The sequence below is a fragment of the Acomys russatus genome, unplaced genomic scaffold, assembly GCF_903995435.1.
Source record: "Acomys russatus unplaced genomic scaffold, mAcoRus1.1, whole genome shotgun sequence".
In the NCBI taxonomy this organism is placed as follows: domain Eukaryota; kingdom Metazoa; phylum Chordata; class Mammalia; order Rodentia; family Muridae; genus Acomys; species Acomys russatus.
In genome coordinates, this window is record NW_026131716.1 from 12,765 (window position 1) to 84,853 (window position 72,089).

Genomic DNA, 72,089 nt, shown 5'->3' on the forward strand with positions numbered 1-72,089 from the left:
TGTTGATGTCAACCACTCTCCTTGTACCAATCATCATCAATCCTTGAAAACTAGTTCTATATTTTTTACAGATCAATATTATTTGCCAAGGATTTTTTAAACATACACAGATAGACACACAGACACAAACTCACAGGTACACACACACACACACACACACACACACACACACACACAAATGTGCATTATTCTGACCCTTAGCTTGAGATTATTAATCCTTTTTTCTTTGGAATCAATAATGTTTCCCCTGAAGTGGTGGATACAAATCAATTTTGAGGTCACTGAAAACCAACTGTTACCACCCACTGGAGAAGCTGTTCAAGTTTCAAGAAATACTGACACTCTGATGCAGAGAGGAGGAAAACTCAGAGAAACATTTCTAAAATACTGTATTTCCAAGGGAGTTCACTACATAACTAATTAAGTTGTCCTCAAGACACTGATACATTGAATAGGACTTGTGCCTAGCAGAGCTCAGGTTCCTATAGGAATCTAGGATGTGCTCAACACAAACAGCTACGCAGACTTGGGAGGGCTCTTGAAGAAAAAGCAATGAGATGTGACAGTGTCCAGGATTCATCAAGCACAGATCAAGCTTTAAAGGACTTCACTTTGCAAAAAAAGGAAGACACTGCTGGTGAACCAGCTGCTCCTCAGAACAATAGAGTAGGAGGTCTTCAATAGTCTATGTCTGTGGGCTTTAATAACCTACACTGACCCTCAGTGGGTTAGGAACAAGTAGGATATAGCACCCCTAGTGGCAGGTGCCCTTCAGGACATGTACAAAAAGGCTTTCTCTGCAATGTCAATCAATACTCCACCACTCCACTCACAGTACACAGATTATGCAAAGAGAAATAATAAACAAAACGTATAGGGTGTCCAATGTGAAAGAAGTGGTGGATGCTCTCTGAGTGTTGGCTGCACAGATTAGGTTGGGCTGTTCTCCTCCCTTCCCTGTGTTTTGCATTTCCAGATCATGGACAAAATCGCTCCACTAACTTGTGTAGAATTATTTTTATATAACTATTTGCTTCTCTTAGCTTAATGCTTAATGTAGCTAACAAATAAGTGGAACTCCTTTCTATTTGCTTACCAGGCTTTCCAACACAATCCTGAGAAGTTTGAGTCTGCTCTTTTTCTTCTTAGTTGGCCTGACTCCATCTTTGCAAAAAATCTCCCATGTTACCTGCTTTATAGTTCTTTCTTTGTTCCACCTGAATCTTCTTCATCCCTTCTGCACCTCTACCTGTGTCTGAAACCTCCAGTTCAATCCCCTACTTCCTCCTCTAACTCCACATCAGGTGTCAGAAAGTCCAGCCCTATTCTCTCCCTAGTTTGAAACTAGTTTTAAACTGTGCTTCAAACTGTAAAGGGACAAGAGGAGAGATATAAAAGTACATTGGCACAGACAGACAGACAGACAGACAGACAGACAGGAAGGCAGGCAGGCAGATAATCAGACAGGCAAGCAAGAATCAAGAGGTAGTAAGACTAGCCCCCATGTGTCCCTGAGTGGACAGCTAAAAGCTCTGAAACCACTGACACAGCTACAAAATCAGTTGTAGCCTATCAGGAAAGCACTCATAATTACTGTACAAAATGATTGTTTATTGCTTTGTTACAAGTTGGATTTCTCTAGATGAAGGATGCGAGTAAGATACCACCACTGACACTAAGAGAAAAATATTTAAGTCGTTCCTTAATCTGGATTTCACATCACTAAGAACCCAAAGTGCATCATAAGACTAACCTCCATCCTATAGCTTCTGCAGGATATGCACATGCATTGAGGATGTGGTAGGCACTTCTTCTTGCACAGCATGAATATGGACTCACTTAATACCTGCACAGTGTGAATCATAAAATTTCATGTTTATGTGGAATTCAAATCCAGGAAGAAACCTAAAATATTCCAGATTTTTTTCAACACTTACTGTACAAAAAGACAAACAGAGCTAACTAACCAAGACGCACAGTGGTTTATGAGGACTCAAGCACCAGCCAAGGACAATGCATAGACTTCTCCTAAGACCCAGCACAGATGTAGCAGATGGACATCTCAAGCTTCATGTGGGTCCTCTAGTAAGGTAGTGGGAGGCTATCTCTGACATGAACTCTGCTGCATGATTTTTGATCATCTCTCTTATGAGGAGCTGCCTTGACAAGCCACAGGGTAAGAAGACATCCTAAGTCCTGAAGTGACTGATGAGTTGGCATGGGTGGATATGGGGAGCTGCCTTGTTCTGTGGAAGAGGGGACCATGGATGGGAAAGAGAAAGAGAAGTTTGGACACGGAAGAGAAGAGAGGAGAGATGGGGCTGCGGTCAGGATGTAAAGTGAATAAATAAATGTTTTTAAATATTATTAAAGTAAAAAGGGAGCACAAGGCAAATCTCAGTCACCAGGAAGTGAATCTGGAAAGTTGCCTGTGCTTCCTTTTATCCTCTAAGGAACCTCCCCCAATGCAAAGGAGCCCTCATCCTCAGCCTGAAAGCCCAGGCCTAGCTGAGAAGCCCATATCCTTCTCACTGGAGCCTCCATCAGAGCATGGCTGTCCTGCTGCTGCTCCTCTGTCTGTTGACCTTTCCAAGTGGTGTTTCAGGGCTTCAGGAGAGGGACCTGGTCATGTGATCTATGGGATGTGATTGATGATGATGTTCTTGTCCCCAAGTATCCTGTCCCAGGTGCAGCTGAAGGAGTCAGGACCTGACCTGGTGCATTCCTCACAGACCCTGTCTCTCACCTGCACAGTCTCTGGCTTCTCATAAACCAGCTCTCATGTAACCTGGGTCCGCCAGCCTCCAGGAAAGGGTCTGGAGTGGATGGGCATTATGTGGAATGGTGGAGGAACAAATTATAATCCAGCTCTCAAATCCCGACTCAGCATCAGCAGACACACCTCCAAGAGCCAAGTGTTCTTAAAACTGAACAGTCTGCAGACTGAGGACACAGCCATGTACTACTGTGCCAGAGACACAGTGAAGGAACTCCACTCTGAGCTGCACAAATAAAACTTTCTACAAGGATGCTCAAACCAGCAGAGGGCACTGTAGCCAAGCAAGGGCTTTCTAGGTCATTACATTTAGGGAATTTAAGACTATGCTGCATGAACATGTGTTTCAATGCTAGGAACAATAGTTTCTTCTCTGAGCCAATGCAATCTTCTAAAGCCCTTCTCCACTGTCATATTCTAACAAATTTGATTTTTGTTGACACACTAGAACAATTTTTTACCCACAAATAAAATAAGCTACTCAGATACTTCTTGTTATCAACCTAAACGGTAGACAAATCAATTTGTTCCATATAAATGCATACATATTTAACCTTTTATAGCCATCCATGTACATGGAACATACACATTATATATACTATATATTCTGTATGTATATAATTATAAAATATATGTATATAATTCTATATTCATATATGTGGAACATATAAAATTATATATATGGTTAAAATTATATTATATTGATATACATATAATTCTGTATTTCCATGTATGATGTGCTATATATGAATATATATGTATATACTGAAAATGCTTATATTTCATAAAGAAACTGATATTACAGCACTTGTTGAGTGCAATTTTTGTTACAAGTTTGACAATTAGAGTTTTCTGTAATTCAACATCTATACTTCAGCTCTTGTTATAGACAAAAAGAAACTTCTTTGAGATATTGTGATTTTCCAAGGTAGCTTGGAAACTGAAATCTCCATTGTTTCCTTCTTCTGAACCAAGAGGATCCAATGAAAGTTACAGTTGGTTGTTATTTTGACATATGTAATTGTGTGTATTTTCTCTTGATAAAAATTACCTTACATCTCAAAGACAAAATTATGAATTTTCACCAGATGTGTTGTGTCCCTAAAATCATGAAATTCACAGACACCTGTGTATACTTCCCAGCTGGTGTCAGCTACAGTCCGTGCCCCATCTCTCCTCAGCCCTTCCCTCAGACAGCCGATTTTACGATGTTCAGTTCTTGTTGGTGTTTTGAAGCTTACAAAGCATCCATACTTGCTCTCCCTGAAATCTGGTGCTGCTGACAGGAGGAAACTGGTGACTCTGGTGTGAGTTGGAAAAGTGTCATTTAGAGATTCATTGTTGTCTTTGGGACCCATGCTAATGCACTTGAGCAGCTTTAAAAAGGAAAAGAGAATCTGATCATCTGAGGCTGGGCTTCCCTAGAAACTCTTCTAGTGACACCTGCACTGTGTGATGAAAATTCGAGGCCAAATTGAGTAGATTGTAAACCATGAGATCAGGACAGTGAATCTTAAAATTCCACACCTTTCTGAAAGCAATGGATGCACTGACATATTTATGTGGGTCAAGTTGAGCATCAGCTTATGTGACTAGGAGTAATACTGGGTGAGCAGTGCAAATTTTTTAAACAGATTGGTTAGACCAAAAATATATCAGAGCTAGGGTCAAGCATTTCTAAGTCTCAAACATTTCTCTTTGACCAAGGAAATAGAGGACATGTTCTTGAGATTGTAGCGCTGTGTTCCCAAAAATATCATCTTAATATCCATATAGCTGTAAGTAAGTTTTTAAACATGTAAGCAAGACAAGTATTTTCCTCTGGAATAGAGCAGAAGTAGCAATGGTGTGTGGCTAGTCCTTGAAATCCTCCTCTTGATTATGTCTTCTGATTGGTCCTAGAGAGTGAGAAAGAAAACATAGCCAGGGAATGAGACACAGAATCCTGGCACACTCCACCTCAATACAGAGCACCAGCGTCAGTGTCCTTATAGTGTGTCCCCTGATAGCAAATGATAAGCAGGCATGACTTCTGTGATGCTCTTTCCCTAATTCCATCTGACCATGAAGAATTATCACCTTGGTGTCAAGTGTCAACTAAAAAATGTTCATAACTATTTTATAAATCATGGGTGATGTTTCTGTAAATAGATTTTATAGAAATAACAGAAGGGCCCCAACAGTTCTGTCTGTCAGGAAGATGGTCACATATAAGTTGAGTGACCTGATTCAGGCTTGGAAGACAAGAAAACAAAATTGAGCAGTGCCTGGTACTGTTAAATCTGTCGTATTCTTTTCCCACATTAAATAACACTATTACTATTTATACTACATAGTTATTTGGGTGAAATTCAGACTTTCAAAATTATTTACTTATCAGGTAAAAGCTTTAAAATATTCATAACGCTAAAGTAATCTAAATTATGCAAACTATGCCAGAATTTTAAAAATCATAGGCTACATTATAATTATGAATCTACCAGTGGTATAGGTAAAATGTAATAAACAACTTTTAACGTTTTTGAAAGTTTAAATATAATTAAATGTTGGTATAATTTAATAATACAAAATAAAAACATTATTGAGTTGATATTTATCTAGAAACCTCACTAGAGTTCAATGTATCTAACAGCCACAAGGGAGATGTTATTAATTCATTTACTTTCCTCTGCTTGTGTTTTTAGAAACACTCCTACACTATCATAGTCCAGTGATATTTGGACATAGGTGTATTCAGCATGTCATGATGTTTTCACATATGTGTCCACAGTTAAGGGGTAACACAGATATAGCCTAGGGATACCTCATAAAATCTGCCTTCTCCATCTATGATGAACATAATATGATTTTACTCTTCGTCAATATTCATACAGCTCATTTTTGAATAATCTGTCCCATATAACTCTTTAGTATTCTCATCCTGCAATCTACAAATTATAGTAACACTTTCCTCAATTTCAGTTTGCTTGAGATCAGTTTTTTAGGTTCCACTTGATAAAAGGTTCCTTTTTTATTTTCATGGCTGGTGTCACTGATAAAATGTGTTCCAAGCTCACCCAGGTCAACGTGAAGTTTAGGCCATTGAAAATAGACCTGCATCAACTGCAAGGGGGAACAATATGATAGCTCACCCAGGTGCTGGAGAAGCAACTCAGTGGTGCAGGAGCTCTTGTGTGGTGGATATGAGGGCTTAACTCAAAGGCTGATATTTCAGAATCACATTCCACATTTTGATTAATAGTTGCTTCAACTAGCAATGTCAACGGTTGGCCTACTGTCTGTCATATAAGAGCACAGCATCATTTTTTTCTTAAAATCAATTCATTTTTATCACCTGTCTGAGCTGTGAACCCAAAGGATGACGCAGAAATTAGACAGCACAGAAGTATGAGGTGATGTCCTTTTCCTTGCACATCATTCTGCCCTCCATCCTGATTTGTATCAGTTACCTGGACCAATGTATTTGAGTAGAAAAAGTTGCACATACTCACATCTCTACTCATCAGAGAAATAAAATTAAATCCTAACTGACAATGGTATGGGTTACATTTAGTACTGGAAAAAAACAAAAGCAAATGTGGATGGACAATAATGGGTCCCTATGGGCTGATGTGTGAACATGGTTCCACTACAGTACTGACAAATACTGTGCAGAACACTCAGAGTGAGACATCCCATTACAAGTGGAACAAAAGTCTTACATACAGGCTGGTAGTGATGAAAGTAACATTTTCATTAAAAATAGAGTTTTGCATTTTCCTGTTCACTTCCAGATCCCACTGTTGCACTGCCTCTCCCTGCTGCATTCTCTGTCTGAAGGCCTGAGGTAGGCAGTCCCATAAACACACCCTGACTGAATGGTGCTCATGGCTCTCTTCTTCTGTTTCATCACATGGAGCTTGTCCTTGAGTAAAAATGGAGACAGAAGTTACATTACTCAAATTTTAGAAACTAAGTTATTGAGGTACTCTGGGCATACACTAACCTCTTTGTACTAACATGTGGCTTACTGAGTCTTCATGTAATTAAATACCTGTAAAACCACTTTACTGACAGGCAGGAAAACATTCGTTGCTCCCCTGTAGTTTCTGTCATAGAATTCTCTCAGCCAATTTGGGGCACATGTTCTGATAATGCTTATGCTCAATGCGTGGTCTCATCCTTCCACTTGGAAAGATGATGTCTGAATTATTCTAATGGTAGCAGACCCTTCTGGTCTCAGTTTTGCATACTCATAGACTATATTTCTCCAGGCATTTTCTTTCATAATGCCTCTGTCAACAAGTGAAGGCAGCCTGGTTATACAGGTTCTTTGTATCTCACTGTCTTGAGACTCAACAAGTACCAGGTACATTTTAAATAAGTTTGTTTTCAAGAGATACACAAAATGGAAATATCTTGAATATTGATGAGCTCCACTGGTCAGGGAACCTCCTATTCTTTGATAGGCTAAAGAAGCCCAAGTAATCCCATGCAATTCCTTGGTACCCCTTAACAATAGGAAAGTTCCAAACCCCAATGTACTATTCATATGGTATCTTGTACTTCCTGTCCTAGGTCCTTGATCTTCATGAAAACCTATCAATAGCCCCCCTTTTTCCTTTTTCTATTTTGTCCAAAAAAAGCCAAGAAAACTACATATGGAAAAAAGGTGCATTTATTTCTGTGAATTCCTTCTCAAACGTTTATAACCAAAATATAAATACCAGACAAACCCAGATGAGACACACTGAGATTAGTGTCTGGAAAAATATTCTTCTAACACTCAGAGCTTGATGAACAAGAGGAGGACATACTGTGGGTGAGCACCACAAATTTCACAGATGGCTGTCTCCATAATGGGAAGACCTGCCTCCACCACTTCACTCACAATGTGAAGAAATGGAGAAAAGCTCTACAGTCTCTTGGGCTGTGTGGTGATTAACACGTCAAGGCATAGGGCTTCCCATGCTCATGTCTGACCTCCTCCACATTTCTTGCCATCACCTTCTCTTGCTTATTTTTTATGTCAGTTAATATTACTCTCAAGTCTGGGTGGATGCTACAGCTTTTTATGAAACATTATGTGATAGTTGAAATCTCATCCCTCACCAATATAACCTCATAATTAGGAACTTGGGTTTTTATGTGCTACAAATTAAGGTGAGAGGGAGGGGGGAAGGAGAGAACGAGATTGTAGGATAGACTGTCATAAATCAAGTGTTACAAAGACTAGTATCAAGGTCTGCTGTCTCTGGGTAATGAGCCGAACATCTGAATCTAGTCAGCTGGGACCCAAAGCAGACACTTGGGTCTACTCTAACATAAACATTTGAAATCACAGGTACTAAATGTTACTGAGGTGTTTCTTCACAATGTATTTTCAAAGTTGGTGGTAAAAACGAAGGACTCCCACTGATGACAAGAGGAAGAATTTTATCCTTAAGTAGGATTTCAAATCACTAAGAGACCAAATGACACCCTCTAAATTCTCTTCAGGAACTTACAGAGATAAACAGGTGCATGTAGGACAGGGTGCCCTGTTCAGCCAGCACTGATTGAATGCAGAGACATTAACTATAAACAGCCCCATGTTTTGTTTCCAAGGCCTCCACAGTGTGCATCTGGATTTGGAACCAGACAGAAGCAGAAAGTGCTTCTTAACTTTTGCCAGAAGATGAATTAAGAAACACAAGGTAAACCACAGTCACATGAAGAGGAAATTGGAAATATTACCCCATGATTCCTTTTATCTTTTCAGGAACCTCCCCCAATGCAAAACAGCATTCAGCCTCAGACTGAAAGCCCAGGCCTAGCTGAGAAGCCCCATGTCCTCCTCAGTGGAGCCTCCATCAGAGCATGGCTGTCCTGCTGCTGCTCCTCTGCCTGGTGACATTTCCAAGCTGTAAGTGTTTCAGGGCTTTGGGAGAGGGGCCTGGGCATGTCATCTATGGAATGTGTGACTGATGGTGATGCTCTTGTCCCCAGGTGCCCTGTTCCAGGTGCAGCTGAAGGAGTCTGGACCAGACCTGGTGCAGCCCTCACAGACCCTGTCTCTCACCTGCACTGTCTCTGGCTTCTCATTAACCAGCTATAGTGTACACTGGGTCTGCCAGCTTCCAGGAAAGGGTCTGGAGTGGATAGGTGCTATGTGGAGTAGTAGAGGAACAAAATACAATTCAGCTCTCCAATCCCGGCTCAGCATCAGCAGAGACACCTCCAAGAGCCAGGTCTTCTTGAAACTGAACAGTCTGCAGACTAAGGACACAGCCATGTACTACTGTGCCAGAGACACAGTGAGGGAATTCCACTCTGAGCCTGCACAAAAAAACCTTTCTAGAAGGATGCTCAAACAAGAAGAGGGCGCTGTAGACAAGCAATGGCTTTCTAGGTCATTATAGTTAGGGAATTTAAGACTATGCTGCATGCAAATATATTTCAATGCTAGGAACTATAGTTTCTTCTCCCGGCCAATGCAATCCTCTAGAGCCCCTCTCCACTGTCATTTTCTAACACCTTGATTTTTGTTGACACAGTAGAACAATTTTTTTACCCACAAATAATATTAGCTATTCAGGTGCTTCTTGTTTTCAGGCTGAATGGTAGATAGTTTAATATGTTCCATATAATGCATATATATTTAACCTTTTATATCCATCCATATACATGGAACATACACTATATATATTATATATTCTGTATGTGTATAATTATACAATGTATGATAATTATATATTCATATATGTGGAACATATAAAATTATATATATATGGTTAAAATTATATCATATTGATATATATAATTCTATATTTCCATGTATGATGTGCTATATATGAATATATATGTATATGTATATAACTGAGAATGCTTATATTTCATTAAGAGACTGAAATTACAGCACTTCTTGAGTGCACATTTTGTAAGAAGTTTGACAATTTGAGTTTTCTGTAATTCAACCTCAGTACTTCAGCTCTTGTGATAGACAAACGGAGGCTTCTTTGAGATATTGTGATTTTCCAAGGTCACTGGGAAACTGCAATCTCCATTGTTCCTTCTTCTGAACCAAGAGGATCCAATGAAAGATACAGTTACTTGTCATTTTGACATATTTAATTTTGTGCATTTTCTCTTGGTAAAAATACCTTACATCTCAAAGGCCAGAATTATGAATTTTCATCAGGTGTGTTGTGTACCTAAAATCATGAAATTCTCAGACACCTGTGTATACTTCCCAGCTGGTGTCTGGTATAGCCCTGCCCCATCTCTCCTCAGCCCTTCCCTCAGACAGCTGATTCTACGATGTTCAGTTCTTGTTGGTGTTTCAAGCTTACAAAGCATCCATAGTTGCTCTTCCTGAAATCTGGTGCTGCTGACAGGAAGAATCTGGTGTCTCTGATGTGAATTGGAAAAGTGTCATTCAGAGAGTCATGGTTGTCTGTTGGATCCATGCTAATGCACCTGAGCAGCTTTAAAAAGGAAAAGAGAATCTGTTCATCTGAGGCTGGGCTTCCCTGGAAACTCTTCTGGTGACACCAGAACTGTGTGATAAAGATTCGAAGTCAAATTGAGTAGATTGTAATCCATGAGATCAGGACAGTGAATCTTAAAATTCCACACCATTTGGAAAGCAATGGATGCACTGCCATACTTATGTGGGTCAAGTTGAGCATCAGCCTACATGGCTGGGAGTAATACTGGGTGAGCAGTGCAAAATTTTTAAACAGATTGGTTAGACCAAAAATATGTCAGAGCCAATGACAAGAATTTTTAAGTCTCAAACATTTCCCGTTGACCAAGGAAATAGAGAACATGTTCTTGATATTCTAACACAGTGTCCCAAAAAGTATCATCTTAATATCCATAGAGTTGTAAGTTTTTAAACAAGTAAGCACAGACCAGTATTTTCCTCTGGAGTAGAGCAGAGGTAGCAATGCTGTGTGGCTAGTCCTTGAACTCCTCCTCTTGATTATGTCTTCTGATTAGTCCTAGAGAATTAGAGAGAAAACATAGGCATGTGATGAGACACAGAATCCTGGAACACTCAACCTCAATCAAAAGCACCAGCATGAATGTCCTTATAGTGTGTCCTCTAATAGCAAATGATAAGCAGGCATGACTTCTGTGATGCTCTTTCCCCAATTCTGTCTGACCATGAGGAAATATCACCTTGGTGTCAAATGTCAACTAAACAAAGTTAATAACTGTTTTATAAATCATGTGTGATGTTTCTGTAAATAGAAGGTCCCCAACAATTCTGTCGCTCAGGAAGATGGTCACATCTAAGTGTGTGACCTGATTCAGTCTGAGCAGAAATGAGAAAAAAATTCAGCAGTGGCTGGTAGCCTCAAATCTGTTATATTATGTTCCCATATTAGATAACACTATTACTATTTATACTACTTAGTTGCTTGGGTGAATATTACATGTTTTAAATTGTTTACTTATAGGATAAAAGCTTTAAAATATTGATAACTCTAAAGTAATCTAAGTTATGCAAACTACTCCAGGAATTTAAAAAATCATAGACTACATTATAATTATGAATCTACCAGTGGGGTAAATAGTAGTGTAATAAACTACCTTTAACATTTTAGAAAGTTTAAATATAATTAAATGTTGGTATAATTTAATAATATAAAATAAAAACATTATTGAGTTGATATTTATCAAGAAACCTCACTAGAGTTCAAAGTATCTAACAAGCACAAGGGAGATGCTATTAATTGGTTTAATTTTCTTCTGCTTGTATTTATAGAAATACACTGTGATAAATACACAGTGAGGGAATTCAAAAGTGAGCCTGCACAAAATCCTCTCTACAGGGTGCTTAAGACAAGTAGAGGGGCGCTGATTCCCAGCAGGGAAGACTCCCTAGGCCCAGTAGGAGTCATCATAACTGGGAAGTTCACAACTATGCTCCAGGAGCATGTATTTCAATGCTGGGACCTGTGCTTTTCCCCTTCAAGCCAAGGAAATCCTCTAATCTCCTTTCAAGTGTCATATTGTATTAAATTTCGCCTTTGTTCACACAGTAGAAAAAATTTTTCCCTCAAATCTTCTATGCTATAGGTTTACATCTTTATACCAGAAAAAGATCACACATTTTTCTTACATACACACACACACACACACACACATATATATATATATATATATATAATTTATGTATATTTGCATATAGATATAGACTTGATATTCTTGTGGAGAAATTTATAGATAGATACATAGATAGTAAGATAGAGCTATAGCTATATTACTTAAATACACTTATATTACAAAATAAGTCTGATATTATGACATTTGTTGAATGTAATTTTCATTAGACAGTTTGGGAAACTTGAGTAATCCATTATTTGTACCCTTTGTTTTTGTACTTGTGGTAGATAAACTACAGCTTCCTTAAAATATTGTATCTTTGCAAAGGTAGCTCAGAACCTGAGATATTCATTGTTTCTTATTCTACATGACAAGGAACCTCTACAAAGAGTAGAGTTGTTATCACATGCGACAGGCTCCATCTTTATGCATTTACATCTTGGTGAAAATTACTTTATATCTCAAAGGCCCAGAGGATTCAAAGTTATTAATCTTCTGCAGTTGCATTGTGCAACATCAGACCACAAATTCTCAGCCACTAGTATGAACATCCAGGCTGATGTAGACACCTGACCTAGTTGCATTTCTCATCAGCCCTTCCCATAAACAGCTGAGTTCTATGATTTTCACATTTTGTGCTTTTCTTGGTGCTTTTGTTGCCTATAAATCCTCCCAAAATTACCCCTCTCATACTCTCTGTTGCTGATGTCTGGAAGAGCCTAGTGTCTCTTGTGTGATGTAGAAAAGTGTCCTTCAGAGAAGCACTGTCGGCTGTGGGCTCCATGCTAATGGATCATGACTTCAGGCAGCTTTAAAAGGGAAAATAGAATCTGCTCACCTGATGATGAGTCTTCTTTGGAAACTCTTGCAGTGACAGCAATAGTGTGTGATGAAGCTTCAAATATAAAATTGATCAGATTATTAGAACTCTGAAATGAGGACATACAACAGTGGATTGAACAACTGCACACAATGCTGAAAAATTCTGCTTTGGGATTACCATGATAATGAATTGGGGGTGAAGAACAGCCTAAACTGCTCCCAGTAAAAGTGGATAAGCAGCATGAATACTTTAAGCAAGGTTGTTGGATGAATTGAAACCCATATCAAGAGGTTTTAATTAACAAGGATGTCAATTTTAACAAAGAACATGCACAGCTTGCTATTGCGATGCTAACACCATGTACAACAGAAACAATCACACTCTATATTGACATAAGAAAATGGTTGACAAAATAAGTAAAGACAAATATTTATATCTAAAGTAGAACAGAAGTACTAATAAAATAATAGCATAGTTTTAGAAAATAAAAATGAAATAGGAAATAAAAAGATGATACCTTAAAACTTTCTGGTGTTAAGCATATTCTGTTGATATTTCTAGAGTTACCAAGAAAATGGATACACAGATGACATGAGTGCAGAACCCCAGCACACACTACCTTATCCCAAACTGCCAGAGGTGGTGCTTCAATAGCATGTGCCTTTTATAGTGTGTGACAAGAATGACATGTGACATGTATTCCTATGATTCACCTACCCCAATTCTGTCAGATAAACACATCAGTTTAGCATGATGTCTCAACTATATAAATATAAATTGCAGTTTTACAAATCATGCATAGGTTTTCCTGTTTATGGACTTCATGTGCATAGGACATGAGACCTCCAGTTCAGTGGATCAGGTCTGTGGTTCCAGATAACGTGTCTGAGCTCATTCAGTCACCAAAATGCAAAAACGACATTCCACAGTGCCTGGCAGCTTCAGAACTGTTATGATCTTCTCCCATTCTAAATCAGATTATTACTACTGTTACTATTCAGTTGCTTGTGATGTATACACTTTATTTATTATCTAATTATCAGGCAATATATAAATATTCAACATGACTAAAGTATTTTACTTGATGAAAAGGGACCAAGGAAATTAATAAACCATAGATTCACATTATAATTATGAACCCAACTGTGTTATGAAGAACAAATTAATAAACTATTCTTTTATACTTCAGAATGTATAAATATGATACTTAGAAAATATTATAACCTAATAGTGCAATATAAAACAGATTATTGAGTTGACTTTTATAAGGAAACCTCAGAAGAGCACTGCGTAACTGAGGACAGCCAGAGAGGTTTGAAGAGGTGTTTTCTTTTATCCTGTCTGCAGTTTTAGAAATATTCTATTTTTTGTACTTAAATGATATATCAAAGTGCCATCAGTTTTAATAAATGTGCCATCCTTAAACAGCCTCTATAGAAAGCAAGGAAATACATATTGAAATCCTGCAATCACAACCTGACTTAGATCATGACTATGGTTCCTTCCCCCTGCCCGTATGTCAATTAGGTACTGTGTTCTGATCAATCAATACTTCCTGCCTGTAACACTAACAACCTTTATGTGCCTTACCCCTAAAACATTAAAATGAGCTGCCTCCCACAATTATTTTCCATCATACTCAAGGCTGTCCAAATGCCGTCCATTGCTTCTGCTCCCTTTATCATCATGGCCCGGTGGCCAACAACCCCTAGGGGAGGAAAGGACAACAAATCATTTTAGGGTTTCCTTTCAACGGTTTTCGACTTTCATGCTGCAGTCTGTCACAAGGCAGTTATTTCCCCTTTGATTAGATTCATCTGAAAATTCTTTATTATTCAAACTATTGTCCAATGTGTCTGGCTTTATGTTAAGATATTAAGGCAATTTGGACTTTGGTTTTGTGCAGGATGATAAATAATGGTCTATTTGCATTTTTCTGCAAGTAGACATCCAGTTAGACCAGCGCCATTTATTGAAGATGTTCTCTTTTCTCCACTGTATGATTTTGGCTCTTTGTCAAAAATCAAGTGTACATAGATGTGTGGGTTTATTTCTTGGTCTTCAATTCAATTCCATTCATGCACCTGGCTGTTTCTATGCCAGTAGGATGGTGTTTATATTACTGCTGCTCTATAGTGCAGCTTGAAATCAGGGATGGTGATGCCTCCAGAAGGTCTTTTGTTGTACAGATTTGCCTTAGCTATTCAGGTTTTTTATTTTTCAATAAGAAGGTGAGAATTGTTCTTTCAAAAATCTTTAATGAATTGTGTTGGAATTTTGATGGGAATTGCATTGTATCTGTAGAGTACTTTTGGTAAGTTGGCCACCTATTAGAAGAAAAGATGGGAAAGAGCCTTGAGCTCATTGGCACAGGACACGACTTCCTGAACAGAACACCAATAGTTCAGGCTCTAAGATCAATAATTACTAATGGGACCCCAAGAAGATAAAAAGCTTCTGTAAAGCAAAGAAGACTGCCAAAAAATATGCAGACATTGTACAGACTGAGACAAGGTCTTCACAAACCCTACATCTGACCAAGACTATTATCCCGAATGTATAAAGAACTAAAAAAATTAACATGATCAAACTATATATTCCAATTAAAAATGGAATACGGAACTAAACAGAGAATTTTCAACAGAGGCATATAGACTGGCCAAGAAACACTTAAAGAAATGTTCAACATCCCCAGTCATCAGGGAAACACAAATCAAAATGACTCTGAGATTCTATCTTATACCTGTCAGAAGAGCTAAGATCAAAAACTGAACTGAGAGCACATGCTGGTAAGGATGTGGGAACAGCAGAACACTCCTCCATTGCTGGAGGGAGTGCAAATATGTACAGCCACTCTGGAAATCATTCTGGTACTTTCTCAGAAAATTGGGACTAATTCTACTTCAAGACCCAGCCATACCACCCCTGAGCATATACACAAAAGATGCCCCACCATACAACAAAGGTATTTATTTGCTCAACTATGTTCACAACAGCTTTTTGTTAATGGCCAGAATCTGTAAACAACCTACGTGTACCTCAACGGTAGAGTAGATAAAGAAAAGATAGTACATTTACACAATGCAATACTACTAAGCTATTAAAAACAATGAAATATTGAAAATTTCTGGCAAATGAATGGAACTAGAAATTATTATCCTGAGTGAGGTAACACAGACCCAGAAAGACATGCATAATATATTCTCACTCATAAGCAGGTATTAGCCACATAATACAGGATAACCACACTACAATACAGAGACTGATGCACCAAACAAGGCCATATATGATGTGGACCTAGGCCCTCTGCTCAGACGCAGTACATAGACAGCATGGTCTCCTTAGGGTTCCCACAATATGGGGAGTAGAGACTGTTTCTGACATGGACTCTGATCTCTCATATTGATCACTTCTCCCTGGCAAGTTTGTCTTTTCAAGCCACAGCAGAAAAAGATACAGGTGGTACAGAGGAGACATGATAGGCTGAAGTCAGATTATAGAGGAGGAGGGTTCCCTTCCTGAGGACTAGGGAAGAGAGGGGGAGATTATGAGGGTGGGAGGGTGGGATCTGGAAGTGATGAAGTCGGGGCTACCGATGCAATGTAAAGTAAACAAATTAAAAATAATTTTTATATAAGGATTGTCTAATTTTTGTTCTATTGCTTGTAACATCACAGATTTTTCATTCATTTCTTATCAATATCACCTTTGTTCTGATCTCACTTATAAAGGATATATAAATTTCCAATCGTTTCCAAAAATATAGCAATTTCTAAGCTGACGCAGCAGCATCTTTACATAGGATGGTGCACATTCTCTTGTACCCTGTCCCTTGTGGGCACCAACCGGAAGCCACACCTACCTGCCCCAGCTCTGGGTTGCACTTTGTATGCTGCCTTTCTCCTGAGCACAAGACTGGTTCCAGGGGCTCCAACACAACTCTGTGAAGTTGCACACTTGGGGGCCATGCTCGGAGGCTCTGGTTCATCATGCTTCCTGCCCAGAAACACAGGCTGTCCTCAACTCCTCAGCTTGTCCCAGCCCCAGGCAGCATGTGGATGCTAGAAAGTCCTGACTTCCCTGCTTTCTTTCACCTTCCATCCCTTGTTTACTGGTATGAATTTCATGTCCAGAATTTTGGTGTAATGCCTGAGTCCTAAGAAACGTGTGGGAATATACTTTAATGGTGTGGGAAGATTATGGCTAGAACATAAAATTATATTAAGGTTAAAATATTAATTCTAGTCATTTCAACAGTGATTCTAGGCTTAATATTTGCCGCTACACACTCAAGTGTGTACTAATGAATTATTTGATTGTGTCACTGGTACAGCTGGAGATGCAAGATGTAGTTAATAGATTCAATGCTCACAGAAACAGTCATTTAGGAATGGATTTGCTATATGAAGTATAATCGTGCACCGTGATAAGGGACTAAAGTCAGGCCCTTCTCTGGAACAGGAAGAATCTGACTGTGAAAGCAACACCAGGAGTCTAAAGGGCTTTGTCATAGTTCTTTCCTGTAGGTTAGCTTGGACTGTGAGAGCCCTGGCTGGTCAAATTGAAGATTAACCTGAATGAACTGAGCCTAACTGGATCCTGAAGCAGCATGGGCCAAAGAATAGCATTTAGTCTTCAAAGGAAAACTGAGGTTCTGGACTTGAAATGACAACAGAGCAAATCAGTGACCACAGTGGTGTGACTCCTGCCGTGTGATGACAGTGGCTAATTATCTGTGGTGTTCCCTGAAGATAGTTTTTCATTTATTTATATAATCCCATTACAACCTGACTCCAGAACACTCCTTCCTCTCCTCCAACTCCCACCCTCATTATTCAACTTACCTTTCTGTAAAAAAGAACAGTCTCTTGCCTGCTAAAGTTCACCATGAAGGTGGAAAATTTTTAAAAATTAGAGACTTGGGAACACTTGTCCTGACATAGATGACCTCTTAAAGACTCCACCCAGCAGGGATTGGGACAGATTCTAGGACTCCCAGGCAGACCTTGGGCAAAGAGCTGTGAGGTGTATGGAAGAGTTGGGGATGGAAGGACAGGGAAGCAGGGAGTGTGTGTCAGGAGCTCCACAAGGAGAATATCAAGGCTGGTAGACCTGGACCCAGGGGGACTGCACAAACTGATGCACCAGTGAAGGACACTGCCAGCAGAGAACCTAGACCCCCTGCTCAGATGTTGCCAATGGACAGCTCATTCTCCACATAGAAAAGGAGAGCAGGAGATCAGGGGTGCCTCTGACATGACCCCTGCTGCCTGCTATTTGAACAATTGCCCCTTGGGGAAGACACTCTATGGGAACACAGAGGAAGAGGATGGAGGATATGCACATGAGACCCAATAGGGTGTGGTCAAAAGGTAGAGAAAGAGGACCTCACCTGTCAGAGGTCTAGGTGGGAGGAATAGGGTGGCAGAGGGAATTCCACCTCTTCCTCAGAATCTTCTGCATTTTGGGTGAACTTGCATGAAGCTGGAATTCTTTATATCAAACGACATAATGAAGACTGGGAAAAACAAACCGGCCTATTTATAATCACATGCAGGAAGTAGATTGTGTGTTAGAGATTTGGGCTTCTTTTTGTAGGTTTTGAAACACAAATTGGAATGCTAGGAAGGGAAGATATCTTAAGTGAGTGGCAGGGGTGAGCAAGAAGAGGGGAATAATCATGATGTGAAAGCAAAGGTGAGGTGTGGTGAGAGAAAGGCGATGAGTGGGAGAAAAGCAAGACAACTGGAGAAATAAGACCCAGATCAGAGTAAAAATTGATTAAAAGTAAAAGATACACTATTATATAAATTTGGGGAAATGACATCAAGCCTAACACAAAGACAGTGATGTGTTGTCTGGTGTAAAGATGGAAGATGAGAATGGTGGATAGAATTTGAAGAAATCATGGGGAGACTTCAGGTGAGAAACTAGTCAGTGTGCTGCAAATAAGAATGTCTGCATTGCAGACGCTGAGTGGGAGACCAGCAGTGACAAGGGACGACATATTTGCAAGCCTCCTGTGCCATGAAGAGAGTGATCGCTCAGAAATTAGTAAAATTCAGAAAAGTCCCAACTGTCCTCATCACAGAAAAGGAATTCTGAGAACCTTTCCGTAAGGTCATGACTCTATCCAAGAGCCACATTGGGGAGAAACCATGTCCAGTTTAGGCAATATGACAGACTGGGCTTTTATATAGAAACAAAACTGTGTGAGGAAATATTTAGTTTCAAATTTATACTGGGAGACATAGCAGGGTATGTGCACAACATGTTGTGCACATGTGCACAAAAGAGAACTATATAAAGTATGATGGATCCTTAACAATGGAAAGCTGCATGCAGAGCAACCATTCTGTGTTAATTTCTGTAACTGTCGTCAGTTTTTGAAGTCTTATATCAGCTCTGAGCACTGCTTCCTGCCCAGGTCCAACAACATAGCCTGCTACAGCAGGAAGACATGCAAATAAGGCTTCTCTGTGCCCATGAAAAACAGTCCTGCCCTGACCCTGAAGCTCTGGCAGAGGAGCTCAGCCCTGGATTCCCAGATCCTCCCATTCAGTGATCAGCACTGAACACAGACCACTCACCATGGACTTGGGGATCAGCTTGGTTTTCTTTATCTTTATTTTAAAAGGTAATTTTTGAAGAAGAGAGGCTGTGTGTTGTGTGGACATCAGAAAGAGAAACATTATGACTGTTTTCTGACCAGTATTCTTCATATTTTCAGGAGTCCATTGTGAGGCGCAGCTGGTGGAATCTGGGGGAGGCTTGGTGCAGCCTGGAAAGTCCATGAAACTCTCCTGTGCAGCCTCTGGATTCACATTCAGTAGCTATGGGATGAACTGGGTCCGCCAGGCACCAGGCAAGGGGCTGGAGTGGGTCGCATACATTAGTTCTGGTAGTAGTACCATCTACTACATCGATGCCGTGAAGGGCCGATTCACCATCTCCAGAGACAATGGCAAGAACACCCTGTACCTGGACATGAACAGTCTGAAGTCTGAGGACACAGCCACATATTACTGTGCCAGAGACACAGTGACTGAATGACACTGAGAACTCAGACACAAACCTACCTGCAGGGAGCTGATGGTCAGCAGGGGGCGCTGAGAGCACACAGAGCTCTGAGTGATAAGAGAGTTATAGCCTGTTCAGAGTCCTGAAGGACATGGAGGGCTATATTCTTCTGTGTGTGGACTGCCTGTTCTCTACAAGTATAGTATATGGCAATCCTTGAATTGTCCAAATGTTTACTCAACTTTCAGTTTTCCATTGTCATATGTGTTTTATAGTGTTTTTCTCTGTCTCTATATGTCTGTTCTCTCTCTCTCTCTCTCTCTCTCTCTCTCTCTCTCTCTCTCTCTCTCTCTCTCTCTCTCTCTCTCTCTCTCTCTCTCTCTCTCTCTCTCTCCCCACAGCTCCTGTGTGTGAGAGTCACTGCATCTGTGTATGGGTGTCTGTGTGTGTCTGTTAACATATCTTCTTCAATCTACATGATAATTTTTTTTAAAGTTCCATTATTTGGTCTGGATCTCAGCATCTGGTTAGACTGGCTGGCTGGTGAGTCCCAAGGATCACGCTGTGTAAAGGTCCCAGAGGTGGGATTACTTCTTGGCTACCACACCGACTTCTTTTTGTACTTATGGATTACCAAACTCAAGTCTTTGTTCTTATGTAGTAAGAACTTTAAAGCACACGGCAGTTTCCATAGCCCATAGAATATTTTTAAACGTAATACAAATACTGACTTTAAAAACCTTCAGAGCATCGCATAGCGCAGACATGATTCTGTATTGGGACCAGGATCAGATCATGAGGAAGCAAAGGAAACTTGAGAGTGTGGAAGCCAAGACTTAGGACAGACTCAGTAAGTTTCTCTGGCTAGAGACATTTGGGGTTCAAGTTAGAGCCCACAGAGAAATCAGGCAGGGCCTGTGACCATGAAACCAGATGATTTCAGTTTCTCCATCATCCTCACACAAACAATATACAACAGAGCCATCACTGACCAGATGTGGGACTGGTAATAAACTGTGTGTGAGGCTCAGCTCTGAGAAGTGAGGCAAATGTGGGTACTGATAACCACTGAGCTTGAGTTAGATGTTAACAGCTCCTGACCATCCAATGTGTCTCATTTCTTTTCTTCCTCCCTAATTATTTGTTATTGTTTTGTTTACATAGTTCCCTCAGGATTTAATGAACATAATGAAATTCCTTTTCACATATTAATATATTTTCTTTCCTCCTAAATTTTAATGTTCGTATTTACAAATCTGCTCCAGTTCATGATGTGAAGGACCTGTGGCTCATTCTGAGTTGAGTTCATCACCTGAGGCTCAGAAGTAGTCAGGTGTGGCACCTAGAACCAGAATAGAACATTGTTTTAAAAGGCACTCTGGGATCATGTGGATGATTCACTATATTTGTAGGAGGCCTTGGAACCCAGGGGATGATGACTTTTCAATCAAGCATAAAGTATGTGAACATGATCTACGTATGTCAGTTTGTCATGGAATTGTGGGCTCCCTGGTGATGGTACAGCTGTGGCTGCAACACGTTGTTGTCTTGTGAGTTGTGGAGAAATGGAAAAAGAGGACTCTGTGTTCACAGGTTCACTATTTCGGCAGAGATCTGAAAGTACACGGAGGAGCCGTGGCTCCTTCTACAAAATGATTTAACCTTCTCTGCCCTGTTAAGCCTGTCAGGTCCAACAACCTGTGTAGTGACAATGTTCAGGAGAGGGAGTTTCCCAACCACAGCTGCACTGCTGAATCCTGGTAACTGGAAACTGAAGGTTTTTGTGATTTCTTCCCATAGAGGTTAGTTACTAGGTTCTATAGTATTTGCAAATGGATGTCTTCTGACAGACAAAGATCAAAGTTCTTGTAATTTCTGTACATTTGTAAATTACATGTGCATCCTTGGATAATAATGCAGAGAGTATATGAGAGCACTTGATGAAAGATTGAATGACTAAACCAAAGGAAGAAAGAGGTGGAGCCTGCAAAGGAGTCTCACGTGATTCCTAAGCACCCCGGGCACAGATAGCCTCAGTGAATCAGGCTCCATGTGCTCCCACACCTCAGGGGATGTGCTACCTCTGAAGCCCACTTTTTTCTGCCCACCATGCACCCAGCCAACACTTAAAGAGCACTAACATATTTATAGTCACTGAGTGGTAATGAGTTATTCCCAAACAGTTCTATTCACTGGGTGGAGATGAAAATGACTAAAATTAAAGAATGCAAGGTATGGAATGTAGAAGTGCAGAATGACACAGGAAAGCAGCAAGAAGTGGGGAAATCAAAGCCTGGAGGGAAGTGTTTCAGAGAACCCAGATTTAATTCAAGGTACCACATGGTAGCATATGTAATACAGTTTCAGAGGATCTAGTGCTTCTGATTTCTGATGGCACAAGACACACACATAGTATACAAAAGATATGCATGCAGGCAAACAACACAAACATGTAAAAATCATTTAAAATAACGTAAGTTACTCTAAAAAATACTTAGGAAATTGTCCGGATGATTGTGGGATAGGAATTTTTGTTGTCATATGACCAAAATTGTTCCCATTTCCCCCCAGATGTCTCAGATCCACTGAAGACCTGGCAGAGGCTGCACAGGCGACTACGAGTGCTCATCGTTTCCTGCTTCATTATTACAGGTGGGTTACACCATCTGCTTCAAGTCCTTGCTGTGCTGACTTCCATGCTATGACGGGCTATGCCCTCAAGTGTAAGACAAAAGAGATCTGCTCTCCATTAAGTTGCACTGTTGGGATATGTCACCACAAGGAAAAGAAGAAACAAACTGTCATCTGAGACCTCTGCTGCTGACCTCTGTGATAGGGAACCAGAGAAATGTGTTACTGTGAGCTACATAGAGAATAGTTACTGTGATCCAAGAAACAAAGCACCCATCTGCTGAAGCAGCTCATGGGGATATGCCATCAAACACACACAGAGGGAGAGAGAGAGAGAGAGAGAGAGAGAGAGAGAGAGAGAGAGAGAGAGAGAGAGAGAGACCTTTGATTTCTCACCTGCATCGCCGGAGTTGGTACAACCTTGCTTATAACAAATTCCCAACATTGTACCTTTCTCATGCTCAGGAACAGCTTTGTGTTTGGAATTGATTCTCCAATGACAGAACTAAAGGAGTGTTTAATAATATCACTAATTAAAAAAAAAAAAAACAGGTACTATTTTTAACTGTTACAAATGTGGGTTAGAGGGCAGGACCATGGACAGGGAAGAATCCAGACATGGTTATCCACTCAGCACATGCCAAAGAAGCAAATACATCATACACAGATAGGAATGCAGATGGAAAACAAACACCGTGAAGTCTCCCCTGATAGTCTGACACACACCTGCTCTTATAACCACTGAAATTGTCTTCTTAGGCTGTGCCTGTCTCCTATCTTTTGGATTACCTCAGTTTGAATGCAGTTCTGCAAAATGCATAATAGGATCAAATATTTCCCCAGAGAACCCCAAACACCTGAGCAAGAACAAACTGATTTGATTAAGAATAAACAGCACAGGCATTCCCATTAAGCTATTGTCACAACAATGAGATCCCTGAGAATGAGAACATAGGTGAACACAGGTTTGTAGGGTGAGACTGTGTTTGAGGCACAGAAATGCAATGATAATCTTAGCAGTTATGGGAAGCACTGAATGTCATACACTTTAATCTTGTATGTATGTGATTGATTTGGCAGTGGCCACGGAAGGGAGAGGGGGCTTGGAGAAAGTTGTGTGTGGGTTTATAAATAAGACTTCAGCCTTGAGCAGCTTCCAGAATGTTTCTCTTGCAGGTTTGTCATCTAACACCCTTTGTAGATAGAGATTGAAGTCTATATCCCTTTAGGTTTTTCTTGTTATTAGGTTTTAAATAATACTTTTTGTATTTAGTTGAGAAGGTCATTAAATATTGTCTGAATTTTCTACTGTATAAAGAGAAACCATGACCACAGAAATTCTTATTTTTTTATTTTTTTATTAATTTATTCTTGTTACATCTCAATAGTTATCCCATCCTTTGTATCCTCCCATTCTACCCTCGCTGCCATTTTCCCATTACTCCCCTCCCCTATGACTGTTCCTGAGGGGGATTAGCTCCCCCTGTATATGCTCATAGGGTATCAAGTCTCTTCTTGGTTATTTGCTGTCCTTCCTCTGAGTGCCACCAGGTCTCCCCCTCCAGGGGACATGGTCAAATGTGAGGCACCAGAGTACGTGAGAAAGTCATATCCCACTCTCCACTCAACTGTGGAGAATGTTCTGACCATGGGCTAGATCTGGGTAGGGGTTTAAAGTGTCCACCGGTACTGTCCATGGCTGGTGCCTTAGTTTGAGCGAGACCACTGGGCCCAAATCTGCCTATCGTAATGTTCTACTTGTAGGTTTCTAGGACCCTCTGGATCCTTCTACTTTGCTATTTTCCCATGCTTCTCTCATCTAGAGCCCCAATAGGATGTCCTCCCCTCTGTCCCAGTTTCCTGGTAAGTGAAGGCTTTCATGGGACTTGCCCCTTGGGCTAGTATGCAGATATAAGTGAGTATATACCATTTGATTCTTTCTGATTCTGGGTTAACTCACTCATTATGATCATTTCTAGCTCAATCCATTTATCCACAAATTTCGGGAATTCCTTGTTTTTAATAGCTGAGTAGTATTCCATAGTGTATATGTGCCACAGTTTCTTTATCCACTCTTCTACTGAGGGACACTTAGGCTGTTTCCATGTTTTGGCTATCATGAATAATGCTGCTATGAACATGGTTGAGCAAATTTCCTTCTTCTGTGCTGGAGCATCTTCTGGGTATATTCCAAGGAGTGGAATAGCTGGGTCTTGAGGAAGCCCTATTCCCAGGTTTCTGAGATAGCACCAGATAGATTTCCAAAGTGGCTGTACTAGTTTGAATTCCCACCAGCAATGAAGGAGTGTTCCTCTCTCCCCACATCCTCGGCAGCATGTGGTGTCCCTTGAATTTTTGATCTTAGCCATTCTGATTGGTGTAAGATGGAATCTCAGAGTTGTTTTGATTTGCATTTCCCTGATGACTAAGGAGGTTGAGCATTTCTTAAAGTGTTTCTCAGCCATTTGATATTCCTCTGTTGAGAATTCTCTGTTTAGTTCCAAGCCCCATTTCTCAATTGGGTTATTCGGTTTGGTGGTGTTTAATTTCTTGAGTTCTTTATATATTTTGGATATTAGACCTTTGTCAGATGTAGGGTTGGTGAAGATTTTTTCCCAGTCTGTAGGCTGTCGCTTTGTTCTCTTGACAGTGTCTCCTGCCTTACAGAAGCTTTTCAGACTCATGAGGTCCCATTTATTAATGGTTGACATTAAGGCCTGGGCCGTTGGTGTTCTTTTCAGGAAGTTGTCTTCTGTTCCAATATGGACATTGAACATTTCTTTAAGCGCTTCTAAGCCTTTGATATTCCTTTGTTAAGAATTATTTGATTGAGTGGCAACCACATCTCCTGCCTGTTGCCATTGCTGCCTACAAACTGGTGCTGATCCGACATGGCGAGAGACCCTGGAACCTAGAGAACCACTTCAGCAGCTGGTACAAAGCCAACCTGAGCTCAGCATGCCATGAGGAGGCAGAGCCTGTAGGGCAGGTATTGTGAGATGCTGGCTATTAATATGACATCTGCTTCACTTCCATGCAGAGGAGAGCAATCACGACCCTCTGGACAATGCTGGATGTGATTTACCAGATGTGGCTGCTAGTAGTCAGGACCTGGTGCCTCAATGAGTGACACTAGGGGAATCTAACTGGTCTGAATAAAGCAGAAACTGCTGCTAATCATGGTGAGGCACAGCTGGAGATCTGGAGGTCATCTTAACCCTGTCCCATCACCTTCTATGGTGCCAGATCATCCCTTCTACAGAAACATCAGTAAGGATCGCAGGTATGCACATCATACTGAGGACCAGCAACCTTCTTCTGAGACCCTGAAGGAGACTATTGCCAGAACACTGCCATTCTGGGATGAAGAAATTGTCCCCCATATCAAGTTGTGGAAATTGGTCTTGATTGCTGCCCATGGCAACAGCCTTTGGGGAATCATCAGGCATCTGGAGGGTCCCTCAGAAGAGGCCATGATGTAGGTGAAGCATCTGACCAGCGTCCCAATCATCTATGAATTGAACAAGAACTTGAAGCCCATCAGGCCCATGCAATTCCTCGGAGACGAGGAGACTATGCAGAAAGACACGGAAGCTGTGGCTGCTCAGAGTGAAGTCAAGAAGTGAAGGCAAGGAGGCTGACTACTACCCCAGGAGCATCCTACCTGCCAGTTCCTGCCTTCTGTGCCCTTCCCCAACACCTGCCACACTGGCTACATCTTCAGGATCTTTTTAACTTGTAGCTGGAGATGGAGACTTGTAGTTCCCATTTCCATTTTAATATTTTATCCCCTGCACCAATCCCCACCATAGAATCCAGTCAAAAACCTCTCTGGAGGCAGGTTCTTGGTCCTAATCCAGGGACAGCTCCTCTTACCAGGAGAGCTAAGAGGTAGTGATTCCAGTTTTTGTTAGCCCTTTGTTTACTAAGAGTCTGCTTAGGAAGTGGTCAAGTGGTAATCATGCTGTGATATGACCAACGAGGAGATGCTGCCGCCCAGTGTTGTTCCTGGAGCCTGTCATGCACTCTTCTGCAGTTAGGTAACTGGGGGCTGCAGTCATTCCAGTGGAGGGTGAAAGTAACATTCAGGGTGATTTAAAAGATTGTACTCTACTCTGACTCTAAAGGAGCTGCCGACCTCGGTAGGTTTTACACACTCCTTTAGTTTTGTTACTTGAGGATCAATTCCAAACACAAGGCTGTTCCTGAGCATGAGAAAGGTACAATGTTGGGAATTTGTTATAAGCAAGGTTGTACCAACTCTGGTGATGGAGCCGAGAAATCAATGCTCTCTCTCTCTCTCTCTCTCTCTCTCTCTCTCTCTCTCTCTCTCTCTCTCTCTCTCTCTCTCTCTCTGTGTGTGTGTGTGTGCGTGTGTGTGTTTAATGGCATATCCCCATGAGCTGCTTCAGCAGATGGGTGCTTTGTTTCTGGTATCACAGTAACAATTTTCTATGTAGCTCACAGTAACACATTTCTCTGGTTCCCCACCACAGACGTCAGTAGCAGAGGTCTCAGATGACTGTTTGTTTCTTCTTCTTTTTTTTTTTTTTGTGGCAACGTATCCCAACAAAGCAACTTAATGGAGAGCAGATCTATTTTGTCTTACACCTGAGGGCATAGCCCATCATAGCATGGAAGTCAGCACAGCAAGGACTTCAAGCAGATGGTGTAACCCACCTGTAATAATGAAGCAGGAAACAATGAGCACTCGTAGTCGCCTGTGCAGCCTCTGCCAGGTCTTCAGTGGATCTGAGACATCTGGGAGGAGGTGGGAACATATTTTGGTCATATGACAGCAAAAATTCCTATCCCACATTCTTCTGGACATTTCCCTCAGTATTTTTTAGAGTAACTAAACGATTTTTACATGTTTGTGTTGTTTGCCTGCATGTATATCTTTTGAGTACTATGTGTGTGTGTCTTGTGCCCTCAGAGATCAGAAGACACTAGATCCTCAAGAACTGTATTACAATGCTACCATGTGGTACCTTTTACTAATTCGGGGTTCTCGGAAGCACTTCCCCCCAGCCCTTGATTTCCTCACTTCTTGCTGCTTCCCCATGTCATTCTGCATTTCTACATTCCATTCTTTGCATTCTTTAATTTCAGTCATTTTCATCTCCCCCCAGCGAATAGAACCGTCTTGGAATAATGATGGATTTCCGTATATTAAACCATCCCTGCATGCCTGTAATGAAGCCTACTTGGTCAAGATAAATGATATTTTTTATGTGTTCTTGTATTTCTCTTGCAAGTATTTTATTTATTATTTTTTCATCGATGTTCATAAGAGAAATTGGTCTGAAATTCTCTTTCTTTGTTGAGTCTTTGTGAGGTTTAGGTATCAATGAGACTATGGTCTCATTGATGAATTTGGTAATTTTCCATCCATTTCTAGCTTTTGGAGTAGCTTGAAGAGTATCGGTATTAGCTCGCCCTTGAAGGTCTGGTAGAATTCTGCACTGAAAGCATCTGGCCCTGGGCTTTTTTTGGTTGGAAGACTCTCAATGATTGCTTCTATTTCTGTAGGGGAAATGGGACTATTTAGCTTGTTTATCTGTTCTTCACTGAACTGTTGCAAGTGAAATTGATCAAGAAAAGCGACCATTTCCCTTAGATTTTCAAATTTTGTGGCGTATATGCCTTCAAAGTAGGATCTTATGATTCTTTGAATTTTTTCAGTGTCTGTTGTTATGTCACCCTTTTCATTTCTGATTTTGTTGATTTCATTACTGTCTCTCTGTCTTTTAGTTAGGTTGGCTAATGGTCTGTCTATCTTGTTGATTTTCTCAAAGAACCAGCTTTTGGTTTTGTTGATTCTTTGGACTGTTTTCTTAGTTTCTAATTTGTTAATTTCAGCCCTGAGTTTGATTATTTCCAGACGTCTACTCCTCTTGGGTGTTTCTGCTTCTTTTCTTTCTAGGGCTTCCAGATATGTCGTTAAGATGCTTATGTGCGATTTTTCCAATTTCTTTTTAAAGGCACTTAGTGCTATGAATTTTCCTCTTAGCACTGCTTTCAATATATCCCACAAATTTGGGTATGTTGTTCCTTCATTTTCATTGAATTTCAGAAACTCCTTGATTTCTTTCTTTATTTCTTCCCTGACCCAGGTGTCATTTAGCAGAGAGTTGTTTAGTTACCACATACGTACAGGTATTTTGTTATTTCTGTTGTTGTTGAATTTCAGCCTAAGAGCATGGTGATCTGATAGGATACAAGGTATTATTTCAATCCTCTTGTATCTATTGAGGCTTGCTTTGTGACCTTCGATGTGATCAATTTTGGAGAAGGTTCCATGGGGTGCAGAGAAGAAGGTATATTCTTTCTTGTTTGGGTGAAAGGTTCTATAGATATCTGTTAGATCCATTTGACCCATGGCATTGGTTAATGGTGTTATTTCACGGCTTAGTTTCTGTTTCAATGACTTATCCTTCAGTGAGTGTGGGGTGTTGAAGTCTCCCACTATTATTGTGTGGGGATCGATGTGTGGTTTAAGCATTTTTAGCAAAACTTTTACAAATGTGGTGCCCTTGTATTGGGAGCATAGATGTTCAGAATTGTGATGTCATCTTGGGTGACTTTACCTTTGATGAGTATGAAGTGTCCTTCCTCATCCCTTTTGATTAATTTTGGTTGAAAGTCTATTTTGTTTGATATTAAAATGGCTATGCCTGCTTGCTTCTTGTGACCATTTGCTTGGAATATTTTTTCCAACCTTTTACCCTGAGGTAATGCCTATCATTATGGGTGAGATGTGTTGCTTGAATGCAGAAGAATGTTGGATCTTGTTTATGCACCCATTCAGTTAGTCTATGTCTTTTTATTGGAGAATTGAGATCATTGATGTTGAGAGATATTAATGACCAGTGACTGTTAAGAGTCTTAATTTTGATGTTGTTTCCAGTTGAGCATTTGTGTAGTTGTGTTTTTGCCATGGGATAGTTATCTATTTCCTTAGTAGTTTTGGTTGTAGCTTGACCCTTTGGGATGGAGATTTCCTTCTAGTACCTTCTGTAAAGCTGGATTTGTGGATAGGTACTGTTTGAATTTGTTTTTGTCATGGAATATTTTGTTTTCTCCATCAATGGTTATTGATACTTTTGCTGGGTAAAGTAGTCTGGCCTGGCATCTGTGGTCTCTTAGGGTTTGCAGGGTCTCTGTCCAGGCCCTTCTGGCTTTTATAGTCTCTGCTGAGAAGTCTGGTGTAATTCTGATAGGTTTGCCATTAAATGTTATTTGGCCCTTTTCCCTTGCAGCTTTTGATATTTTTCTTTGTTCTGTATGTTTTGTGTTTTGATTATTATGTGACAGGCAGTTTTTCTTTTCTGGTCAATTCTATTTGGTGTTCTGTAGGCCTCTTGTATGTTTATAGGCATCTCTTTCTTTAGACTGGGGGAATTTTCTTCTATGATTTTGTTGAGAATAGTTTCTGGGCCTTGGAGTCTGATATCTTCTCTTTCTTCAATGCCTATTATCCTCAGATTTCTTCTTTTAATGGAGTCTTTAATTTCTTGGATGTTTTGTGTCAGGAGTTTTCCAGATTTGGCAATTTCTTTAATGGTTGCGTCAAGATCTGTGATTGTATCTTCTAGACCTGATATTCCTTCTTCCATCTCTTGGATTCTGTTAGAAAAGCCCACCTCCGTGTTGCTCACCTTCGTCTCTGAGGTCTCACAATCTCGTTTTTCTTCTGTCTGTGTGTTTATCATTGAATCCATTTTCATCTTCAGATCTTGAACTGATTTTTTTTTATTTCTTTCATGTGATTGTTTGTATATCCCTGAGTTTCTTCCATTACCTCTTTATAGGTCTTCAGATCTTGTACCGTTTTATTTATTTATTTCATCTAGTTGTTTGCATTTTCCTGAAAATTTTCCAGTTCCACTCTATGTGCTTCTTTTATGTCTCTCACCTGTTTGGCTGCGTCTTTCTGCATTTGATTACAAATTTTATTTGTTTCCTCCATTATCATTGTCATTACTAAGGATTTGAGGTCATGTACTTGTCGTTCCATTGTATTTGAGGTCTCTGGGTTGTTTTCTTTGGAATAGCTGGACACTGGAGAGGCCATGTTGTTTTCAGGGTTTTTGCATATGCTTCTACACTGTCATTTAGACATCTTGCCATCTTTGTTTTTGTTGGGTAGCTTCCAGAGTTGGATGGAGGGAGTCTGATGACAGATTCACCTGTTTTCTCACGATTTCCCCAGGCTGGAAGCTCTGATGCATCACTGGTGTGGATGGTAGGAGGTTAGCCCTGTCGTTTTGGACTCTTACAGCCAGTGATCCTCAGCTCCCCTGTGCTGTGGGTCCTGCAATTGTTCTGGGTCTCTGAATGTGCGTTGGGTCCGGCCAAGGTATCCACAGCCTTCTGTGTGCCCTCCCAAGTCCAGCCAGGAACACTGGGCCTGAAACACGGGCTGAGCTCAGCTAGATTCTCAGGGCCTGAACCATCTGCCAAGCACAGCTAGGGATTCTGGGCCCAAAATGCGCACAGGGTCCAGCCAGAATTTTTGGGCTGGGACTGCGCACCAAGCTCAGTTAGGGGCTTTTGGCCCAAAGTGCGTGCTGTGGTCAGTTATTGACTCACGGCCCGAATTGTCCGCCAAGCTCAGCCAGGAATTCTGAATTCAAACTGTACACTGTGTCCCACCATAGTCTTAGATCCGGGACTGTGCCAAAAGCTCAGCTAGAGTCTCTGTGCCCAATCTGTCTGCCAAGCACAGTTAGAGACTCTGGTCCCAAACTGTATGCCAAGCTCCACCCGAGTCTCTGGTGTGAAATTGTACACCGAGCTCAGCCAGGGACTCTGGACTCACACTGCACGCTGAGTTCTGCCCAGGACCTCGGGCCTAAACTGTGTGGATAGTCCAGCCAGACTCTTAGGACCGCTGAGCCTGTGCATACAGCTCAGCTAGAGTCTCTGGGACCAATCTGCCCAGCAAGTCCAGCTAGGGCCTCTGTGCTGAATCTGCATGCTGACCTCAGCCTGCATCAGTGCCCCAGAATTGCCTGCCGAGATGAGCTAGTGTATCGGGCAGAACTGCTTGCTGAGCTGAGCCAGCACCTCCGGTGGAGCTGAGCTCTCCACCCAGCCTGCGTCACAGCAGGAGAACTGCGGCTGCTCCGAGCTACCACCTCCAGTGGAACTCTGCGCTCCGCCCAGCCCGCGCCACAGCAGGAGAACGGCGGCTACGCTGAGCCAGCACCTCCAGTGGAACTGAGTGCTCCACCCAGCCTGTGTCACAGCAGGAGAAATGCGGCTGCACTGAGCTAGCCCCACTGGTGGAACCGAGTGCTCCGCCCAGCCTGTGTCACAGCAGGGGAGCTGTGGGTGCTCTGAGCTGGTGCCTTGGGCAGAATTGCTTGCTGAGCTGAGCCAGCGTCTCCATGGCACTGTGCACTGAGCTGAATCCGAGACTCTGGGGCTGAACTGTCCATCCAGTTCATTCTGGGTCCCAAGGCACCACGCGACCTAAATTCTGCCCAGAGTCCCGTCTCACGCAGCAACTCCCACCGGCCACCACACCAATTGCCTCCACTGGAAGGCTCCGAGCTGCAAACCTCGGCCACCGCTGCTGCTGACGCTGGTGCCGCTGCTGACGCTGGTGCCATTGGTGCTGCTGCTGCTGCTGCTGCTGCTGCTGACTCTGACGCTGCTGCTCCGATCCAAGAAAATCCACACTCCTCCCATGTGCAGGGGCACTCAGGTCCTCCGCACCCTGTTCCCTCTGAACTGTGGAGTACTCCCGCTGCCGTGGTGTGGGTACCTCGGTGTTCCTGGCTCAGAAATCTGTGCAATTCCCTGAATTGTTCACTGGAGCCTCCAAACATGGTCCACACTGCTCACCACAATCTTGGATCCTCAAAATTCTTATTTTTTTAAAGGCATTAATTGGTGCTTGATTATATTTCCAGAGATTTAATCGGTTGTGATCATGGCAGGAAGCCTGGCAGCATGTAGACAGAGGTAGTACTTCAGAGGAGTTAGTACTTCCACATCGAGATCCTCAGGCAAGAGGAAAGTGAGATAGAGCCATTGTGCCTGGCTTAGGCTTTGACACTTCAAATGTCACCACTAGTAGTACAATTCTGCCCACAAGACCACACATACTCCAACTAGATCACACTTCCTAATCCTGTTCAAGTGCTACCAATCCTTATGACTATTTGTTCAACTATAAGAGCCCGTGGAGTCAATTCTTATTCAAACTCCCTCTCACCAAAAGGGTGATGCCCATATTACAAGGCAAAAAAGTATTTATTCCATCTTCAAAAGTCCCTGTAATCTATCACAGTTTCAATATTTATCAAAGTCCAAATTTCCAAGTCTTTTCTGATACTCATGGAGAACTCTTAACCTCAACCTCTTGTAAAATCAAAATCTAAAACATATCACATATTTTCAACATACATGGCACAGAATATACATTACCATTCTGAGAGGGAGGAATGCAAACACAGGGAGGAAATTCTGGGCCAAAGTAAAACTTCAACACCGCAGGAGAAACTCTAAACTGCATCTCCATGTCTGAAGTCAAAACGCTCTTCTGATCTCCAACTCCCTTTGTTGGTGTAACACACTTCTCTCTCTTAGACTGGATGAACACCCAGTCTTCATCTGTCCTTGGCAGGTATCTCTTGACTCTGCACCACAATCCCCATGGGCTCTCCAACATAGTTCAGACTTCACCTTCAGAGATGCATGTGATGACCTCTCTGGGGCTCCAAGCAGAGCCCCTGACACATACCTGACCTCAGCATCTTTCCTTAGCTTTGGAGTGAGATTCCACACTCCCTTTCTCATCACATGACCCTAAAGCCAGAACCACAGGGCTCAAGCTCCTAATTTCTGCTGCTTTGTTGGGGCTGGAACGTGGCCACTTTTCAAATACATCCCTTGACTTCTTAAGCTTCTCTTTAATTCCCTTTCACAGGTTGGAAGCTTCACTGAGTAAAGTCTTGCTCTAAGGTCACCATCTGTTTATTCCATTTAGCATCAGACTAGGCCCTTATTTGTTAATTTATTCATTTTGCACTTTACCTCTCAGTCATAGCTTCCACCCTCCTCACCTCCAAGTCCCACTCTCCTTTCCTCTTCTCCCATCTTCCCTCCCTTATTCTTCTGATTAAGGGAGCCCCTGCCATCCACCTACCACAGCTCATCAATCAAATCAGGACTGAGTGTGTATTCTTTCCCTGTGGCACAGCAAGGCAGCCCTGCCAGGGGAAAGTGATCAAAACAAAGGCAACAGGATGGGCATGGTGCCATACCCCTTTAGTCCCAACACTCTGGAGGCAGAGGCAGGTGGATCTCTGTGAGTTCAAGGCAAGCCTGGGCTATAAAGCAAGTTCAGGACAGCCAGGCCTTCACAAAGAAACCCTGTCTTAAAAAAACAAAAGAAAAAGAAAAAGGAAACAGAACCCACGTCATAGACAGGCCCTACTTACTAGATGACTCACTTGAAGCCTGAGCTGCCCATGGGATAAATCTGTTTATGGATCCTAGGTCCAGTCCGGCATGGTTATTGTTTGGTGCATCAGTCTCTACAAGCCCCTCTGGGCCCTGGATACTTGGCTCTGTTGGTCTTCTTGTAGAGCTCTTGTCCCCTTAGGTCCTTTTCTCCTTCTCCTCTCTTTTCCACAACAGTCGCTAAATTTTATACTCCTCGCAATGATTTCAAACCACTGCTGAGTGGAACCTCTCAGAGGACAACTCTGTTAAGCTTCTGTCTTCAGGCAAAACAAAGTATCATAAATTGTGTCAGGAGTCTATACTTTAAAATTTAATCTCCTTGAGCACAAGGTCACATGTACTCTAGCAAAGTCATACCTACTAATTCTTCTCAAGAAGTGCCACTCCTTGACAACTAGCCATTCAAATACATTGGTCTATGGAGGTGATTCTTCTTCACATCCACAAATATATTTTGATCATAGTCACACACACACACACACACACACACACACACACACACACACACACACATACATACACACACACTCCACTCCACTCCTCCCTATCTGTTCAAAAATATTTTCTTCTAATTTTTGTTTTGCTTTGTTTCTATTTTTGTCCAATCCAGTTTGCATTGTCCCACAACTCTTGGAAGTAGGATTAGATAATTTTCTGGAGAGGAAGAGTCAATTGGCTTTAAAGATGTTGTTGGTTTTCAGACACAGAAACAGAGGGTGACATGCCATTATCATTTATCAAATAAGAGTTCATCGCCAGGTTCTCCCAGCATGTAGACTCTCTACCTGTTATAGAGTGTGGCTGGCATAGTCTGCCTTCTACGTAGAACTTTTCCGCCTAAGTGATGGGCTTTTTTCCCCCAGAGGCATTCTCTCTCTGTCTCTCTGTTTCTGTCTCTGTCTCTGTCTCTGTCTCTGTCTCTGTCTCTCTCTCTCTCTCTCTCTCTCTCTCTCTCTCTCTCTCTCTCTCTCTCTCTCTCTCTCTCTCTCTCTCTCTCTCCACCTCTCCTGTGTGTATGAATCATGGCGTGTGGGTAGGTGTGTGTTTGTATGTGTGTGTGTGCGCGCGCGCGCGCGCACGCGCGCACACATGCATGCACATTAACATATCTTGTTCTATCAGTCTACATGATAATTTGGACAAAAGTTCCACTACTGGCCTGGATCTCAGCATCTGGTTAGACTGGCTGGCTAGTGAGTCCTAAGGATCACACTGTATAAAGGTCCCAGTGGTGGGATTAGTTCTTGGCTACCACACCGACCTCTCTTTGTATTTGTGGAGCTCCAAACTCGGGTCTTGTTCTTATGTGGTAAGAACTTTAAAGCACACAGCAGTTTCCATAGCCCATAGATTATTTTTCTAACTGTATCCTGCTTTATTAAAGATACTTTTCAAAAACAATCATGGTATTTCAGGCAGGACCAGGGCAGACAGTCTTTAACAGTATACAAAAAATTCCAAATTCTTGTACAGACTACCAAAATCAGAAAGTCACTGTAAAACCCAATGAAATCTCCATTCAATGCTTTGAAAAGGGGGAAGTATCTTAGAGTGAGGGTTGACATTTCACATTAAAGATGTTGTTTAACAACTTTTCACAAGCCAACCCTGACTTTCAGGAAATGAAATGGAAATGGCAGAATTCACTAACATAAAGTCTCCCAAGCTTGATTGACGATGGAAAACTTCTTTCCCTGATAATTTTCAAAGGCTCCTGTTGGCTTCCAAGAGGCTTCCTGGTGTTGACATATGTGGCCACCATGGCACAAAATGCCTCATGTTGTGGGAAAACTAAATTCACTTTTGTATGCTTCTACCCCATACCATCAACATCGACTTCACTCCCTTAAAACCAGAGACCTATTGGAACCTGACCCCCAAAATTGTTTTTCCAGTCTATTGGGCCATAGATGATTTTTAAATGTAGTATAAACTCGGGCTTTAAAAACCTGCAGAGCATCACACAGGGCAGATGTGATTCTGTATGGGGACCAGGATCAGATAGTGAGGAAGCAAAGGACCCTTGAGACTATGGAAGCCAAGTCTCAGGGCAGGGACTGAGCAAGATTCCCTGGCTAGAGACATTTGGGGTTCAAGTTAGAGCCCACAGGGAATTCAGGAAAGGCCTGTGTCAGTAAAACCACATGACTTCAGTCTCTTCATCATCCTCACACAAACCATACATAGCAAAGCCATCCCTGACCATCTGTGGAGCTGGTAATAAAATGTGAATGAGACTCCAGAACTGAGCAGTGAGGCCAAATGTAGGTAGTGATAACCACTGAGCTTGGGTTAGCTGCTTCCAGCTCCTGACCACTCAATGGGTCGCATTTTTTTTCTTCACCTCTAATTATCTGCTATGGTTTAGTTTGCATAGTTCTCAAAGAATTTAAAGAGCATAATGAATTTCCTTTTAATATATTAATCCCATTTCTTTCCTCCTGGCATCTAAGGGTCCTAACTAGCAAAGCTGCTCATGAGCAGGATGTAAAAGACCTGTGGCTCATTCTGAGTTGGGTTCTTCATCTGAGGCTCAGAAGTAGTCAGGTGTGGTACCTAGAACTAGAATAGAGCATTATTCTCGATGGCATTCTGGGATCACATGGATGGTGTCTCTATATTCGTAGGCGGCAGTGGGAGCCAGGGGATGAAGATTGTTCAATAAAAGCATGATGCACCTGGGATATTGTTTAAGTATGTCAGTTTGTCATGGAGCTGTGTGCTCTGTGTAGATGGTACAGATCTGGCTGCAACACATTTTTGTCCTGTGAGTTGTGGAGAAATGGAAAAAGTGGTCTCTGTATTTACGGGTTCATGATTTAGGCAGAGATCTGAAAGATGCAGGCAGAAGCCATGGCTCCTTCTACAATGTGATTCAACCTTCTCTGCCCTACTCAGCCTGTCAGATCCAGCCACCTGTGTGATGACAATGTTCCTGAGAAGGATCTTTCCAGCCACAGCTGCAATGGTGAATTCTGGGTAGCTGGAAACTGGTCCAGACATGCTGATGCCTGAGACAAAAGGGTTCTGTGATTTCTTCCCATAGACCTTACCTAACAGGTTCTATAATATTTGGTAATGGATGTCTTCTGACAGGAAAACATCAAAGTTCTTGTAATTTCTGTACATTTGTAAAGTACATGTGCATCCTTGGAATGCAATGCAAAGAGTATGTGAGAGCACATGATGAAAGATTCGTTGACAAAAACAAAGGAGGAGAGAGGTGGAGCATGACTACATCCCTGTGTTTCCAAAGGGGGATTAGTAACAGAACTAAGTTGTCTACAAGTTGCAGGCCCTCATCAGAGGCCCATATGCCTGCCTCATCTTTGCCCTTTCTAAGCTCAGATTCTGGCCAAGGAATCCCAGAACATGAGTCCATCAGAGGTGTTTACTTCACTGCTATGATATTGCCCAGTGCTTGTCTCATGCTCCTTCAGATCAATTTTTACAGTATCCTATTTGCAGACAGAGGAACCATTAGTGTGATGTCATGTCACATAATGAATGTGTGTGTGTGTGTGTGTGTGTGTGTGTGTGTACATAAGCACAGAGTCCAAGGATGTGTATGCTAGTTTTCAGATCTGTGAGTGATGAACTAAATTCAGAATGTTTTTCTTGTTCCTCCATGCCCTGTGCACTCCCAGGGATGCCCATTCAAGGACACAATTATGTGACTAATGAGGAGGGAGGCTCCTCCTGTGCTGAAAGTCTGAGATCAGGAACTCCCTTTATGCTAGAATATTCTACATGGCATTAAAAACATCAGGTTTAATAGAATGTCATCCATCTGTGATGACTGTGTGCAACATCCAGGGCCTCAGTGGCCAGGACCATTGGGATATAGCACTGCAGCCTCAGCCCAACTTATTTCACATCCTTTTTGTGGCTCTGAGGTTCTGGTTGGCCATGCCTCCTGCCTAGAAACACAGGTTGACCTCAACTGTTCAGCTTATCTGAGCCCCAGGCAGCATGTGGATGCTTCAGAGCCACCACTTCCCCATTTCTCCTGCATCTTCCATGACTGGCTTACTGGTCTGAATTTCATGTCCAGGATTTTTGGTATAATGCCTGAATCTAGTGTTCTAAGCTTGGATTCTGTGTTCTTCTGCTAGGCACTAATTAAAATGAGACTTTCTTTGGGCTATCAGCTCCCAAATAATGACACAGAGACTTACTCTATTATATTTATTATAAACTTAAGCACAACATCAGAGCAGATTCCCATCTGCTCTAACCCAACAATACTGTCCTGGCCTATGTCTCACCACATGGCTCATTAGTGCTCCTCATCACCTTAGTCCTGGCTCTTGTTTCATCCTCGGTGTTTGGTTGGGACCCATCCTGAATCTGGTTCATCCCTAGAGTTCCTATCTTTGCCAGAAGTTCTTCTTATCCTCTACTGCTATTGTGCAACTGCTAACAGCTATTGCACATTCAGGTCTTTATTAAACCAATCAGTAGGTGTTGGATGGACTGCTCAAATGCAGCCCCCAAAATAGCAATACCAAAGTACAGCCTGTGATCAGATCTCTTCTGATACAGAAATCAGCATTTAAGTAATACAAAAACATGATTTGCACAGTGGATGAAAAGATCACTCTAACTGGCCCATATGAGGACTATACTACCCACACAGTCACGTATGAACATAATTGAAAATGAAATATTTCCATAAAACTTGTTAATCTAGTGATGTAAATAGTATAATTGAAAAGTTCTTGTGTGATATATATCAGGCTTTGATTCAAATGGCAATATTTCAAAAAAATCCTCATTTTGGTTAATAAATATTGTGTTATTTCTCCCTGTCATCATTACTCTCTGTCAAAGGTTAGGATAATCTCTGTCACAGCCAAGAAAGGAGTATTATTTATCTTCTCAAGAACAATTCACTTTTATCACTTATAAGTGGATATAAGCCCAACATAGATGTCCTCTGAGAGATTTCACTCATCTGCAGATCAGGACAAATGCTTGGAATACCTTCTGGATTGGGGTGGAGCACTGAGAGTGGTATTAAGAATGGGGCAATGGAAGGACCCAAAGGGTTCAGGAGACCCACAAGGAGACCATCAAGGTAGGCAGATCTGGACCCAGGGGCCTGCACAATCTTTTACACCAACCAAGAACAATACAGTCAATAAATCTAGAGCCCCTTTTCAGATAGAGACAAAGGACACCTCATTTTACACAGTTGTGTGGGAGCACAGACTGTCTCTGGCATGAACTCTGGTGGTCCAAATTTGATCCCTTCCCCTTGGTGGGGAGGCAGGTGGGTGCACAGAGGAAGGGGAATCAGGCACTCAAGATGAGACTTGATATGCTGTGGTCATATGGTAGGAGAGAAGACCCCCTTCTTTCATAGGTCTAGGAGAGGGGAATAGGACAGAAGAGGGAGGGAGGTCGGGAACAGGAAGATATAAGTGGGGATGGGAACATTTGGGATATAATCTGAATAAATTATAATGAATTTTTTTAAACTTCTGGAATAAAAATACCTTTTTCCAACCCTTTCCTCTAAGGTAATATTTATCTTTATTGCTGCGGTGTGTTTCTTGTATGCAACAGTGTGATGTGTCCTGCTTACACATCAAGTTCTGTGAGCCTGTGTCTCTTCATTGGCAAATAGAGGCTATTGATGTTGAGAGATATTAATGACCCATGGTTATTTGTTCCTATTATTTTGATGTCGATATTGGTAGAGTGTGTGGCTGTTTGTGTGTGTGTGTATATGTGTGCATGTACAATAAAAATTCATATATATACATATATATGTATATATAACCTTTTATACATATATACCTTAAACATATAAATTGTATATAATTATATATATTTTGTGTATATAACTATATAATGTGTACATAATTATATACCCAAATATGTGAAACATTTAAAATTACATACATGGTTGAAAATATAATCCTATATATCCATATACATGGATACGATGTGATTATAGGAATATATACATGTGTATGTAGATAAAATGAGTATACTTACATTTCAAAAAGAGACTGAAATTATGGCACTCGCTGATTGGAGTTTTTGTAATAAAGTTTTACAATTTGAGTGATCTGTAATTCATCCTCTGTACTTTAGCTTCTTGTGACAAACTGAAGCTTCCTTAAGAAATTGTGATTTTGTAAGGTAGCTTGGAAATTAAAATCTCCATTGTTTCTTCCTTCTGAACCAAGAAGACTCTATAAATTATACAGTTGGTTGTCATTTTTGACATAGTTATTTTTTGTGCATTTTCTTTGTTAAAAAACATCTTTATACTTCAAAGGCCAAAATTATGAATTTTCATCAGTTGGGTTATGTACCTCAAATCATGAAATTCTCAGACACCTGTGTATACTTCGCAGCTGGTGTCAGCTACAGTCCATACCCCATCTCTTCTCAGCACTTCCCTCAGAAAGCCAATTTTATGATGTTCAGTTCTTGTTGGTGTTTTGAAGCTGACAAAGCATCCATAGTTGCTCTTCCTTAAATCTGGTGTTGCTGACAGAAAGAATCTGGTATCTCTGATGTGAGTTGGAAAAGTGTCATTCAGAGATTCATTGTTGTCTGTGGGACCTATGCTAATGCACTTGAGCAGCTTTAAAAAGGAAAAGAGAATCTGCTCATCTGGGGCTGGGATTCTGTCAAAACTGTTCTAGTGACACCTGTACTATGTGATGAAGCATCTGGGCCAAACTGAGTATCTTGTTAAAACCCCTGGGATCATAACAAATAACCATTACTACTAAAATTCCACACTGTTCAGAAAGCAGTGGATCCACTGCCATATTTATCTGGATCAGGTTGAGCATCAGGCCACATGGGAGGAAGTAAAACTGGATGAGCAGGGCAAATTTTTTAAACTGATTGGTTAGACCAAAAATATGTTAGAGCCAAGGACAAGAATTTCTAATTCTCAAACATTTCCATTTGACCCAGAAAATAGAGAACATGTTCTTCAGATTCTAACACTGTGTCCCAAAAATAACATCTAAATATCCATATAGTTGAAAGTTTTTAAACATGTAAACACAGAGAAATATTTTTGTCCTGAGCAGAACAGAGGTAGCAATGGTGGATAGCTAGTCCTTGAGACCTTCCTATTGATTATTTCTTCTGATTAGTCCTAGAGAGTTAGAAAGAAAACATAGCCAGGTGATGTGACACAGAAAGCCTGGCACACTCCACCTCAATCCAAAGCGCCAGTGTGAGTGTCCTCATAGTGTGTCACCTGATAGCAAATGATGCGCAGGCAAGACATCTTCATTCTTCTTTCCCTAATTCCATCTGAACACCAGGAAATATCACCTTAGTGTCAAATCTCTAATAACCAGAGGAAAAGACATTAAATCCTAACTGATAATGGTAAGGGTTACATTTAGTAATGGAAAAAACAAAAGCAAATGTGGATGGAGAAAAACAGATGCCTATGGCCTGATGTGTGAACATGGTTCCACTACAGTACTGGCAAATACTGTGCAGAACACTCAGAGTGAATCATCCCACTACAAGTGGCACAAAAGTCTTATATTCAGGTAGGTAGTGTTGAAAGTGACAATTTTGTTTAAAAAATAGTTTTGCATTTTCCTGATCACTTCCAGATTCCTCTCTTGCACTGCCTCTCCCTGCTGCATTCTCTGTCTGAAGGGCTGAGGTGGGCACTCCCATAAACACACCCTCGCTGAATTGTGCTCATGGCTCTCACATCCTTCTTCTGTTTCATCACATTGAGCTTGTCCTTGAGTAAAAATGGAAACAGAAGTTACATTACTCAGATTTTTAAAATTAATTTACTGAGGTACTCTGGGCATATGCTAACCACTTAGTACTAACACATGTCTTACTGAGTTTTTATGTAATTTAATACACATGAAACCGCTATACTGACAGACAAGAAAACATTCATTGCTCCCCTGTAGTTTCTGTCCATAGTCTCTCATAGGATTCTGCAAGCCAATTTGGGACACATGTTCTAATAATATTTATGCTTGATGCATGGGCTCATCCTTGCACTGTGCCCTTGGAAAAAGGATGTCTGAATTATCCTAATGGTAGCAGACCCTGCTGGTTTCTGTTACCCATACTCATGGACTATATCCCGGCATTTGCTTTCACAATGCCTGTGTCTACAACAATAGGGAGCCCCGTTATACAGATTCTTTGTATCTCACTGTCTTGAAACTCAACAGATACCAGGTACATTTTAAATAAGTTTGTTTTTGAGAGACACATAAAGTGGAAATACCATGAATGTTGCTGATCTCCACATGTCAGGGACCCTCCTACTCTTCCAAAGGCTAAAGAGGCCCAAGTAATCCCATGCAACTCCTTGGTACTCCTTTACAATAGGAAATTTCCAAACCCCAGTGTACTAGTCATGTGGTAGCTTGTGCTACTTGTCCTAGGTCCTTGATCTTCATGAAAGCCTAATTGAACCCCATAGATGATCAATAGCCCTTTTTGTGTCCAAAGAAGCAAAGAGACCTACATCCTGAAAAAAATGGTGCATTTAATTCTGTGAATTCTTTCTCAAACGTTTATAACCAAAATGTAAGTACCAGACAAACCCAGATGAGACACACTGAGAATAGTGTCTGGACAAATATTCTTCTAACACTCAGAGCTTGATGAACAAGAGGAGGACATACTGTGAGTGAGCATCATAAATTCCACAGATGGCTGTCTCCCTAATGGGAAGACCTGCCTCCACCACTTCATTCACAATGTGAAGAAATGGAAAAAAGCTCTACAGTCTCTTGGGCTGTGTGGTGATTAACAAGGCCAGGCATAGGGCTCCCCATGTTCATGACTGACCTCCTCCTCATTTCTTGCCATCACCTTCTCTTGCTTATTTTTTATGTCAGTTAATATAACTCTCAAGTCTGGTTGAATGCTACAGCTTTTTTGAAACATTATGTGATAGTTGAAATCTCATTCCTCACCAATATAGCCTCATAATTAGGATTGGGATTCTATGTGCTACAAACTAAGGTGAGAGAGAGAGAGAGAGAGAGAGAGAGAGAGAGAGAGAGAGAGAGAGAGAGACAGAGACAGAGAGAGAGACAGAGACAGAGACAGAGACAGAGACAGAGACAGAGACAGAGACAGTATGCTGTCTCTGGGTAATTAGATGAACATTTGAATCTGGTCAGATGAGACCCAAAGAAGACACTTGAGTCTACTGTAATATATAGACATTTGAAATCACAGGTACTAAATGTTACTGAGGTGTTTCTTCACAACTTATTTTCAAATTTAGTGGTAAAAGCAAAGAATTCCCACTGATGACAACAGAAAGAATTTTTAGTTTCATTAAGCAGAATTTCAGATCTATAAGAGGCCAAATACCACCCAATAAATTCTCCTCAGGAACTTACAGAGATAAACAGGTGCATGTAGGACAGGGTGCCCTGTTCAGCCAGCACTGCATGTGTGCAGACACATTAACTATAAGCAGCCCCATGTTTTGTTTCCAAGACCTCCACAGTGTGCATCTGGATTTGGAACCAGACAGAAGCAGAAAGTGCTTCTTAATTTTTCTCAGAAGATGCTCTAAGAAGCACAAAAAATCTCAGTCACCCGGAAATGAATCAGGAAAGTTGCCCTGTACTTCCTTTTATCCTGTCAGGAACCTCCCCCAATGCAAAGCAGTCCTCAGCCTCAGGCTGAAGGCCGAGGACTAGTTGAGAAGCCCCATGTCCTTCTCACTGGAGCCTCCCTCACAGCATGGCTGTGGTCTGGAGTGGATGGGAGTTATATGGAGTGATGGGAGCACAGGTTATTATTCAGCTCTCAAATCCCGACTCAGCATCAGCAGAGACACCTCCATGAGCCAGGTCTTCTTGAAACTGAACAGTCTGCAGACTGAGGACACAGCCATGTACTACTGTGCCAGAGACACAGTGAAGGAACTCCACTCTGAGCTGCACAAATAAAACTTTCTACAAGGATGCTCAAACCACAATAGGGTGCTGTAGCCAAGCAAGGCTGTCTAGGTCATTACATTTAGGGAATTTAAGACTATGCTGCATGCACATGTATTTCAATGCTAGGAACTATAATTTCTTCTCTGAGCCAATTCAATCTTCTAAAGCCCTTCTCCACTGTCATATTCTACCAAACTTGAATTTTTTTTGACACACTAGAACAATTTTTTTACCCACAAATATTATAAGCTATGCAGATACTTCTTGTTATCAGACTAAATGGTAGAAAATTTAATATGTTCTATATAAATGCATATATATTTAACCATATCCATTCATATACATAAAACATACACTATATATTATATATTGTGTATGTATTTAATTATATAATGTATGAATAATTATATATTCATATATAGGGAACATATAAATGTATATATATGGTTAAAATTATATCACATTGACATATATAATCCTATATTTCTATGTATGATGTGCTATGTATGAATATATATGTATATAACTGAAAATGCTTATATTTCATAAAGAGACTGACATTACAGCACTTGGTGAGTGCAATTTTTGTAAGAAGTTTGTCAATTTGAGTTTTTTTTAATCAACATCTGTACTTCAGCTCTTGTTATAGACAAAATGAAGCTTCCTTGATATTGTGATTTTCCAAGGTAACTTGGAAACTGAAACCTCCCTTGTTTATTTCTTCTGAACCAAGAAGACCCCATAAAAGATGTGGTTGGTTGTCATTTTTGACATATTTAATTTTGTGTATTTTCTCTTGGTAAAAATTATCTTCACCTCAAAGGCAAAATTATGAATTTTCATCAGTTGGGTTATGTATCTCAAATCATGAAAATCTTAGACACCTGTGCATACTTCCCAGCTGGTGTCAGCTACAGTCCATGCCCCATCTCTCCTCAGCACTTCCCTCAGACAGCCGATTCTATGATGTTCAGTTCTTCTTCGTGTTTTTAAGCTGACAAAGCATCCATAGTTGCTCTTCCTGAAATCTACTGTTGCTGACAGGAAGAATCTGGTGTCTCTGATGAAAGTTGGAAAAGTGTCATTCAGAGATTCATTGTTGTCTATGGGACCCATGCTAATGCACTTGAGCAGCTTTAAAAAGGAAAAGAGAATCTGCTCATCTGAGGCTGGGCTTCTGTGGAAACTCTTCTTTTTCAAATTTCAGAACCAGACTATTAATATTTTGTTCACAGATCAAAACCTGGAGCCCTTACAATTCACACTTTTCTAATGCAGAATGATAACATGAAGGGCTAGCCCACGGTCCATGACATACTACGATTCTGCTGAGGAATGGCATTGTACTCACACATAGTTTACAACAGTAACCTTGTCCCAGAACACAAACCATTAATTCTCTTAACCATGATTACATACACACAGTACATGAACAATTAATATTAGTAGATGGAATCCTCACCAACTTATGGAATGTCTTACTTTGATGTTAAGGATTTATGCAAGATCTACATCCTATCTTTATAAATTTTCCACTCTGTAATTCTCCTGCTTAAGAAAAAAATAAAGATGTCAGAGAAACTAGATGTTGGTACCAATCCTCAGAATTACAAAGTACAGGTCCAGGGCACATTCTCAACCCAGATGCTGATAAGAGAAGGTTCTGCCCATTGCAAACTGTCTCCTAGACCCTAGTAGGCAAAAAAAGAAGGATCACCTTCCTCAGCATCCAACAAAAGGAGTTACCATGTTTGCTCTGTACTTCTTTTAGGACATCTCATATTCTTTTTCTGCTTGAAAATAGGAGAATTCAAGAAACACAGGTCTGTGTAAGGGTTCTCTCTTCCTAGCTGTGAAGTGCGTTTTGGCTTTTTATAGCTTGTGATGGTGGTGCACCGGTTTTTAGGCAGAGGTACTGCTGGGATGTTTTCATTCCTTTTCAGGGACAAAGAAAGTCTCTTGATTTTCACCACAGGATACAGCAGGATGTTGGTAACATCCTTTAGTCTACAATGAGGTGACTCTTGAGTTTCAAGTGGGGTATCAATAGGAGTTCTAGTTTGCGAGATATCCTCCATCTCTTTTTCTTTCCTTTTTTAAATTTTTTATTAATTTATTCTTGATACATCCCAATGGTTATCCCATCCCTTGTATCCTCTCCTTATTCCCTTCCCCTATGACTGTTCCTGATGGGAATTTCCTCCCCCTGTATATGCCCATAGGGTATCAAGTCTCTTCTTGGTAACCTGCTATCCTTCCTCTGAGTGTCACTAGGTCTCCCCCTCCAGGGGACATGGTCAAATATGAGGCACCAGAGTTCGTGTGAAAGTCGTACCCCACTCTCCACTCAACTGTGGAGAGTGTTCTGTCCATTTGCTAGATCTGAGTAGGGGGTTAAAGTTTACTGCTTGTATTGTTCTTGGCTGGTGCCTTAGTTTGAGTGGGACCCCTGGGCCCAAATCTGCCTACCCAGAAGATTCTCCAGCACACAACAAGAAAATTTGCTCAACCATGTTCATAGCAGCCTTATTCATAATAGCCAGAACATGGAAACAGCCTAAGTGTCCATCAGGAGAAAAAATGGATAAAGAAATTGTGGTACATATACACTATGGAATACTACTCAGCTATTAAAAACAAGGAATTTCCAAGATTTGTGGATAAATGGATTGAGCTAGAAATGATCATAATGAGTGAGTTAACCCAGAAGCAGAAAGACTCAAGTGGTATATACTCACTTATATCTGCATACTAACACAAGGGACATGTCCCATGAAAGCCTTCACTTACCAGGAAACCGGAACAGAGGGGAGGACATCCTATTGGGACTCTAGATGAGAGAAGCATGGGAGAATAGCAAAGTAGAAGGATCCAGAGGATCCTAGAAACCTCAATCTCTTTTTCATCTGTGAATTTAAGTCCTCTTTTAGACCGAGGCCTGGTAACTCCTCTGTTCAACTCTTGCAAATCCTTGCAAGGAGGCAGGAAAAGCTCATTAGAATCGTCCTCAGAGGCGCTGACTTCCTCGGCACTCACTTCCCTGTTGCTGCTGTTAGTTTCTGCACTGGAGCCATTGCTCATTTTTTGTCTGAAAGGGGTAAGGTGAACACACTATTCCAGATTAAAATCATAAGCATCGCTGGAACCCATAGAGCCTCCAGTGTTGGAGGGACTACAGCCTGCTTACCTTTGCTTTTGTTGTCCTAACACTTCAAAGAGGACTTTGATTTGCATCTCTGCTTGGCTCTTTTTTGCTCTGCTCTTTTTTTTATGCATGTTTATGCTTGCTTTTCATTTGTTGAGGATTAGATGGTAAAATGACATCTTTTATTTTAGCAATTTTTTTATGGGTAAGTTGGTCTACGGATAAGTTCATTTGGTCTTTGTTCCATAGACAAACATTTTGTCCTACATTTCCAAGTTTATGCAGGGTTATGGTTTGGTCTTTACATCCACTTCTCACTTCCAAAGACTGCCCCACCCATTGACTGGCTTCATGCCCCAAAGTAGTGGAGAGACTTAAATTACTAAAATCTTCCCTTACGTGGTGATGGAAAGACAGAGTCCTAAGTAAGGCGTTATCGGTAGACTCGACTTTACCAGAATCACAATCGCTCCTCAATGTATCTGAAAAAACAGTACGATTTGGCTCTTCGGTTTGAAAAGGCCAGTTAGTTTCTTCAAGAGCACTTTGCTGTAATGTCTTCACAGGAAAGTCCCTGGGTGTGTTGTCATTACTGGGACCACTTCTGAGGGTCATCGTTTCGGGTTCTGAACAGTTTCTCCATGATGTTGGGAAGTTAGCCTCTCTTTCAGTGTATACAGCTGACATGCAAGATAGTAACACTCTCTCCTCAGGTTTAGGATGATATCCTGGGCTTCTCTCACTTTGGATTTTTCATTTTCCAAAGCCAAAACTAACAACCTGTTGTTTTCTTGGTAATTTTTCATCAGTGTAGAACTGTTAGTGGGTACTTGGCATGGTGCAACAATAAAGGACTTGTGCCTGCCAATCTCTGCCAAGTTTTTATTCCTTTTTTCCTTCATTTGCTTCTTAATGTCTTCAAGACTATCTTGAAAGAACTTTTTCTGACACCTTTCCTTAACCACCTTTGCTCCAAAAGCGGCAGGAATTCAGATGTTCTCAGCTTTAAAATATTATTAATAGTGAGGTGCTGTGAAATAATCCAAGCTACTAGAAAGGCTAAGTCAGGTGGATTACACATTTAAGCTTGGACTACATAGTAAATGTCATCTTCGCCACTTGTTCCCCGCTAGCTCCTGTAGCCTGCTCTGCTGCTCAGGTCACAACTACTGCCCCCACATTTGAAATGCTGCATTGCCAATACAAATATTATTGAGTTGGTATTTATCTAGAAACCTCACTAGAGTTCAATGTATCTAACAACAACGGAATTGTGATTAATTGGTTTACTTTTCTTCTGCTTGTAGTTTTAGAAACACTCCTACACTATCATAGTCAAGTGATATTTGGACCTGGTCTTATTCAGCATGTCATGATGTTTTCATATACATGTCCATGGTTAAGGGGAAACACAGATATTGTCTGGGGATCCCTCATAAAACCTACCTTCTCCATCTATGATTAACATAATAAGATATTATTCTTGGTCAATATTCATACTCGAAGTTCTAGCCAGAGCAATAAGACAACAAAAGGAGATCAAGGGGATCCAAATGGGAAAGGAGGAAGTCAAATTATCCCTATTTGCAGATGATATGATAGTGTACATAAGTGACCCTCAAAACTCCACCAGAGAACTCCTAAAGCTGATAAACACCTTCAGCAAATCAGCTGGATACAAAATTAACTCAAAAAAGTCTGTACCCTTAGCATACTCAAATGACAAGCTTACAGAGGAAGAAATTAGGAAAACCACACCCTTCAAATTAGCCACAAGCAATAAAAAATATTTAGGAGTTACTCTAACTAATCAAGTGAAGGACTTGTTTGAAAAAATTTTCAAAACTCTGAAGAAAGAGATTGAAGATGACCTGAGAAGATGGAATGATCTTCCTTGCTCATGGACCGGGAGAATTAACATAGTAAAAATGGCCATCCTACCAAAAGCAATCTGCAGATTCAATGCAATCCCTATCAAAATAACTACACAATTTTTTAAAGACATTGAAAGTTCAATTCTGAACTTCATATGGAAAAACAAAAAACCCAGAATAGCTAAAACAATCTTGTACAATAAAAGGTGCTCCAGAGGAATCTCCATACCTGATCTCAAACTGTACAATAAAGCAATAGTAATTAAAACAGCATGGTACTGGCACAGCAACAGGCTGGTTGATCAGTGGAATCGAATCGAAGACCCAGATATGAATCCACACACATATGGTCACCTGATTTTTGACAAAGAAGCCAAATCCATTCAAAGGAAAGAGGATAGCATCTTCAACAAATGGTGCTGGTCTAACTGGAGGTCTATGGGTAAAAAAATGAAACTAGACCCATATTTGTCACCTTGCACAAAACCCAAATCCAAGTGGATTAAAGACCTCAACATAAAACCAGAGACACTAAGCCACTTAGAAGAAAAAGTTGGGAAGAGCCTGGAACATATTGGCACAGGAGACAACTTCCTGAACAGAACACCAACGGCCCAGGCCTTAATGTCAACCATTAATAAATGGGACCTCATGAGGCTGAGAAGCTTCTGTAAGGCAGGAGACACTGACAAGAGAACAAAGCGACAGCCTACAGACTGGGAAAAGATCTTCACCAACACTACATCTGACAAAGGTCTAATATCCAAAATATATAATGAACTCAAGAAACTAAACACCACCAAACCAAATAACCCAATTGAGAAATGGGCTTGGAACTAAACAGAGAATTCTCAACAGAGGAATATCAAATGGCTGAGAAACACTTTAAGAAATGCTCAACCTCCTTAGTCATCAGGGAAATGCAAATCAAAACAACTCTGAGATTCCATCTTACACCCATCAGAATGGCTAAGATCAAAAATTCAAGCGACACCACATGCTGGCGAGGATGTGGGGAGAGAGGAACACTCCTTCATTGCTGGTGGGAATGCAAACTAGTACAGCCACTTTGGAAATCTATCTGGTGCTATCTCAGAAAAACAGGAATAGAGTTTCCTCAAGACCCAGCTATTCCACTCCTTGGAATATACCCAGAAGATGCTCCAGCACACAACAAGAAAATTTGCTCAACCATGTTCATAGCAGCCTTATTCATAATAGCCAGAACATGGAAACAGCCTAAGTGTCCATCAGGAGAAGAATGGATAAAGAAACTGTGGTAAATATACACTATGGAATACTACTCAGCTATTAAAAACAAGGAATTCCCGAAATTTGTGGATAAATGGATTGAGCTAGAAATGATCATAATGAGTGAGTTAACCCAGAAGCAGAAAGACTCAAATGGAATATACTCACTTATATCTGCATACTAGCCCAAGGGGCATGTCCCACAAAAGCCTTCACTTACCAGGAAACTGGGACAGAGGGGAGGACATCCTATTGGGACTCTAAATGAGAGAAGCATGGGAGAATAGCAAAGTAGAAGGATCCAAGGGTCCTAGAAACCTACAAGTAGAACATTATGATAGGCAAAATTGGGCCCAGGGGTCCCGCTCAAACTAAGGCACCAGACAAGGACAATATAGGCAGTAAACTTTAAACTCCTACCCAGATCTAACCAATGGTCAGAACATTCTCCACAGTTGAGTGGAGAGTGGGATATGACTTTCTCACGTACTCTGGTGCCTCAAAGTTGACCATGTCCCCTGGAGGGGGAGACCTGGTGGCACTCAGAGGAAGGACAGCAGGTTACCAAGAAGAGACTTGATACCCTCTGAGCATATACAGGGGGAGGTAATCCCCCTCAGGAACAGTCGTAGGAGAGGGGAATAGGGGGAAAATGGGAGGGAGGGAAGAATGAGAGGATACAAGTGATGGGATAATCATTGAGATGTAACAAGAATAAATTAATTTTAAAAAAAACAAAAAAACTAAAAAAAAAAGAAGTAAATACATCATACACAGATAGGAATGCACATGGAAAACAAACGCCTTGTAGTCTCCCCTGATGGGCTGAGACACACCTGCTCTCATAACCATTGAAATTGTCTTCCTAGGCTGTGCATGGCTCCAATCTTCTGGGTTCCCTCAGTTTGAATGCAATGCTGCAAAATGCCAAATAGGATCAAATATGACCCCAGAGAACCCCAAACACCTGACCAAGAACCAACTGATTTCATTAAAGATAAACAGCACAGGCATTCCCATTAAGCTATTGTCACAACAGTGTAACAGTGAGATCCCTAAGAATGAGAACACAGGTGAACACAGGTTTGTAGGGTGAGACTGTGTTTCAGGCACAGAAATGCAATGATAATCTTAGCAGTTATGGGAAGCGTTTAACGTCATAGACTTTAATCCTGTATGTATGGGACTGATTGGGCAGTGGCCATGGAATGGAGATGGGCCTTGGAGAAAGTTGTGTATGGGTTTATAAATAAGACTTCAGCCTTGAGCAGCTTCCAGAATGCTTGTCTTTTAGGTTTTGTCATCTAACACTCTTTGTAGATAGAGTTTGACGTCTATATCCCTTTATTTTTCTTGTTATTACTTTTTAAATAATATTTTGAGAATTATTGGAGAAGGTCATTAACTGTTGTCTTAATGTTCCATTGTAAAAAGAGAAACCATGACCACAGAAATTCTCATTTTTTAAAGGCATTAATTGGTGCTTGATTATATTTCCAGAGGTTTAATCGGTTGTTTTCATGGCAGGAAGCCTGGCAGCATGTAGACAGAGGTAGTACTTCAGAAGAGTTAGCTCTTCCATATAGAGATCCTCAGGCAAGAGGAAAGTGAGATAGAGCCATTTTGCCTGGCTTAGGCTTTGATGCTTCAAATGCCACCACCAGTGGTACGATTCTACCCACAAGACCTCATGGTCTCCAACTAAATCACAATTCCTAAACCTGTTCAAGTGCTACCAATCCCTGAGGACTACTCATTTAAAATATAAGAGCCTGTGGAGTCCATTCTTATTCAAACTTCCTCTCACCCAAAGAGTGATGCCCATATTACAAGGCAAAAAAGTATTTAGTCCATCTTCAAAAGCCCCTGTAATCTATCACAGTTCCAACATTGTATGAAAGTCCAAAGTTCCAAGTCTTTTCTGATACTCATGGAATGCTCTTAACTACAACCACTTTTAAAATAAAAATGAAAAACATATCATATACATTCAGCATAGAATGGTATAGAATATACATTACCATTTGAAAGGGAGGAATAGGAGCGCAGTGAGGAAATTCTGGGCCAAAGTAAAACTTCAACGAAACAGACCATACTCTAAACTGTATCTCCATGTCTGAAGTCAAAGCCCTTTGCAGACCTCCAACTCCCCTTGTTGGTGTAACAAACTTCTCCCTATTAAATTGGATCCACACCCAGTCTTCATCTGTCCTTGGGAGGTATCTCTTGGCTCTGCACCACCATCACCATGGATTCTCCAACACAGTTCAGACTTCACCTTCAGGCTGCATGTGATGACCTCTCTGGGGCTCCAAGCACAGCCCTTGACACGTGGCTGGCCTCAGCGCTTTCCTTAGCTTTGGAGTGAGATTCCACAGACCATTTCTTGTCACCTGGCTCTAAAGCTAGAACCACTTGGTTCAAGTTCCCAATTTCTACTGCTTTGATGGGGCTGGAATGTGGCCCCATTTCAAGTATGTCTCTTGACTTCTTAAGCTTCTCTTTAATTCCCTTTCACAGTTTGGAAGCTTAACTGAGTCAAGTCTTGCCCTAAAGTCACCACCTGTTTATTCCATTTGATATCAGACTAGTCCATTTTTTAATTAATTTATTCATTTTGACTTTACCTCCCAGTCGTAGAATCCTCTCCTCCCCGTCCCACCCACCTTCCCTTATCCCCCATCTGCCTTCCATTATTCCTCTGAAAAGGATGTCCCCGGAGCAACCTACCACACCTCATCAAGTCAAATCAGGACTGAGTGTGTCCTCTTTCCCTGCCAGGGGTGAGTGATCAAAATGAAGGCAACAGGCTGGGCATGGTGGCATACACCTTTGGTCCCAGAACTCCTTAGGCAGAGGAAAGTGGATCTCTGTGAGTTCAAGGCCAGCCTGGGCTACAAAGCAAGTCCAGGATATCCAGGTCTACACAGAGAAACCCTGTCTTAAAAAAACAAAAACGAAGCCAGCAGGACCCATGTCATAGACAGCCCCATCTTACTAGAGGACCCACTTGAAGCCTAAGCTGCCCATGGGCTAAATATGTACATGAAGTCTAGGTCCAGTCCATACATGTCCTTAGTTGGTGATTCAGTCTCCAAAAGCCCACAGGCCCAGGTTACTTGGCTCTGTTGGTCTTCTTGTGGAGCTCCGGTCCCCTCCAGGTACTTTGCTCCTTCTCCTCTCCTTTCCTCAAGATTTGCTACATTTTCTTCATGTTTGTATATTACTTCTGGCAATTATTTTAAACCACTACTGAGTGGAACCTCTCAGAGGACAACTCTGTTAAGATCCTGCCTTCAAACAAAACAAAGTATCATAAATAGTGTCAGGAGTCTACACTTTAAATTTTTATCTCCTTGAGCACAAGATCACATGTATTCTAGCAAATTCATACCTCCTAATTCTTCTCAAGAAGTGCCATTCCTTGACAAATAGCCATTCAAATACATTGGTCTATGAAGGTGATTCTTTTTCACATCCACAAACATATTTTGATCATAGTCACACACACACACACACACACACACACACACACACACACACACACACACTCCACTCCTCCCTTTCTATTCAAAAATGTTTTCTTCTCCTTGTTGTTTTCTTTGTTTCTATTTCTGTCCAGTCCAGTTTGCATTGTCCCACAACTCTTGGAAGTAGATTTCGATAGTTTTCTGGAGAGGAAGAGTCAATTTGCTGTAAAGATGTTGTTGGGTTTCAGACATAGAAACGGAGGGTGAAGTGCTATTTTCATTTTTCAAAGAAGAGCTCATCTCCAGGTTTTCCCAGCATGCAGACTCTCTACCTGTTGTAGAGCATGGCTGGTGCACACCTCCCTCTACTTTGGCCTTTTCAGCCCAAGGGCTGAGCTCTTTTCTCTCCAAAGATTCTCTCTCTCTCTCTCTCTCTCTCTCTCTCTCTCTCTCTCTCTCTCTCTCTCTCTCTCTCTCAGCCTCTCTCTCTCTGTGTCTCTCTCTTTGTCTGTCTCTGTCTCTCTCTCTCTCTGTCTCTCTCTCTCTCCCTCCATTTCTCTTTCCTAGTGTTCATATTATCTCTTCCTTCACATCTATCTCCCCGTCTTCATGGAGATTCCCTTGGACCAGTTTTCTTTTGGGGGAGACCAATGAGGCTACCTAAAAGCTACCCCCACCTACCTAAGAGCTACCCCCAATAAAACTGCCTTTTTTCTTTGAAATCAGCTTGAATTGGCTTGTTTTCTGGGTAAAGAAAACCTATGATATATATACCATGGTAAAACCTGAGGGGCACATCACCCTAACCCTAGCCTCAAAGTCACAAAAACAGGAAAGCTGTCCCTCAGTCTCACTGTTGGTAAAATTTAGGTATTTGAATGGCTAATTGCCTAAGAAGCACAGCACAGCTGGACCTGGTGTCAGGGTTTGTGGGTGAGCAAGGACTTAACAGCAGAAGAGCTGTCTCAGCGCCTTACTCTCTGTAGTACTCAGGAAAACAGTCCATTCAATTTCATCTGGCAGCACATTAGAGCTCACCCTGTTGGCATGGGTACAGGTGAGCCAACCCTGAGGACTTGAGAGTAGGAAATCTGGTTCTTGCCCTTTCTGGCTACAGCATTGCTGGAGCTAGCCTAGACAATATTGGAAACGTTGCCTTGATAGTGTAAGTGCTGAAGAGCTGACCAGCTCAGCTACCCCTGAGTCCACAACTAAGATTTTGAGTTGGCCCAGCACAACATATACACCATCTATGCACTGCTGGAGCATGTGAAGGCGTCAGTCTTACAGATGCAATACAGCAGGATCTCTATGACACAAGGCAACAACAAGGTATGAGGGAGGAGTTACTGTCAGGATGCAGAAGCCAGAGGCCTCAAACCAGACCAGTGACTCACTACAATAAACATTTGCAAATAAAGAAGTGTAGATAAAATTTATGCTGTAGGACTCCCTGTGACACACTATAGCTTACATCGTGAGATTTTTTTTTTTTCATTTGGCAGGAGTTGCAAGGGCAGAGAGATATGATGGAAAAATGAGATTAGTAGGATTGGGATGCATGATGTGAAAATCACCAAGAATAAATAAAAAGTTAAGAAATTTGTAAAAATAAACTTGATTCAGCAGTCCTGAATACCTGGTCCTATTACAAAATATCCAGGATCAGTTCCGAACATGCACTGAAATCAAGCCTGAAGATCTAAGTTCAATCCTCAGTATGTTCATGGTCAATATTCACTGTTGTGTCACCCAGAGTAAGAATGAGGATCAACTTTTATGGCCACAACAGAAACAGATTGAAGACAGAACCTACAACTTAAATCCACTACCAATCTGTCTCAAGGTAAATAACTACCATCAGTGTTCTTAAGCCCTCCAGCATATCCACTGAAAACCACCTTGGCTGAGAGGTCTAGCACAAGAACTTAATATAGAGCAAGAATATATGCAAATTGAGTCTCCTTATGATAATGAAAAGCAGCCCAGATTGACGCTGCAGGCTGACAGAGGAGCCCAGCCCTGGATTCTGAGGTCTGTGTTCTTAGTGATCAGCACTGAACTGAGAATATTCACCATGGAGATGAGACTGAGCTTGGTTTTCCTTTGTGTTCTTATAAAAGGTAGTTTATAAAGAACCAGAGACATTGGATGTGTGAGTGGATTTGACTGAGAGGCGTCAAATATATATATGACAGTTTTCTGACCAGATCCTCTGTGTTTGCAGGTGTCCAGGGTGCGGTGCTGTTGGTGGAATCTGGAGGAGGCTTGGTGCAACCTGGTGGTTCCCTAAAACTCTCCTGTGTGGCATATCAGGATTCACTTTTAGTAATTATTACATGCACTGGGTCCGCCAGGCCCCAGGAAAGGGGCTAGAGTGGATCTCACGCATTAGCAGTGGTAATGGTAATGAAAAGCTGTATGCAGGACTCTGTGAAGGGCCGATTCACCATCTCCAGAGACAATTCAAAGATCACTCTGTACCTGCAAATGAACAGTCTAAAAACTGAAGACACAGCCATCTACTACTGTGCAAGGCACACAGTGAGTGAGGGTTAACTGCAAGCTCAGACATAAACCTCTTTGCAAGGCTGCTAGAGACCAGTAGGTGGTGTGAGGGATTCATGAACTTAGAATCACCCAACAACAGGAACACAGTGTAATAAAGGTCTTGAATTCATCATCATGACACAGAACAGTTTTCCATGGAATCCCTATGTACTTATGTAGTAAAGTTGGACATGTCTGAATGTCAATAATTTTGTCATCTACTGTGACAAATGTAAATACAGAAGCTGTTTTAATGAAGCAAATGGCAGTACATCCCTCAGGGAAGAAATGAGTCTGTCTTGGACAACAGGACAAGGATCTTAAGACACTTGGGACTCTTGAGAGTACATAGACCTTAGGCAGAGGAAAGAGACCCAGCATGGTCCAGAGGAGTGCTTGGGGAAAAGTGTGGAACAAACAAGAAGTCAGAAGATGTCAGAATCTCTCAAACCCTAAAGACAACACACAAAGCATCAGACACAAGGCTACCCCAGCTATCAAACTGTTAATAAGATGTGTGGATGTCACTGATATAAACTTATCATTGAGACCCCAATAAAATACCTACCCATGGTTGTTGAACCCCAGTTTGCTGTAGGCAGCCTGTTACCAAACCATTGATGGAGGTTCTCTGTGAAAGCACCAGGAATAAATAATGGAGTATTTGGCCATAAGTGGGACATCTTCATTAAGTGTTCTAAGAGTCAGAGCAGAAAGAAGGGAAAGAAAGGCGGCTGTAAAGGTGTGTTGCAACATTTCAGCATTGAAGGAAGGACTCATGAGATCTACCCCTTCCTAGAGAACTAATGGCAGTTAACTATTGGTGCAGGAAGGTGCACATTTTTCCATGGTGTAGCCACTTATAAGTCTCTGTGCTGCATTAAGGAGCCCCCCATCCTCATGCACGTAACTGTAATTAAACTGAATAAGTCATATACAAGAAAGGTGAGTACAGGAGGAAACATTTTGGAATAAAGGCTTTAGGTGATGAAGAAATAGAAAAATTGAGTCAGTTCAGTGGGTGCATGCCCTAAACTATCAAAAAGTATAAAGATGCATAAATAGTTTAACAAATCTATATTCATTTACCTCATTCCCCTTCTGAGAAGATGTCAGATCACTTGGTTTGTAGTTCTCCATAACTGCTCAGGTCCTGACAGATGCCCAGTGTGTAAAGTGGTTTTATTTTCTTCTTTACACGTGTTACTTATTTGTATTTGTAGTTTTTGTTCCTGTAACATGCACTGAATTTAACTGGTTTAGATAATTTTCCTTTCATTATGCCCATGTCTATCTTTTCCTCAGGTTTGCTTCCCATAGCTCCTTGTTACCTGGATATGTGACACATAAACCTTTCAGTGAAATCTCAGACTCAGGGCCTTGATGGGACTTTTCTCCTGTTTACCTGAACTCTGCCAGTAGAAGGTGGCTCACTTTTTCAGTAGCTTGACTGATGTGTGTATTCTTTAAGGAAAGTATGCATCCTTGGAGATAAATGAAAGAGAAGAAGACATTAGGTAATAGAAGACTGGCTAATGCAAGGTAGGCCAGTGAGAGTTGAATGTTTCTTTCTCACAGACCTTGATTAGCAGGTTCTAAAATATTTGATAATGGGTATCTTCTGAGAGTCAAACACCAAAGTTATTGTAATTTCTGTAAAACCGTAAAGTAGATGTACATCTTTGCACAGCAACGCAAAGGGATGAGACTGGAGAAGCTAAGAGCACAGGATGAAAGATTGCAAGACTATAAAGCTAAGGAAGAGAGGAGTCAGATGATACTAAATCCCTTTGCTTCCATAAAGTTACAAGAATAGGACTCAGCTCTCAACAAGATATATGCCCTTGTCACAGACCCCCTCTGCCTTTCTAAGCTCTTCATTGGCCACTGGCATCCCAGAATATGTGTTCATCAGGAATGTTTACTTCACTGCTTTTTCCTAGTGTAAATCTCAGTCCCTCCAGGACCATTTCTCAGTATCCAATTTGAGGACAGGGAAAGAGCATCTACTGTATCTGATGAGCAGGTAATACAGGCCATTCCTAGGGCAGTACTGTTGTAATGTGTAATTTACTCTTCCTGCTTATGAATCTTCCCGAGGCTTGCGAAAATGTCATATTCTGTGAAAATCTCAATTTGATTTAGCACAATATTATTTTCCTATAGAGGCTCTAAGTTATCCATTTAACAGTTTCTGTGCTGTTGAGGAAAATGGGAGTACATGAAAATCAAACTCAGTATATTATATCAAGTGTCTGCAATTATGAACATGGTGAGAATTCTTGGTTTTGCTTTTGGGTTTTTCCCCCCTTTGGATTTTGGGGACAGGGTCTCTCTGTGTTACCCTTGGCTGTCCTTGACTCGCTTGGTAGACCAGGCTGGCCTCGAACTCACAGTGATTGGCCTGCCGAAGGCTGCAGAGTGCTGGGATTAAAGCTGTGCACCACCATGCCCAGCTTGAGAATTCTTAAGAAATTCTGAATCACCTATGGGTCATTCTTTCTCTTGTACACATTTTGAATAAAACTACGACTTAAATGAATTAGCAATTCAAAGATAGGTTACAAAATTCCATTTGCTCTGTCTCAGACAACTAATGTGATTGTATCCACCATAAGGTGCACTTAGTCTTTGTTCAGTTGTTGTTTCTGTTATTGTTTTTTTTCCACATATTCCATGTTTGAATATTCAGGTACTTGGTACCATTGATTTTCACTGTGAAGTTGCAAGAAGAATCATTTCATATTTTACTTAAAATGCACACTCTTGAAAAAGTATTATCCAATACCTGGGTTGATGTCAACCACACTCCTTGTACCAATCCTCATCAATCCTTGGTAATTAGTTATATATTTTTTAGAGTTCAATATCATTTGTCAAGGCTTTTGTTAACATACCCAGACACAGACACGTACACAAACTCACAGGCACATGCACAAACACACACACAACACACTGCACACATATCACCTGCAGTATTGTCTTCTGACCTGTAGCCTGAGATTATTAATCGTTATGTTCTGTGAATCAGTAACGTTATCCCTGAAGTGGTAGCTACAAATCAATTCTGAGGTCACTCAGAACCAAATGTTACCATCCACTGGAGAAACTGTGCGTGTTTCAAGAAATACTGACCTACTAAAGCAGAAAGGAGGACACCTCAGTGAAATATTTCTAAAATTCTGTGTTTCCAAGGTAGTTCCCCTAAGTAACTAACTAAATTGTTGTCAAAACCAAGAGACATTGAATTGGATCTTGTGCCTAGCGGAGCTCAGATTTCCATTGGAATCTAGGATGTGCTCAACACAAACAGCTACATAGACTTGAGAGGACTCGTGAAGAAAAAAGCAGTGAGATGTGGCAGTGTCCAGGATTCATCAAACACAGATCAATATTTACAGGACTTCACTTTGTGATAGAAGGAAGACACTGCTGGTGAACCAGCTGCTCCTCAGAACAATGGAGTAGGAAGTCTTTAATAGTCTATGTCTGTGGGTTTTAATAACCTACACTGACCCTCAGAGGGTTAGGAACAAGTAGGATAGAGCACCCCTAGCGGCAGGTGCCCTTCAGGACATGTACAGGAAGGCTTTCTCTGCAATATCAAGACTCCAGCACTCCACTCAGAGTACACAGATTATGCAAAGAGAAATAATGAACAAAACATAAAAGGAGTCCATTGTGAAAGAAGTGGTGGATGTGACTGCACAGGATAGGTTGGGATGTTCTCCTCCCTTCCCTGGTGTTCTACATAACCAAAGCATGGACAAAATCATTACATTACCTTGTGTTGAATTAATTTTATATAACTGTTTGTTTCTCTTAATTTATGACTTAACCTAACTAACAAATAAATATCTGAGACTCCTTTGTATCTGTTCACCAGGCTTTACACACAATCTTGAGAAGTTTAAATCTGTTCTTCACCCTCTTTGTTGTCCTGACTCAATCTTTGCAAAGTCTCCATGTTTCTTGCTTAAAGTTCTTTCTTTGTTCCATTTCATCTCTTCTCCACCTCTACCATTGTCTGAAACTCCCAGTTCAATCCCCCACTTCCTCTTCTAACTCCTCGCCTGGTGTCAGAAAGTCGAGCCCTATTTTTTCCATATTTAGAGAACTGATTTTAAAATATTCTTCAAATTGTAAAGAGATAAGAAGAAAGTTTTTTTTAAGTACATTGGCACAGAAAGACAGACAGAGAGACAGAAAGGCAGATAAGCAGACAGGCAAGTAGGAATCAGGAAGTACTAAGACTTGCCCCCAGGTATGGTGTCCCTGAGTGTACAAGTGAAAAATTTTCTCCCACTGACATGGCTACAAAGTCAATCATCAAGTCTCCTCTGAGACAAACATTCATAGTTATTGTACAAAATGGTTGTGAATTGTTTCCTCACAGGTTGGATTTTCTAGGTGAGAGATAAGAGTAAGATACTACCACTGACACTAAGAGAAAAAATTTTAAATATTTCTAAAATTTGGATTTCACATCACTATAAACCCAAAGTGCATCATAAGACTGAACTCCATCCTATAGCTTCTGCTTAGTATGCACATACATTGAGGATATGATAGCTGCTTCTTCCTGCACAGCATTAATGTGGACTCACTTAAGGCCTCCACAGTGTGAATCATAAAATTTCATGTTTATGTAGAACTCAAGTCTAGACAGAAAGAGAAAATATTCCTGGATTTTTTGTCAATATTTTTTGTCACAAGAAGATTAACAGAGCCAACAAACTAGGACCCTGAGGGTTTATGGTGACTGAAGCACCAGCCAAGGACAATACATAGACTGGACCTAGGCACCTGTAGGGATGTAGCAGATGGGCAGCTCAAGTTTTATGTGGGTCTTTTAGGAAGGTAGTGGGAGGCTGGGTCTAACATGGACTCTGCTGCCTGATTTTTGATTACTTCCCTTAGGTGGTGCTGCCTCGACAGAACATAGGAGATGATGACATCCTCAGTCCTGATGTGACTGATGAGCTGTGGTGGGTGGGTATGGGAAGCTCCCTACTTCTGAGGAATAGTGGAGGATGGATGGGAAACAGAAGAGGATGGAGGGACAAGGAAGAGATGAGAGGATAGAAGGGGCTGTGACCAGAAAGTAAAATGAATAAATAATTGTTTTTAAAATTATTAAAATAAAAATGTAGCACAAGGCAAACCTCAGTCACCTGGAAGTGAATCTGGAGAGTTGCCCTGTGTTTCCTTTTATCCTCTCAGGAACCTCCCCCAATGCAAAGCAGCACTCAGCCTCAGACTGAAAGCCCAGGCCTAGCTGAGAAGCCCCATGTCCTTCTCACTGGAGCCTCCATCAGAGCATGGCTGTCCTGCTGCTGCTCCTCTGCCTGGTGACCTATCCAAGCTGTAAGTGTTTCAGGGCTGCAGGAGAGGGACCTGGGTATGTCATCAATGAGATGTGTGACCGATGGTGATGTTCTTGTCCCAGGTGCAGCTGACAGAGTCAGGACCTGACCTGGTGCAGCCCTCACAGACCCTGTCTCTCACCTGCACTGTCTCTGGCTTCTCATTAACCAGCTATGGTGTACACTGGGTCCGCCAGCCTCCAGGAAAGGGCTTGGAGTGGATGGGCATTATGTGGAGTGGTGGAGGAACAGATTATAATTCAGCTCTCAAATCCCGACTCAGCATCAGCAGAGACACCTCCAAGAGCCAGGTCTCCTTGAAACTGAACAGTCTGCAGACTGAGGACACAGCCATGTACTACTGTGCTAGACACACAGTAAGGGAACTCCACTCAGAGCCTTTCTTTGTTATTCAAACTATAGTCCAAAGTGTCTGGCTTTATGTTAAGATATTAAGTCAATTTGAAATTTGGTTTTGTGCAGGATGATAAATAATGGTCTATTTGCATTTTTCTGCAAGTAGACATCCAGTTAGACCAGCACCATTTATTGAAGCTGTTCTCTTTTCTCCACTGTATGATTTTGGCTCTTTGTCTCAAAATCAAGTGTACATAGGTGTTTGGGTTTATTTCTGGGTCTTCAATTTAATTCCATTCATGCATCTGGCTGTTTCTATGCCAGTAGGATGATGTTTATATTACTGTTGCTCTATAGTGCAGCTTGAAATCAGGGATGGAGATGCCTCCAGAAGGTCTTTTGTTGTACAGATTTGCCTTAGCTATTCAGGTTTTTTTGTTTTTCAATAAGAAGATGAGAATTGTTCTTTCAAAATCTGTAATGAATTGTGTTGGAATTTTGATGGTAATTACACTGAATCTGTAGAGTACTTTTGGTAAGTTGGCCACCTGTTAGAAGAAAAAATAGGAAAGAGCCTTGAGCTCATTGGCACAGGAGATGACTTCATGAACAGAACACCAATAGTTAAGGTCTAAGATCAATAATTAATAAATGGGACCCCCCAAAAATGAAAAGCTTCTGTAAAGCAAAGGAGACTGCCAAAACATATGCAGACATTGTACAGACTGAGAAAAGATCTTCACAAGTCCTACATCTGGCAAAGACGAATATCCAAAATGTATAAAGAACTCAAAAAATTAAACATGACCAAACTATATAATCCAATTAAAAATGGAATACAGAACCAAACAGAGAATTTTCAACAGAGGCATATGGACTAGCCAAGAAACAATTAAAGAAATGTTCAACATCCCCAGTCGTCAGGGAAACAAATCAAAATGACTCTGAGATTCCATCTTATACCTGTCAGAATGTCTAAGATCAAAAACTGAACTGAGAGCACATGCCAGTGAGGGTGTTGGAACAGCAGAACACTTCTCCATGCTGGAGGTAGTGCAAATATGTACAACGACTTTGAAAATCATTCTGGTACTTTCTCAGAAAATTGGGACTAATTTTACTTTAAGACCCAGCCATACCACTTCTGGGAGAATACACAAAAGATGCCCTGCCACACAACAAAGGTATTTATTTGCTCAATTATGTTCACAACAGCTTTTTGTTAATGGACAGAATCTGGAAACAACCTACATGTACCTCAATGGTAGAGTAGATAAAAAAAAAAAAAAAAAAAGATGGTGCATTTACACAATGCAATACTACTAAGCTATTAAAAACAAGGAAATACTGAAATTTTCTGGCAAATAGATGGAACTAGAAATTATTATCCTGAGGGAGGTAACACAGACCCAGAAAGACATGCATAATATATTCTCACTCATAAGCAGATATTAGCCACATAATACAGGATAATCACACTACAATACAGAGACTGATGCACCAAACAAGGGCCGTATATGATGTGGACCTAGGCCCTCTGCTCAGATGCAGTACATAGACAGCATTGTCTCCTTAGGATTTCCAAAATATGGGGTGTAGAGACTGTTTCTGACATGAACTGTGATCCCTCACATTGATCACTTCTCCCTGGCAAGTTTGTCTTTTCAGGCCACAGCAGAAAAAGGTACAGGTGGTACAGATGACACTTGATAGGCTGAAATCAGATTATAGAAGAGGAGGATTCACTTCCTGAGGACTAGGGAAGGGAGGGAGAGATTACGAGGGTGGGAGAATGGGATCTGGAAGTGATGAAGGAGGGGCTACCATTGCTATGTAAAGTGAACAAATTAAAAATAATTTTTAAATAAGGATTGTCTAATTTTTTCTATTGCTTGTAACATCACAGATTTTTCATTCATTTTCTTATCAATATCACCTTTGTTCTGATCTCAGTTATAAAGGATATATAAATTTGCAATCATTTCCAAAAATAAAGCAATTTCTATGCTGATGCAGCACCATCTTTACATAGGATGGTGCACATTCTCTTGTACCCTGTCCCTTATGGGCACCAGTCAGAAGCCACACCTACCTGCCCCAGCTCTGGGTTGCATTTTGTATGCTGCCTTTCTCCTGAGCACAAAGCTGGTACCAGGGGCTCCAACACAACTCTGTGAAGTTGCACACTTGGGAGCCATGCTCTGAGGCTCTGGTTCATCATGCTTCCTGACCAGAAACACAGGCTGACCTCAAATGCTCAGCTTGTCCCAGTCCCAGGCAGCATGTGGGTGCTAGGGAGTCCTGATTTTCCTGCCTCTCCTTGCTCTTCCATGCCTTCCTTACTGGTACAAATTCCATGTCCAGAATTTTATTGTAATGCCTGAGTCCTAAGGAACGTGTGTGGGAATATATTTTAATGGTGTGGGAAGATTATGGCAACAACATAAAATTATATTAAGTTTAAAATATTAGTACTCATCATTTCAACAGTGATTCTAGGCTTAATCTTTGCAGCTACACACTTCATATGTGCTAATGGATTATTTGATTGTTTCACCGAATTATGCATCAAGAGATGGCTGGTACAGCTGGAGATGCAAGATGTAGGTAAATGGATTCAATACTCACAGAAACAGTCATTTAGGAAGGGGTTTACTATATGAAGTATGATCGTGCACCATGATAAGGAACTAAAGTCAGGCCCTTCACTGCAACAGGAAGAATCTGACTGTGAAAGCAACACCAGGAGTCTAAAAGGGCTTTGTCATTGTCTTCCCTGGAAGCTAGCCTGGACTGTGAGAGACCTGGCTAGTCAACTTCAAGATTAACCTGAATGAAATGAGCCTAACTGGATCCTGAAGCAGCATGGGCCCAAGAACAGCATTTGGTCATCAAAGGAAAACTGAGTGTCTGGACTTGAAATGATAACAGAGCAAAGCAGTGACCACAGTGATGTGACTCCTGCAGTGTGATGACAGTGGCTAATTATCTGTGGTGTTCTAGAAGAAAGCACCTCATACCACTACCCCACCAGCTCCCAGCTTTACATTTATTCCATCTCTTCCTCAGAATCATCTGCATCTTGGATGAACTTGGATGAAGCTCTAAGTCTTTATAACAAACAACATAATGAAGATTTGGAAGAACAAACTGGCCTGTTTCTCTCACATGCAGGAAATACATTGTGTGTGTGTGTGTGTGTGTGTGTGTGTGTGTGTGTGTGTTGGGGTTTTGGGCTTCATGTTTAGGTTTTAAAATTGGAATTAGAATGCTAGGAAGGGAAGATTTCTTAAGTGAGTGACAAGGGTGAGCAAGGACAGGGGAATAATCATGATGTGAAAGCAAAGGTGAGGTTTGGTGAGAGAAAGGGATGAATAGGACGGAAACAAGAGAACTGGAGAAATAAGACCAAAATCAGACTAAAAATCAACTAAAAGTAACAGTTATACTAATTATATAAATTCCAGGAAATGACATCAAGCCTAACACAAAGACAATGATGTGTTGTCTGATGTAAAGATGAAAGATGAGAATGGTGGACAGAATGTGAAGAAATCATGGGGAGACTTCAGTTACAAAACAAGTCAGTGTGCTGCAAATAAGAATGTCTCCATTGCAAACGCTGAGTGGAAGATGAGCAGTGACAAAGGATGACACATTTGCAAGCCTCCTGTGCCATGAAGAGAGTGATCGCTCAGAAATTAGTAAAATTCAGAAAAGTCCCAACTGTCCTCATCACAGAAAAGGAATTCTGAGAACCTTTCCATAAAGTCATGACCAAGTCCAAGAGACACATCAGGGAGAAACCATGTCCAGTTCAGGAAATGGGAAAAACTGAGCTCTTGTATAGAAACAAAACTGTGTGAGGAGATATATAATTTCACATTTATGCTGGGGGACATAGCAAGACACACGCACAGCATGTTGTGTGCCTGTGCACAAGAGAGTACTATATAAAGTAGGATGAATCCTTAGCAATGGAAAGCTGCACACAGAGCAACCATTCTGTGATAACTTCTGGAACTGTCATCAGTCTTTGATGTCTTATATCAGCTCTGAGCACTGATTCCTACCCAGGTCCAACAACATAGCCTGCTACAGCAGGAAGACATGCAAATGAGGCTTCTCTTTGCCCTTGAAAAACAGTCCTGCCCTGACCCTGCAGCTCTGGCAGAGGAGCTCAGCCCTGGATTCCCAGATCCTCCCATTCAGTGATCAGCACTGAACACAGACCACTCACCATGGACTTGGGGATCAGCTTGGTTTGCTTTATCTTGATTTTAAAAGATAATTTATAGAGAAGAGAGGCTGTGTGTTGTCTGCACATCAGAAACATAAATATTACAACTGTTTTCTAACCAGTATTCTCCATGATTTCAGGAGTCCAGTGTGAGGTGCAGCTGGTGGAGTCTGGGGGAGGCTTGGTACAGCCTGGAAAGTCCATGAAACTCTCCTGTGCAGCCTGTGGATTCACATTCAGTAGCTATGGAATGAACTAGGTCCGCCAGGCTCCAGGGAAGGGGCTAGAATGGGTCGCCTACATTACTTCTTGTAGTGGTATCATCTACTATGCCAATGCCGTGATGGGCCGATTCACCATCTCCAGAGACAATGCCAAGAACACCCTGTACCTGGACATGAACAGTCTGAAGTCTGAGGACACAGCCACATATTACTGTACCAGAGACACAGTGAGTGAATGACACTGAGAACTCAAACTCAAACCTCCCTGCAGGAGCTGATGGTCAGCAGGAGGCGCTGAGAGCACACAGAGCTCTAAGTGACAGAGTTACAACCTTTTCAGAGTCCTGAAGGACATGGAGGGCTGGATTCTTCTGTTTGTGGGTTGCCTGTCCACAGGGATTCTCTCTACAAGTGCAGTGCATAGTAAGTTTTAAATTGTCCAAATGCTTACTCAATTTTCAGTTTTCCACTCTGATATGTATATTTACACTGTTTTTCTCTGTTTCTATGTCTATATCTGTCTCTGTATCTTTTTCTCTCTGTCTCTCTCTCTCTGTCTCTCTGTCTGTCTGTCTCTGTCTCTGTCTCTCTCTTTCTCTCTCTGTGTCTCTGTCTCTCTCTCTCTCTCTCTCTCTCTCTCTCTCTCTCTCTCTCTCTCTCTCTCTCTCTCTCCCTCCCTCCCTCCTTCCGTCCATCCCTCCCTCCCTCTTTCTGGGCGTGTGTGGTGTTAGTCTGTGTGTGGGTGTGTGTGAGTGTATGTGTGTGTATGTATGTGTGTGTGTGTGTGCACATGTTGACTTGTCTTCTATCAATCTACACTATGATTTTGAAAAAAATTCCATCACTTGGCCTGGACCTCATCATCTGGATAGACTGGCTGGCTAGTTAGTCCCAAGGATCATACACTGTCTAATGGGGCCAGAGGTGAGATTACTTATTGGCTGCCATACCTACCATTTTTTGTACTTTTGAAGCACCAAGCTCGGTTCTTTGTTCTTATGTGGTAAAAACTTTAAGCATAGAGCAGTTCCCACAACACATAGATTATTTAAATGTAGGACAAACTCTGATTGAAAAAATGCAAAGTATCACACAGGACAGTCAGGATTCTATATGGGGACCAGGATAAGATCCAGAGGAAGCAAAGGACCCATGAGACTGTGGAAGCAAAGACTCAGGGCAGAGACTCAGTAAGATTCCACCACTAGAGACTGTGTGAGATTCAAGTTAGAGCCAACAGGGAAATCAGACAGGGCCAGTGGCCCATGATCCCAAATGACCTTCAGTCTCTCCTTCATCCTCACACAAACCATACACAACAAAACTATCTCTAACCAGCTGTGGGGCTGGTAATAAAAGGTCTGTTAGGCTCCTGCACTTAGAAGTGAGTCCAATGAAGGTAGTGATTCTTACTGAGTGACACTTAGATTCAAATAGCTTCTAACCCACTCAACAGGTAACGTGTCTTTTCTTCCTCTCTGTTTATTTGCTAAAGCTTAGTTTCATAGTGCTCTTGAACATAAAGAACACAATTAATTTCATTTTAACACGTGAATCCTTTTTCGTTCCTCCAGGCCTCTAAGAATTGTGTTTGCAATGCTGCCCATGATCATGGTGTAAAGAATCCTTGACTCATTCTGACTTGAGGATCAACATCTCAAGCACAGATGGACTTCTCTGTAGCACCTTGCAGTAGAATAGAGCATTGTTCTCATTGGCATTTTGGGCTCACATACAAGTAGAACCCACTCGAAGTCAAGGGATGATGATTGTTCAATCGAAGCATTATGCTCCTGGACATGATGTATGTCAGATTGTCATGAAGTGTGTGCTCTGTAGTGATGGCACAACTGTGTCTGCAACACACTGTTGTCCTGTGAGTTTTGGAGAAATGGAAGGTGGGAACTCTATATTCACCTGTTTGTCCATTTTTCAGAGATTTGGAAAATGAAGCAGAAGCCATGGCTGACCCTACAAAATGATTCTACATACTCTGCCCTCATCTGTCTGTCTGGTCCATTCACCTGTGTGAGGACAATGTTCTGATAGAGAGCTGGGACTTTAACCTCAGGCTCATGACAGATTCCCAGCCTCAGTTGCAGTAGTGAGTGGCTAGGTAACAGGAGACTGGTCCAGACTAGCTTGTTCCTGAGCCTGACTATTTTTTTTATTTCATCTCAATTTCCAATGGACATTTTTTAAAAGATTCCAAAATTTTGGTAACAAATGTCTTCTTAGAGCCAAACTCCAAAGATCTTTAATTGCTGTATATTTGTAAATATATTTAAGTCTTTGCAGAATAATGCACAGAAAGGAGACTGGAAAACTGAGAAAAATGATTGAAAATTGCAACACTAAAGCAAAGGAAGAGAGGAGTCAAATGCTCCTAAATCGTCATTTTAAAAAAAGGAGACTACTGGAATAGGACTGAGCTGCCTACAAGACAAAGGCCCTCATCACAGTCCCCATCTCCCTGTGCTGATCTGTCCCCTTTAAACTCACCCGTCAGCCAAAGTATTCTCAGACTGTGTGTTCATCACAAATATTTACTTCACTGTTATTTACCAATGGGCACTTCAGTCCCCTGTGTGTCACTTTTCACAGTATCCTATGTGAGGACAGGAGCAGGAGCAATGTGATGTCCTGTCAAAGAAGTCTATAAAAATATATACTATATCACAATGAACACTGCAGGCTTATGTTGCATGACAAACTGAATCAGAATGTTCATTGTTCTTTTATTTTTTCATTGTTCCTTCATTTCCTCTGCACATCTTGGGATGCCTCACAAGGTTAGAATTATGTATCTCTGGAGGATGGAGGCACTTGCTGTGCCTACACTCTGAGATCACCTGCTACCAAAGTATAACACAGCTTTCCACATAGTCTGAAAAACATGATAATCAAGATATTGTGGGCCAAATATGGAAATTGTGTGCAGCATCAGGAGTGAAGTGACCAAGGTCACTGGGATATTGCACTGCAGTCCAGTCCACCTTAATCTCACAACCTTTTCTGTCGTTAAGTAAAGAGCACACATATTTGGAACATTCATGACTTTCTATGCTGCTGCCCTCTGCATCAGCTTCAGCATCCAGGTTCCTGACCTCGTTCACTTCCTTCCCACATGTTTGTTTCTGATGAACAATGATGCAAAGAATGAAAATCTGAGGAAATGTGTGTCTTCCGTAGGAAAGCATGCTTCCCTGAAAGTAAAGGGAAGAGAGAGGAAAGGACATTGGGTGATAGAAGGCTGGCTGATGCAAGCAATGGATGAGAGATGGATGTCTCTAAGCTTTATTGTTTCATGCTCAGGGAGGTTCAGAACTGTGAGGAAGGAATCCCGAGGCACAAGTGTTGTAAAGGACCCCAGCCTCCCAGTCCTGCTGTGCCCAGTGTCACTGCAGAGCTTAGGACACTGAATGAGAAGCTCCACAATTTTGATTCCACACACAGTTTTCACAGTTTTGGGACTCTCATCACAGAAGCAATAGAAAAGAGTCTGAGTCAAGTGCACAGTGAACATGCTGTGCTTCTTTGGACTTCAGTTCATCAGCATAAGGAAGGCAGCATGGACAAATGGGGCTCTCACCTGATGACTGCTGTAGGAAGTGGCCTCACTGCTTAGATAGGATGAGGACCCACCAGTATGATCAGAGCACTCTCCATCTTTGAGAACATTCTGTCACCTGTTGTTCTTATACAGGGAGAGGTCACCAAGGACTCTGATTAAGTATGTTTTTAAACACTGTTTAAAGATTCTAACATCCACCATTTGAGATTTCTATTGTAGGTTTGCCACATTGATGAATAAGGGTAAATCTCATTATTCACTCATACAATTTTGAAAAATCTCAAAATTAAAAATATTTTAATTACAAATACAAATATCTAACATTATTGTAGTTTCACATTGGCATTCACAACATAAAACCCAAAGTCTTGGAGCTGAGTTAAGTACCGTTCTTTTTTAAAACATTTTTTAGTTTTTCCATATACATTTATATTATTACACATATATACAATAAACTACCAAAAGTAAGAAGAAGCATGACACAATCAGGAGCTATATAAATGCTATATTCTTAGTGTTTGGGATATTTGTATTTGACTGCCTTGAAGAACACATCTGTCCTATCATGATGAATCTAAAATTCTGAAAGTAAATCAATCTCCATCACATCTTGTCATTATCAACATAAACCATCTATCTAGATGTAAAAACATCTTCACCCCTAAACAACTATGCATCATTGTAAAACTAAGCTACCAGGTCTTCAACTCCATCAGGGATTTGGGAAGGAATGAACTTGATTACCTGGGCATGCCGGGAGTACACGTTAGTAGCTTTCCTAATGAGAGGAAGAAAGAGACAGTTTTCTACCTGACTAGTGACCAAAATCTCTCTATTATGTTGGAGCATCTTCTTCAGCCTTCTGACCCAATAAATTTGACACACATATTTGTGAGGCAGGAAATATTGAGGACTACTTGCTTACACTGTCTTGGCATAGTTTGTACATTAACTCTGCCTGCATCCAAGATCGACATTTTTTAGGACAGAATTCTGTCTATGATAGAATTGAGGATATTTTCCCCCATTTACCACATTTGAAGCCATCTCCATAAGGATATACTTTGATGTTCATCATCCTCTTTGAGGTAGGATGGGTGTTGCCAGGAGTTAACCCATCTCATTTTTTGTAAGCTTTTAAAATAATAAAAACATTTTTAAATGTCATATTCTGCGTATTTTTGAGGTTTTTGAAGACCTTTTCCAACTATCCTACCTTAACTTTTTATGAAATCATATTTAAGATGTAAATCTTCTGATAAAAGTAGACCATCAATTGATATAACCATGATCTGATCAGCTAACAATCAACTTGTATAACTTATTTATCCTTAACAGCCTGCAATAGGACTTTAAAAATATTGGACATAAAACTTCTATTACAATTAAGTTATATGGGCACAGTATATTATATTAATACACACACATTGTGTGTGTGTGTGTGTCTGCACACACCTGCGATTGTTTGTGAAGAATAAACTTACATTTGAATTCCAGACCACTTTATCACAATTATTTCACTGGACCCTGCATGGACATTTTAACCTGTTTTGCCTAGTTTTGTGGTGGTTTTGATGTGTTGAATTCTTCCTAGGAATATTTCTGTGATTTTTCAAGCATTTGCAACTATAGGAAGGCAGCTTTCACTCTCTTTTCTGACACATTGTTTGAAAATTATTTTAAAATACAACCAGTGTCCTTATAATTTCTAGAACCTGCTTAAGAGTAAATTATGTATAAACGTGTTTCAAAATTCAGATCAACGTGTGACTGGTTCAGAGGGAGTGAGTCTCCTTGGATTTCAGTGTTGCTCTCTTCAGGCCATCATACTGTATTTAAGGGTAATGGTTTCCAAATGGGGTGTTTCAGGCTATAAGCCTTACCCCTAAAACAATAAAATGAGCTTTCTCTCTGAGCAACACCCAGAAGCATTTTCTGTCATACTCAAGGCTGTCCAAATGCCATCCATTGCTTCTGCTCCCTTTATCATCATTGCCTAGTGGCCAACAACCCCTGGGGGAAGTAAGGACAGCAAAATCATTATACAGCATTCTTTTACTGGCTTTGGACTTTCGTTTTGCAGTCTTGTCACAAGGTGGTGGTTTGCACTTTAGACTGGGGTCGTCTAAAAATTCTTTATTATACAAACGATTTTCTAGTGTGTCTGGCTTTATGTTGTGATATTAAATACACTTGGACTTTAGTTTTGTGAGGAGTGATAAATAAGAGTCTATTAGTATTTTTTACAAGTAGATATCCAGTTAGACCAGCACTGTTTGTTTGTTTGTTTGTTTGTTTGT

General features: G+C 41.1%; 1 protein-coding gene, 1 pseudogene and 1 gene segment (V, D, J or C); 2 read left to right on the forward strand and 1 right to left on the reverse strand.

The window, feature by feature from the left end:
* Positions 1–8,614: 8,614 nt before the first annotated feature.
* LOC127186412 (Ig heavy chain V region MC101-like) lies at positions 8,615–9,156 on the forward strand. The segment is given in 2 exon segments: positions 8,615–8,660; positions 8,744–9,156. Coding segments are annotated over 2 exon segments (459 nt in total).
* A 9,472-nt stretch (positions 9,157–18,628) lies between these two features.
* LOC127186413 (phosphoglycerate mutase 1-like) lies at positions 18,629–25,951 on the forward strand (annotated as a pseudogene).
* Positions 25,952–41,403: 15,452 nt separating this feature from the next.
* Positions 41,404–48,338, reverse strand: LOC127186414 (shugoshin 1-like). Its single transcript, XM_051142797.1, is given in 6 exon segments — positions 41,404–41,550; positions 42,627–42,711; positions 45,485–45,793; positions 47,329–47,506; positions 47,509–47,848; positions 48,330–48,338. Coding segments are annotated over 6 exon segments (1,068 nt in total).
* Positions 48,339–72,089: the final 23,751 nt, after the last annotated feature.